Source organism: Salmo salar, chromosome ssa10 (genome assembly GCF_905237065.1).
Source record: "Salmo salar chromosome ssa10, Ssal_v3.1, whole genome shotgun sequence".
Lineage (NCBI taxonomy): Eukaryota > Metazoa > Chordata > Actinopteri > Salmoniformes > Salmonidae > Salmo > Salmo salar.
The window spans coordinates 99,067,182-99,139,270 of NC_059451.1; the positions used below are offsets into that span (position 1 = coordinate 99,067,182).

General features: G+C 43.6%; 1 pseudogene; it reads right to left on the reverse strand.

The window, feature by feature from the left end:
• Positions 1 to 15,242: 15,242 nt before the first annotated feature.
• Positions 15,243 to 34,700, reverse strand: LOC123724576 (ammonium transporter Rh type C-like; annotated as a pseudogene).
• Between the last annotated feature and the right edge of the window lie 37,389 nt (positions 34,701 to 72,089).

Genomic DNA, 72,089 nt, shown 5'->3' on the forward strand with positions numbered 1-72,089 from the left:
GCAGTGCAGTACGTCACTGCATACACACACACACCCACCCATATATACACTACAAACACCAAAATTCAGGAGATTTAAAAAGCCCAGAAAGAACAAGACAAGGGTGGATGGTGCCCATGGCTGTCTCCACAATGTTCACAGTGTTGGTAGTGGGCCCCCAAGAAAACAGTAAGTTGATTTACAGAACTAGTGGAGGGCATGCTTTTACACATAATAGTATAAAGCGGTGATGTGTCCGGTGATAATTCGACATAACACGTCTGCCGAGAACCGGCCGTTCTCGCTGGAAGGCAAGGAAAATCTTACGATCCAACCTCCGCAATCATACAGTTGCGCATAAATCTTTTTGCTGCTGCGGCCTGGTTCCGCATGTGCGAAGCAGTTATTTTAATGCTCTTTTGGTAGGTGGATTGTTCTCTTCTCGCATCCTCGAAGGTAACTGGGGGCGAGAAAATCATCATCATCATCGACAGAAACATTTTTATTAGAACTTTCCAATATCGCCATGAAAAGAAAAGAGAGGTAAACATAGTTTCCATACTGCCATTTTCCTTCCTCAAAAAAAGCTACTCTTTCCTGAAACCAAAGACCAGTTTAGACATGAAAAACATGATAAGACAAACCATGTGGACTGGAGACAGGCTTTAATCTAGCTAAGGAAAATACTGGTATTTTAGGACCATTTCCGCTGTAGGACGTGACAAAAATATGTGGGGAAACACGCTATTGTTTTAGGTGACAAGGGGTGACTAAAAAGCAGCTACACTTCCCTTTAACAATGAGCATAAATCGGGGTTAAAACAAGAAAGGTTTTCGTACATATTTTGATTTTAGAATTCTCTCAACTAAAAAAAGAAGCTAAGCGAAAATTACCCTTCAGAAAGAATAGTTTCCAAAACGGCATGGCAGTCTTCATGACAATTAATGCAATTTTAGTCTTTAATGATGTTAGTACAGTAATCCATCCCAGTAGATCTCATCATCAAAAGCAGATGCATCAAGAACCATTCCCTCAGACTGGAAACTAACGTCGGTTCTGTAACAGTTCGTTTTACTGGTTGTGAATCTTTAGCATTTGGGCAGCATGCCTCGTTTGTAGTTTTCTTTGATACAGTCTAAGAAGTATTTGTTTCCTTCACTAAGTGAACGTATTAACCAAGCTGTAGGCTAAAATAAGGTATTACTGCTATACCCTGGGCACATGAACATTTGAAGCACTGGTTAGCTTACAACACTTTCTCTACGATTTATTCACACAATTCATCCAGGGTTTACAGAACCATTGAAAGCAAGCCTAGAACCCTAGACTTAGAAGTGTAAAGTGTTAACCGTAGGCTGTCTAGTCAGGTTCCGCAACAGTACAAATATCCATATTTGACTGGTATATAACTCAAATTGTTTAAAACTAATCTCAGTTTTTTAAACATAAGAATCATTCAAATACGACAACTGAGTGACATACAGTTGTCTTTTCGCATTCTCAGGTGTAAAAGTTTCTCATTGTTTTTCCAACAAAGCAGCAGACATGCAAAATGAAATCATAGATAGAACAACCTTTATTTTTCCTGTTCGAGTGAACTTCTTGTTTGGAGTGGTTTTAAAAAGAAATAACGTAGTAGGCTACACAGTAGACCTACTAGACTACAAAAATAGTCTCATCAAACACTTTAGTGATGAAGGTGAAATGGGGTAGATTTAATTAAAGTGCTTTATAACGTTCATATTAGAAATGAACCAGAAATAAAATGTGATTTCATTAGAAACAAAAGATAACAAGTGTCAGTGTTTCTTCCGGAAGTTCTTTGTTGTGATTCCATCTAAAGTAGTACAAATTAACTCTAAATTCCATGAGCAGAACAGCATAAAGAGTGGTTGAAGAGGAGAGGACAAGTTTCTGTCCAGCAGATGTCAGTGATAGGATGAGGTCAATTAATTGAAAGTGTAGGGGAGATGACATCAGGGGCTCTAGCCGTCAGTTCTGATTGTTTCACAGAGAAATTTGATTCCGTTCTGTGAAAGACAAAGGTTACATTAAGGTTACAACTTATGTGTGAAACTGATACACGCACTGATACCGAAACCCTAAACACATGTTTAAATGTCAACCATCGAATTCAAGTAAATAGATTGGCTACACATCTTCTTCAGTATGTGATTTCATTAAATCAAGGCCTCAGCCAGACAGTTTATTAATTAATATATTCTGACCCAGTACACTCTTTCTATTTTTAAAATTGTTTCACTTAAATGGAATCTGAAAGTTGGTTTCCCCTGTTCTTTTTCTATATTGTTAAACATCAAATAGACAAATACCTCCTAAATAGACAAAATCCCCTCTCACAAATGGCAAAATGCTTTTTACCTCCCAGACACTGTCAGAAAATCCTATTCTAAAAGCAGTATCATAGTCGAATTTTCAACTTCAAGGTACTGTCGGAAGCACCCATTCAGAACTAGCACCCCATCCAGAACCCCTATCAACACAGGACAGATGAACTTTCCAATTCAACTTTCCAACACAGTGCCTTTCCAATTCGAGCATTCAAAAAACTCTGAAAGAACAAGCAAAAGAGGTGGCTATGGTCATGCTATATTTCCACTTTCTATTTGAGGCAAATATTCACAGTATTGGTGGACCCCGAAACATGGATTGTTTGTATAAGCGGTGGGGCATGCACTGCAGTGGTTCGCTGCCATCAGAATATTTGACATCTTTTTTTTTTGCTCTTATGAGGACAAAGGCATTTTTTACGCTATCACTAGGCCCACTAAGGGGCCTGCCCATTAACTTTGCTGGCCCCTGCTTAAGCCTCATAAGACGTGGTTATGTAAAATATCCTAAGATGGCAGCAGACCACTGTGATATACGTGAGTGTATGCTACCATACTCCTTACCCTTCCGAAATAAAATATTGAAATATTGATCATTTTTGATTTGACCAAGACAGGACAAAGAAAGACGAGCATTTGAGTGTGGAATAGGCCCTCTGTCTCAGTATGTGTAGACCACATATCCGATTCTGTTGGGAAAAAGAGTATAGCATGTCATACTATTTCTTTAGACAACATTAGATAAACTCTCGGGCTACATCTAGTAAGACAGAGGGGCGCTGTTTCGCTCGCTTAGTTTTAGCAGAGAGGAAGAGAGACAAATGAGAGGGCTCACTCTCGCCAAAAACCCACATAATTTAGGCGGAGACATGAGCATCTTGTCATGATATACAGATCTCTGGTTTCAGCCCTCACGAACCGGAAAAGAACGTTGGAAGGGTGCATGGTGCTCCTGTTCGGGATGCTGGCATCCCCAAAAGTAAATTGATGTTTTGCCAAAATTATAAGTAATTACTAAATAAAATCATGCAAACAATATTCACCAGAGAGCATGACTTAGCCACAAAAGGATCATTAGCTTATTTTTCCCGGAGTTTTTTTTATAGCTGTGGATTGTTTAAAACACAAGTTAGGCCTATGCCTATTTGGCAAGTTCGAAGAATTTGGGCAGCCCGCATGGCAATAGGCCTAGCTGATTAAATTGAGGTTGCGGCTGCTAGTGAAAAAGCATCTAAAATATACTGCTCCAAAAAAATAAAGGGAACACTTAAACAGACACACAATGCTAACTCCAAGTCAATCACAGCTTCGTGAACAATCAAACTGTCCACTTAGGAAAACAACACTGATTGACAATAAAAGTGTCACATGCTGTTGTGTACAAATGGAATAGACAACAGGTGGAAATTATAGGCAATTAGCAAGACACCCCCAATAAAGGGAGTGGAGAGTTCTGCAGGTGGTAACCACAGAACCACTTCTCCCAGTTCTCCCTAAGCTTCCCTGGCTGATGTTTTGGTTATTTTTGAATGATGGTGAGTGTTTCCACTCTAGTGGTAGCATGACCTTAACGGAGTCTACAACCCACACACAAGTGGCTCAGGTAGTGCAGCTCATCCAGGGATGGCACATCAAGTGCGAGCCGTGGCAAGGCAAGGTTTGCTGTGGGTCTGTCAGCTTAGGTGTCCAGAGCATGGAAAGGCGCTACCAGGAGACAGGCCAGTACATCAGGAGACTGTGGAGGAGGCCGTAGGAGGGAACAACAACCCAGCAGCAGGACCGCTACCCTCCGTTTGGTGCAAGAGGAGCAGGAGAAGCACAGCCAGAGCCCTGAAATGACCTCCAGCAGGCCACAAATCGTGCATGTTGTCTGTCTCAAACGGTCAGAAACAAATTGTATGTTGTCACATGCGCGAATATAAACAGGTGTAGACATTACGTTGAAAGTTACTTACAAGCGTTAACAAACAGTGCAGTTTTAAGAAAAATACTATTTAAAAAAAAAGAAAAGTAACAAATAATTAAGGGTGCAGCAGTAAAAAAATAACAATAGCGAGGCTATATACAGGGGGGTACCGGTACAGAGTCAATGTGTGGGGCACCGGTTAGTCAGAGGTAATTGAGGTAATAGGTGCAGTTAGGTAGAGTAATTAAGGTGACAAAATGCATAGATAATAACAGAGAGTAGCAGCAGCGAACTAAAAGAGAGGGGGGAATGCAAATAGTCCGGGTAGCCATTTGATTAGATGTTGGAGTCTTATAGCTCGGGGTCGTGGCTGTTTAGGAAGCCTCCTTGGGACCTAGACTTGGAGCTCTGGTACCAGCATGCCCGTGCGGTAGCAGAGAGAACAGTCTATGACTACGGTGACTGGACAGGTCCTCCATTTTTATGGCCTTCCTCTGACACCGGTACTTAGAGGTCTTGGATGGAGCTAGGACTTGGCCCCGGGGAGTGTTACAGGGCCGCACGCACTACCCTCTAGTGCCTTTCGGTAGGAGGCCAGAGCAGTTGCCATACCAGGCAGTGGTATGCAACCAGTCAGGATGCGTCTCGATAGTGCAGCGCCGTAGAACATTTGAGGATCTGAGGACACATCTTTCGCCAAATCTTTTTCAAAAATCCTGGAGGTGGAATAGGCATTGTCGTGGCCTCTTCACGACTGTCTTGGTAATGTTTGGAACCATGATAGTTTGTTGGTGATGTGGATTACCAAGGAACTTGAAGCTCTCAGTCTGTCCACTACAGCCTGTCCATAAGAATAGGGGGCGTGCTCAGTCCTCCTTTTTCCTGTAGTCCACAGTCATCTCTCTGTCTTGATCAGCGTTGGGAGAGGTTGTAGTCCTGGGCACCACACGGCAGGGTCTGACCTCCTCCCTATAGGCTGTCCGTCATTGTCCGTGATATTCGGGATTGTCGGCAAACGTGATGAGATAATACTGAAAAATGGCGCCGATAGAGATGGCAGTTTTACTTTTAGTCTTAAGGGAAACCGTTAGCAGTATTTTGTGTTTTTATATATTATTTCCTTGCGACATTGTTAGCCCAGGGAAACCTTAAGTGTTTATATTAACATATAGCCGGGAAGAACTATTCGATAATCAGAGAGACGATCAACTTACCAGCACAACCAGCACTACGGCCAGGAATACGACTTTCCCAAAAGGCGTATCCTTTGTCTGCACAATCCAGGGCATTTAACTGGATTCCAGAGGATGACCCGAAAAACAACCGACGCCGGAGGAGAGGGGTGCCGGAGTGGTCTTCCTAGTGGAGGCTTTTGGATGCGCCTACCCACCGCTTCCTGGAGTGTATTACTCGCCTAAATGTCCAGTCCCTGATTAATCTGTTTGCAGTTTAAGGGGCAGCATTTGCACGTCTGGATAAAAAAAAATGTACCTGGATTTAATCTGAGTTACTAATCTTCTACTTCAGTAAACTAGAATATGTATATACTTATTATATATGGATAGAAAACACTCTAAAGTTTTCAAACTGTTTGAATGTAGTGTCTTTGTGAGTATAACAGAACTCGCATTTGGCAGGGCAAAACCCTGGAGACATTTTCTGAAGGGTGAAGTGGATACCTTATGTGTAATGTATGATGACTTTTAACCTATCCCATTGAAAACACAGGGTTTAGGAATAGTTTTGGCACTTCCTATTGTTGCTTCCAAGATGTCACGATGGCCACAAAGTGTTTTGGAGTCTTCTGGGAGGGAGATCTGAGCCGAACAAGAGCTGTCAAGAACGTGATGTCCCATTAGGACACACAAAATGGCGCGCTTACTTCATGTTGGGTGCCCTCGTTTCAATACGTTATAAAGGCTAGTTGTTTTTATTCGGCCCAATTTTGAATATTATTCATGTTCTGGTTAAAAGGCCCTAATGATTGCTGCTATACAAGCGTTTGACATGTTTGAACTAAACGGAAAATTTTTTTCCCCTCGTTCAGACACGAAGTCCGGCTGGCTGACATCATGTGCTAAATGAGACGGAGATTTTTGGACATAGAATGATGAGCTTTTTTGAGACAAAACTACCTTAAGTTATGGACCTGTGATACCTGGAAGTGACATCGAGAAGAGAATCAAAGGTAATGGATTATTTACATAGTAATTTTCTCGATTTTAGATCTCAACATGACGCGCTAGTCTGTATCGCAACGCCGTATTTTTCTGGGCACAGTGTCAGATTCGATTGCAAGAAGTACAGTGATTTGTAAGGTTATTTTTAAATCTGGCGGATGGGGCTCTCAAAAAGATGTAAATCATAATTTCTTCAAACGACAAATATAAATATTTGCTTTACATAATGTTTCCTAATTTTAAGTTATTCCAATTGGAGCTAGCTGAAGGCCTTGCTACTTGACCCGGCCTAGTTTGAAAACTGGAGGGAAACAAGTTTTCCTCAACATAACACATAGTCAATAACGCTATTTTTGCTATCATAAACTGAACTTGATGAGAACTAAAAATGCATGATTGTCCAAACAATGCCTAGTAGAGTGTGAATGATGGAGATTGCAACAAGGTTAGCTGAGTCCTTTTAAGTTGAGTTTTATGGTTTTGGTAAATCCCTGTCTTTGACTTAGACAAAACATTACACATAACTCTTTGTATAAATGTACTGTCCTAGACTTATAACTCTCGGTTAAAACTTTAGCTTTGCCAAAAACCTTTGCCGAAATCAAGTGAAACAGGTTAGATTGGCGAGATGTTTATCTTTCAAATGGTGTAACTTATAGTTTGTAGTTTTGAAAAAGATTTGAATTTTGAACATTTATTTGGATTCGAATTTGCCGCTCTTGAAATGCATCTGCTGTGATGGAGTTGCACCACAGGTATGGCAACCGCTAGCACCCACCCATTTTGTCCCAAGAGTTAAACAAAGTTGACGAAATCAGGGCAAGAGATGCTTTCGAAAGAGATATTCGGGATTGTGCAACATACTGGTACAACATACTTTGGAACATGGTTAGCTTGGGATATGCTGTTGAAGTCAGCACAGCCAATGGGATTTTCGAGTGCATCGCGACAGGAATAAATATCTCTCCGTTCAAGAAGAAGGACGGAGGTGTATGTTTTCCATGATTAACGACTCTGGTGTAATTATAACAACATACAGGAACTTAAGTTCTTTTGTTCACCTGACCTAGAATTCCACAGAATCCAATGCCGATCTTATTATCTCCCAAGAGAACTCTCCCGGTTGATCGTCACAGCCGTGTATATACCCCCGCAAGTGGATACCAAGACGGCCATCAAGGAACTTCTACTGGACTTTATGCAAACTGGAAACCATATATCCTGGAGGCTGCATTTATTGTGGCTGGGGATTTTAACAAAGCTAATTTGAGAACAAAGGCTAACTAAATTCTATCAGCATATCGGATTGCAGTACGACGAGCCAGTAACATATGCTCAACCATTGCTACTCTAACTTCGCGATGCATGCAGGGCCCTCCCCCGGCCTCCTTTTGGCAAATCTGACCATGACTCCATCTTGTTGCTTCCTCCTGATAGGCAGAAACTAAAACAGGAAGCGCCCGTGCTTAGGTCTATCCAACACTGGTCTGACCAATCGGATTCCACGCTTCAAGATTGCTTCGATCACGTGGACTGGGATATGTTCCGGGTAGCCTCAAAGAACATTGACGTATCCGCTGACTCCGTGAGCGAGTATACAAGGAAGTATATAGGAGATGTTGTACCCACTGTGACTATTAAAACCTTCCCTAACCAGAAACAGTGGATTGATGGCAGCATTCACACAAAACTGAAAGCATGTACCACCGGATTTAATCATTGCAAGGCAACTGGGAATATGCCTGAATACAAACAGTGTAGTTATTCCCTCCGTAAGGCAATCGGCGAACAAGCAAAGTGTCAGTATAGAGACAAAGTGGAGTCGCAATTCAACGGCTCAAACAAGAGACATATGTGGAAGGGTCTACAGACAATCACGGAGTACAAAAAGAAAACCACCCGTCCCAGACGTCGGACGTCTTGCTTCCAGACAAATTAAATAACTTCTTTGTGCGCTTTGAGGACAATACAGTGCCACCGACGCGGCTTGCTACCAAAGACTGTGGGCTTCACTTCTCCATAGGCGACGTGAGTAAAACATTTAAACATTAACCCCCTGCAAGGCTGCAGCCCAGACGGTATCCCTATGCCACGTCCTCAGAGCATGTGCAAACCAGCTGCCTGCTGTGTTTACGGACATATTCAATCAATCCCTATCCCAGTCTGCTGTCCCCACATGTTCAAGATGGCCACCATTGTTCCTGTTCCCAAGAAAGCCAAGGTAACTGAACTAAATTACTATCGCCCCGAAAGCACTCACTTCCGTCATCACTGAAGTGACTTGGAGAGACTAGCCAAGGATCATACCACCTACACTCTACCTGTCACCCTAGACCCACTACAATTTGCTTACCGCCCCAATTAGGTCCACAGACGATGCAATAGCCATCACACTGCACACTGCCCTATCCCATCTGGACAAGAGGAATACCTATGTAAGAATGCTGTTTATTGACTACAGCTCAGCATTCAACACCATAGTACCCTTCAAACTCATCACAAAGCTTGAGTCCCTGGGTCTTGACCTCGCCCCTGTGCAACTGGGTCCTGGACTTCCTAACGGGACGCCCCAGCTGGTGAAGGTAGGAAACAACATCTCCACTCCGGGGCTGATCCTCAACACTGGGGCCCCAAAGGGTGTGTTCTTAGCCCTCTCCTGTACTCCCTGTTCACCCACGACTGCGTGGCCATGCACGCCTCCAACTCCAATCATCAAGTTTGCAGATGACACAACAGTAGTGGGCTTGATTATCAACAATGACGAAGTGAGGGCCCTCAGAGTGTGAGTGTCAGGAAAATAACCTCTCACTCAACGTCAACAAAACAAAGGAGATGATGGTGGACTTCAGGAACAGCAGAGGGAGCCACCCCCTATCCACAACGATGGGACAGTAGCGGAGAAGGTGGAAAGTTTTAAGTTCCTCGGGCGACACATTACGGACAAACTGAAATGGTCCACCACACAGAGACAGGTGTGGTGAAGAAGGTGCAATAGCGCCAATTCAGGAGGAGAGGGCTTGTCACCGAAAACACTCACCTAACTTTTACGGGTGCACAATTGGGAGCATCCTGTCGGGCTGTATCAACCCCCTGGTACGGCAACTGCAATGCCCACAACCGCAGGGCTCTCCAGAGGGTGGTACGGTCTGCCAACGCATCACGGGGGCAAACTACCTGCCCTCCAGGACATCTACAACACCTGATGTCACAGGAAGGCAAAACAGATCATCAAGGACAATAATCACCCGAGCCACTGTCTATTCACCCTGCTATCATCCAGAAGGCGAGGTCAGCACAGGTGCATCAAAGCTGGTACAGAGAGATTGAAAAACAGCTTCTATCTCAAGGCCATCAGGATTGTTTAACAGCCATCACAAGCACAAAGAGGCGGGTGCCTATCTACAGACTTGATATCATTGGCAAACTTTAATAAATGGATCACTAGTCACTTTAATAATGCCACTTTAATAATGTTTACATATCTCGCATTACTTATTTCCATTTTGTTGTATATACTGCATACTTTATCCTATTCTAACTACTATCTATTGCATCTTAGTCGCTCTGTCACAGCTCATCCATATATTTTATATTTATATATTCTTATCCCATTCCTTTACTAGATTGTGTGTATTAGGTTTTGGTGTGGAATTTGTTAGATATTACCGCAGATACTGCAGCACTGTCGGATCTAGAAGCATAAGCATTTCGCGCTTACACTCAAATAACATCTGCCTAACCATGTGTATGTGACCAACAAAATTTGATTTGATTTAATTTGGTGTTGGAGTTGTGCCTGGTCATGCAGTCATGAGTGAACAGGGAGTACAGGAGGGGACTAAGCGACACACCCTGAGGGGCCCCCGTGTTGAGAATCAGCATGGCGGATGTGTTGTTACCTACCCTTACCACCTGGGTGGCCCATCAAGAAGTCCAGGATCCAGTTGCAGAGGGAGGATGTTTATTCCCAGGGTCCTTAGCTTAGTGATGAGCTTTGAGGGAACTATGATGTTGAACGCTGAGCTGTAGTTTCAATGAATAGCATTTTCACACATAGGTGTACCTTTTGTCCATGTGTAAAAGGGCAGTGTGGAGTGCACGAGAGATTGCATCATCTGTGGATCTGTTGGGGCGGTATGCAAATTGGAGTGGGTCTGGGGTTTCTGGGATAATGGTGTTGATGTGAACCGGATGACCAGCCTTTCAAAGCACTTCCTGGCTACAGATATGAGTGTGCTACTACGGGTTGGTAGTCATTTAGGCAAGTTATTTTTTGTGGTTTCTTGGGCTCAGGGACTATGGTGGTCTGCTTGAAACATGTTGGTATTACAGACTCAGACAGGAGAGGTTGAAATGTCAGTGAAGACACCCAGTTGAAACAAGCGCATGCTTGGAGTACATGTGTCCTAGTAATAACCGTCTGGCCCCTCTGCTGGCCTTGTGAAATGTTGACCTGTTTAAAGGTCTCTACTTCACAACGCAGCCGCGGGTGAGCGTGATCATACAGTCGTCTCGGAACAGCTGATGCTGTCAGGCATGTTTCAATGATACTTGCCTCAAAGCGAACATAGAAATAAAGGTGCCTACCGCCGCTCAGTGCGAATGTTGCTTGTAATCCACGTGTTTCTGGTTGGGGTATGGTTACCTTAAGCAGACACTGTGTTGAGACGTGCTCAATGCGGACTTATTGGGATGAAGCCAATGACTGATGTGGTGTACTCCTCAATGCCTTCAGAAGAATCCGGAACATATTCCAGTCTGTGCAAGAAAACCAGTCCTGTGCTTTAGCATCTGCTTCATCTGACCACTTTTTGGTTGACAGCAGTCACTGGTGCTTTCTGCCTTAATTTGTGCTTGTGTAAGCAGGGAATCAGGAGGATAGAATTATGGTCAGATATTGTGTGTGCCAAATGGAGGGTGAGGAGAGCGGAGCTATGAGTCTGTGTGTGCGAGTAAAAGATGGTTTAGAGTTTTTTCCATCTGGTTAGCGCATTGCTTAAATGCTGGTAGAAATAAGAGGTAAAACGGATTAAAGTTTCCCGGCGTCAAAGTCCCTGGCCAAGAGGCGCTTAACCCTCTGGATGAGCATTTTCCTGTTTGCTTATGGCCGTATACAGCTCATTCAGTGCGGTCTAGTGCCAGCATCGCTTGTGGACTGGTAAATAGACAGCTATGAAGAATAAAGATGAAAACTCTCTAGGTGATAGGTGTGTGGTGCAGCTTATCATGAACGCTACTTCTACCTCAGGCAAGCAAAACCTCAAAGACGTCCCAGGGATATGATGCACCAGCTGTTGTTTACAAATATACAAAGACCACCACCTTGTCTTACCAAGAGGCTGCTGTTCTATCCCGCCGAGTGCGATAGTGAATAACTTTCGCCAGCTGTATGTTATTCATGTCAGTCGAATCCAGCCCTTGTATGATTCGGTGAAACATAAGATTTTAGGCAGTTTTTATTTTCACGTTGGTATGATATACGGCAGTTGAGTTCATTGTCTTTTGTTTGGATTGCTCCATTGAGTAATTAGCATGTGTGTGTTCACAGAAGCACAAAAAGCATTTCTTTCAAATGCTGTAAGTGCAAATTTGTTTACATCCCCTGTATTAGTGAGCATTTTCTCCTCTGCCAAAGATAATCCACCCACCTAACAGGTGTGACATATCAAGAAGCTGATTAAACAGCATGATCGATTACACAGGTGCACCTTTTTGGTGCGGGGACAAAAACGGCCACTCTAAAATGTGCAGTTTTGTCAAACAACACATTGCCTACAGATTTGAGAAAGCATGCAATTGGCATGCTGACTGCAGGAATGTCCACGAGAGCTGTTGCCAGACTATTGAATGTTAATTTCTCTACCATAAGTCGCCTCAAATGTCGTTTTAGAGAATTTGGCAGAATGTCCAACTGGCCTCGGGGTAAAAACCGCAGACCACTTGTGGCGTTGTGTTGCGAGAAGCTGGTTTGCTGATGTCAACGTGGCGAACAGAGTGCCCCATGGGGCCGGTGGGGTTATGGTATAGGGCAGACACAAGCTACGGACAACTAACACAATTGCATCGGTTGTACAAGCACAGCATGTTCCAATTCCCAGCAATATCCAGCAACTTCACACAGCCATTGAAGAGGAGTGGGACAAGATTCCACAGTGCCACAGTCGAACAGCCCTGATCAACTCTATGCAAAGTGAAATGTATGTCGCACTGCATGAGGCAAATGGTGGTCACACCAGATACTGACTGGTTTTCTGATCCACGTCCCTACCTTTTTTTTTTTTTTTTTTTTTTGTTTTTTTTTGGTATCTGTGTGCATATCTGTATTCCCAGTCAGTGTGAAATCCACATATTCGGGCCTAATGCATTTTTTTTTAATTTACTGATTTCGGTATATACTGTAAATCAGTAAAATATTTGAAATTGTAGCATGTTGCATTTTATATTTTTGTTTAGTATAGTGTAATACTTTGGGTGGGAAGGGAGGGCTTAGGACCATGTGGATGCTTTAGAGTGGGTTTGAAGGCTGTTGTTGCCTTGGCTGGCTGGCTTTAGACTATGGAGAGCGGATCGAACAGCCGCAGTGAACAGTGCGACTTCTCTCTCATGGCCGTGATCCACACAATACAATGATAATTCAAATAGCCATGCTAGCTTCACCTCATTTGTGTGCTATAAACAGTTAGGAATAGTAGTGGCTGGAAAAACTAATACTGAGCTTTCATTGGTCTCTTGTTATATCGCCATAGTATTTGCATGGAGTTAAACTTTCCCCGACTTAAATCCCATCCTGTTCACCCTTGCCCATGCATGCTCAGACGCCAGTGTGGTCCATCTGCCCACTTTCCCTCTGTTGAAAATGAATGGGGCTTTCGTTGTTTCATACACCCATCGTGGATAGTGGATCCCAGCTGTCAGTTGAATGAAGTGCAGAGTTGAAGGTTTAGGTTTTAAAAAATATGATAATTATAAAGTAAATTATCAGCAAAGTCAGTGCTAGTTGAAAGAGACAAGTCAAGTTTTTTGGTGAATTATTGTTTTATTTAAATAGATTAGGGCAGACAAAAATCTACCATTTTGAAACAGTTAGTTCAATACATCATAGGGTTTAAGCAATTTGCGGATTTCCCATTGCCACCCATGAACGGTTCTTGGTCCCCTTGGCCCCTATGAAACACCCTAGCAACGGGACCTAAAAAAACATAAAACAAACAAATAAAACATGGCGACGGTATACCTGTCGAAAAGGACAGAATTCCACAAATTCTGATAACGAATAATTATTTGAGCACCAGCATCACCGAGGTGTGGGCGTGTAAAGACATTGTGTACAGTCATAGAGTATTTTACAGTTAATGTGAATGACCTAAGGGTCGTTTGTGATTCGACTATGTCTGACTGGTGATAAAACATGACACCATCATTTTTATCTGGCTATTTTATTATTTTCCAAGTGATTTCATTAAAGATAACAAGTATCAGTGTTTCTATAAATTCCATGAACAGAACAGTATAAAGAGTGGTGAAGAGGAGAAGACTGGTTTCTGTCCAGCAAGAGTCGTACGGATAGGACCATTAGTTGAAGATGGGGACATCAGGCTCTAGCGTCAGTTCTGTCTCCGTTCCAAAGATAAATTTGATTCTGTTCTGTAAATGACAAAGTTACATTAAGGTTACAACCTTTTGTGATACTGATACAGTCCCTAAAATATATTTAAACATCAACCATCAAATTAAAGTAAATAATAGGCTGCACAGCTTCTCCAACGTGATATCATCAGTGTCAAGGCCTCAGCCTAATTCATAAATTATGACCAGTACCTTTCTATTTTCAAATTGCTTCACTTAAATGGAATAAAAAGTTGTTTCCGTCTTTTCTATATTGTTTTACATCAAAGGCTAGACAAACATCCTAAAGAGAAAAAAATCCCTTGTTCTTTCAAAAGCAGTATCATTGTCATTTTCAGGCCAAGCAAAATAGCTACTGTATAACTTCAAGGTCACTTTCAGAGAGGTCACTTTCGAGAAAGCACCCGTGCAGAGCCATGGAACACCCCTATCTCTGGGTAGGCCACTGGACACACACCCACAGCATTTCAAAGGAGGCGATGGTGCCTGCTGTCTCCACAATATTCACAGTAAAGTTGTGTGGGCCCAAACATGGATTGTTTCGAACTAGTGGAGGGCATTACACTGATGGGCAGTGGTCTACTGCCATCTTGATGATATTTGACATAACACATCTTATGAGAACCAAAGCAGTTCTCATGCTGTACCATGAGGTGTAAGGAAACAAAAACCTTATAATCCAACATCCATAATCATACTGTTGCACGAAAATTCTACTTACACAGCCTTGTTTCGCATGTGGTTATTGTACTCCACGGTAGGTGGATTGTTCTCTTCATCCTCAGGCAACTGGGGGCAGAAACCATCATCATCATCATCATAGGAACATTTTTAGTTGGAGAACTTCCAATATCATGATAAAAGAAGAGGTAAACATAGTTTCCACTGTCATTTCCTTCCTCAGCCTCTTCAAACCAAAGACCATTTAGACATAACAGTAAGCAAACCCCTTATTGGACTGGAGACAAGCTTAATAGCTAAATACTGGTATTGACCATTCCATGTAGGACGTGACAGTATGAGGGAAACACTGTTTTTTAAGTGACAGGAGTGACAGAAACATACACTTCCCTTTAACAATTACATAAATCAGTTAAAATAAAAGGGGTACAATATTACTGTGAAAAACTAAGAAATCACCTTCAGAAAAATAGCTCCAAATAATGGCTTCACGGTCCCGTGCTATTTAGACTAATGGTTTAGTTCAGTATCTCACACTCCCAATAGATCTCATCATCAAAGCAGTTGTTATCAGGAGCATCCCCCAGATCGGTAACCTCAGGATACAGCCTGGGGACAAACACAACATCCTCATCTCACCAACATTGCAGACACTGAGTACATGTAGAAAATTATTCAAATACACCACCCCAGCCAAACAATACTACAATACCACAGTAACTTGGCAGCTACCTTGTAACCGTTCTCATGAAAACACGACACGCAAAACACACACACACACACACACACACACACACACACACACACACACCAACACACACACACACACACACACACACACAACCCAACCTAATCGGGACACCACTCTCACCAACAAGATTTCTCCCCCCGATTCCAAGGAAGCAGAGGCAACACAGGAGCCCCTGCTGCCTGGTGTCTCCTGCCGGGTCGGCGCACCATATCATATCCATTCCCCGTAAAGTCAAACGTGTTCATCAACCTATTTAAAAAACAACATTGTTACTCTATATCAGAAGTCTAAGGAAAATATCAAAATTTAGAAGCGGTAACAACTGAGCAGACATTCTTTTGTTGCCGCAGTATTCTTGACCTTGCCCATCTTCGTGCCCTTTTACTACCGTATGTGCATAATAATGACATCGGATAGAGTTCATCACCTTAAAGCTGCCAATTAGGCCTAAAACTGGTGCAGATTGAAATAATAACAGGCCATTGGTTGGGCATGCAAGTTGTAACCTGGGAACTCACCCCTCCTTGCCATAGACGTCTTACTGGCGGCTGCAGCAGTGATGGCGCCCCACAATGCCCCCTATGACCCCAGGCATGGCGTGGAGGTTGTGGATGCCACACGTGTCATGGATCTTCAGATATTTCTCCATCGAATGGCTGAGGGGATAAAGATAGCTAGCTACATGACCACTAATCAAATAGGAGTAGCCTAGTCATAAGCCACCAACTAGTCCCAATTATACTAGCGAATAGCCATTATACTCCCTTCACAGCATTCAGTAAGCACATTTAGTGAAATGTTTCAGGCAGAAAACCTCATGAATAAAACCGATATAACTCCATATTCTACGTTACCGTGATAAAATGTAGCCCAGGGTGGAGATGATGCCACAGCAGAACCCTACAATCAGAGACCCATAAGGACATTAGCATGAACTCCGCTTGCCGTTTCCCACGGCAACACCCCCCGGCCAGTGTGGCGTTCTGATGTGAACCGGAACACAGGAACAAAAGAGTTGGCCAATAATGGCTTCAGTGGAGATGCAGTATATGATAAAAAGTTAGTAGGTATGACTTCATAGGAGTTGGCAGGACAGCTACAAACAGATCTGGGACCGGGCTAATATTAATGCACACCATGTGGGTCCATTACATTACATGTTAGCTTCCAGTTTCTGGGAGAGACTGGAGATGGCTAGAGGCGGTGAGGATAGTGCGCGGCCAGGACAGGTAGGTGTTGGATGGGCGATACATCCGGGTCCGAGATGGCGAGTTAAAACTAGGTAGAAATCCACAGGAACAGGGTTCTATGGGGCAGGAATGGATAATTTTGATACAGTTTCACCAATATGAGTATGGCAAAGTGAAAAGTGTAACCATTAGGGCTAGCCTCACCCCCGAATGATGGCAAAGACTGAATGATAGACAGAGCCAATCCGACTGCTTGCTCTGGTCCAGGTTGGGCCTGGTAAGCATCCACAGGATGGAAGAGACCATAATAAGCCCGAATGTGTGAATCACATGGAGCAACATCCGGCCTATAAGAAATGATATATAAACCAGCCACCTTATTGTATGTATCTGAACAAAAATATAAATGCAACATGTAAAGGGTTGGTCCCAGAAAAGGTTGGTCCTAGAAAATTGTAATCGCGACAAAAAGCTTATTCTCTCAAATTTTGTTCACAAATTTGATCGTAAGTGAACATTTGTTTTGCCAAGAAAATCCATCTACCTGACAGGTGTGGATATCTAAAAGGATTTACAGCATGATCATTAGACAGGTGCAGCATTCCCTTTAGTAGCATGATGCAGGAATGTACCAGTGCTGTGCCAGACAATTCAATATTAACTCCCTACCATAAACCACCGTTTTAGAGAATTTTGTAGTACATCAACCGACCCCTTCACAACCACAGACCATGTGTATGGCACCGTGTTGGGAGCGGTTGGTTGATGTCAGGGTTGTGAAATAGAGTTGCCATGATGACGGTGGAGGTTATAGTATGGGCAGGCATAAGCTATTGCGACAGCAAACATAATTTGCTTGTATGATACAATTTGAATGCAGAGATAGGAGAGATCCTGAGGCATTTGTATGATATCGCATATTCATGTTTAGCATGATAATGCACAGATCTGCGCTACACAATTCCTGGAAGCTTTAAAGTCAGTCTTCACGGCCTGCATAATCACCCAGACATGCTGCCCATTGAGCACGTCTGGGATGTGGATCGAGTGTATGACAGTGTAGGTTCAGTTCCCGCCAATATCCAGAAACTTCGCACAGCCATTAAAAGAGGAGTGGGACAACATTCCACAGGCCGCAATCAATAGGATCAACTCTACGCAAAGGAGATACATCACGCTGCATGATGCAAATGGTAGTACACCAGATACTGACTGGTTTTTTGATCCAGCCCTACTTTAATAAAAAAGATTATCACCAACAAATGCATATTACAGTATGTGAAATCATAGATTAGGGCCTAAATAATAGATTTAATTTAATGATTTCCTTATATGAACTGTAACTCAGTAAAATCTTTGAAATTGTTGCATGTTGCATTTATAGTTTTCAGTATAGATATTAATCTATTCCATTAAGTTTTTTATTGTAAAGGTAAATGCATTCAATCAATAAACAAGCATCACATGACACAGCATCACTGTGTAAAAGCCAGGAGGAAACCATGTATGCAGGGTATGAGGATTTAATATTAAAGCCTTTATTATTTTTACAGAGACTTATATGTATGAGGCTGAGGATGAATATCCACAGCATACAGAGAACAAACAATACAAATGACTGGGTCACTTGCTTAGCACCCGCCCCGCACGCCTATCAGGCAGCTGGCTACACAGAAGTTCTGCACTTGATCATGCTGGAGAAGGAAGAACCAGGGTAGGATTTTAGAAATGTATATGTGTAGCCTGGTACCAGATATGTTTGTGCTGTTTTTGTAATTGGTATGATAATTTAAGGCAAGTGTAGAAAAATCCGCTTAAGATTTGGGATAAACCTTTAATGCACCTGATATGCTAGAGATCCCTGTCCAGAAATAAGAATAATTGAAGTATATGGGAAAGGAATAAACGAAATGGGAACTGATGTGGGATAACCTCTCACATGTAAAATAATATAATATTAACTCTTAAGAATTAGTGCATTTTTGCAGTGAAATTATACAACAAATATAATTTGGGAACAGGAGTGGTGAGATGATGATAGCTTTCAAGCATCTCTTGAGAAAATAAATTAGTGTATTTTGACACTGTTATGCAAGCAGACAGTATTTAACACATAAAATATGCACCAGCTTATTGAGAAATGTGTTTATCATTTTTCCATCTTTTCATTTCCTTTAAATCGAAGTCAAACTGATGACATTTCCGGACATTCCTGCATTGGAACAATCTTCAAATCTTCTCCGGTCCCCAAATGAAAACATTCAACTTTAGCAGAGTTAATAAGATTAATAAGATTATTATGATGTATGAAATATGAAACTATTTTATTTTAGTTTTGGGGCAAACAAGTTATGACAGAAGAGAAGCTGATGTATCTAACTATAGTTAATCAAAACAAAATGGCCTACCAAAATGCCAGAAATTATAATATGGCCTACCAAATGTCAACAAAATGATGGCTACCAAATGTAGAAGAAATTATAAGCAGAAACATATATAAATTTAGTGGTGAAAGTAGCCTTAACCAGTAGGTATATGGTCCAGTAATAGAAAATAATTATTATGGGATTATTATGGTGGATGGAAGGCATTATATATTTTTTGTGATGGTTTGAAATCAGATGAAAAACACTATAACAAAACACCCATGACATGTTAAACTGAGCCTGCGCAGACCACGATAAAAAAAGTAAAGGGAATAAAGTGTTGACATGCCACAGTATCGCCTGAAGATCAGCATAATCCCCCAGGCATCTAATCCGGGTTAGGGATAATAAGGATGAAGGGATAGGATGTTTATGCATAACTCAAACAGAATATAAAATAAAAATAAGATATTGGTGTTATGTTAAAAGGGTAATATGACCAAATCATTGTCCCTTGAGAATGGTACAGAAAAAAAATGATAATTTGACTTATCCTCAAAGGCATTAGGTTTAATAACAATTTAAGAACCTTGTATTAAATTGCCAGTCAACATTATGTAGATATACAGTATATTGACTTGGTCGATTTGTATCCCTTCAGTAGTTTGTTACAAATTAAACCACACACAGAGCTGTATCTACGCACAGTATTTTAGATTAAATAACCCAAAAAACACACACACACACACACACACACACACACACACACACACACACACACACACACACACACACAAACAATACACACACACACACACACACACACACACAGAGATTTGTTAATACAATACTTAACAATAAGTGTGATTAATGTAGTGCGTGTTTTTGTTTGCCCCTCACATGTGTGTCACAGACAGAATATCCTCATAAGACAGGTAGATCAACAGTAATGAGGTGATACATGAGGGATTGTCTCAAAATGCAGTACTTCTGGCATCACGGAGGTTTCTCGGGCACTCCCACATGCACGAATACAGGATTGCTTTCATCACACATGTTGTTAAGATTGATTTAATGATTAGGATATGTTGCATGATGATTAATTCACATTGGATCATTCCTAAGGTTATACATAAATGTGAAGTATCTGTCAATTATAGTCAGTGAATGGTATAGCAGAAGGGCTAGTATATTGTTGGATGGGTTGAGTTTGCTATGTTAGTTACAATACAATGTAAAGTGCTTTTTATATAACTCAACAATATTCACTTTCATTTTCAACATGGTGACCACATGGGGAAAAAAAACTTGATATAAAAAAGATTGAAGATTCAAACTGGACTCTAACCTCAAGATTTGCATCCATTGGGTCCAGAGAGTGGAACCATCCGCATCAAAAGTGCTCACTGAAGGAACGGCGATGAGGAAGTTGAAGCAACGGCACCGGGTTAGGAAGGTAGCATGAGGAAACCGAAGCCCACAAAGATATCACATGGACATCCTGGAAACTCTGGGGGAAAAAGAGGGCGAGAAGCAGGTGGTGTGTGGGGGAGAGGTAGGGAAGAGTAAAAGGTGCAGATCAACACTTAGGGAAAAAAGAGAGGGTAGTGTAGTAAGTATATATAATCCTAGTTCTACCAAGGCAAAGAATTAGACATGGAAACTAAATCAGCAAAATAAGAAACGTCCCTTTTCAGGACCCCGTCTTTCAAAGAAAATGTGTAAAAATCCAAATAACTTCACAGATCTTCATTGTAAATGGTTTAAACACAATTTTCATGCTTGTTCAATGAACCATAAAACAATTAATTAACATGCACCTGTGGAACGGTTTACAGATGGTAGGCAATTAAGGTACAGTTATGAAAACTTAAGACACTAAAGAGGCCTTTTACTGACTCTGAAAAACACAAAATGATAGGTCCCTGCTCATCTGCGTGAACGTGCCTTAGACATGCTGCAAGGAGGCATGAGGACTGCAGACAGCTGATCGGCCCTCGCAGTGGCAGACCACATGTAACAGCATCTTGCACAGGATGTTAATGAACATCACAACTGTGGGACAGATAAGGATTTGAAACAACAATTTCCGCTCAGTCCACAAGGAATGTACAATTCCTCCATCAGTGCTTAGACTGGTCTGCACAAGTGAGAGAGGCTGGAGGTGGGCTTGTAGGCCTGTTGTAAGGCAGGTCACATAGACATCACCGGCAACAACGTGTTTGCAGGGCACAAAACCCACCACAATGGACCAGACAGGACTGGCGAAAAGTGGTTTTATGACGAATTGACTCACCAGGGGTGATGTGGGTTGGATTTGCATTTATGTAAGGAATAAGCGTTACACCGAGGCCTGTACGGAGCGGGATTTGATCGGGGGTGGAGGGTCGTGGTCTGGGGCGGTGTGTTTCAGCGCCATCGAGAGAGCTGTGTAGTGCAGGTAATCTCAACGATGCGTTAAGGGAAGACATCCCCCCCCCTCAGGGTAGGAAGATAGTGATATGATTAATATTACCAGTAAAAGTTGGACACACCTACTACATTGTAGAATAATGAAATACTAAGTGAAATAAATACATATGGAAATCATGTAGTAACCAAAAAAACGTTAACCTCTATGGGTTAGGCGGGACGCTTAGGCGTCCCACCTACGTAACAGCCACTTTGCAGCCTGTGGGCGATTTTCAAAACCTTAAAAATCCTATTACTTCAATTTCTCAAACATATGACTATTTTACAGCTATTTAAAGACAAGACTTGGGTTAATCTAACCACACACTGTCCGATTTAAAAAGGTTTAAATCTGAAAAGCAAAACATTAGATTATGTAGCAGAGTAAAAGAAATAATCAGACACCCATTTTTCAAGCCAGCATATAATGTCACCAAAACCCAGAAGACAGCTAAATGCAGCACTCATTGATGATTTCATCAGATGACAACCTCTAGAATTATGTTATACAATACATGCATGTTTTGTTAATCAAGTTCATATTTATATCAAAAACCAGTTTAATTAGCATGTGAGTCAGAACTAGCAAAACTTGGGGAATTCTGCTAACATTTTTACTAAAATTATACGATAAAGTCACAAGCAAAAAATATAACAATTATTTTAAGAATTATAGATACAGACCTCTCCTCTCTATGCACTCGATATGTCCCGATTTTAAAATAGCTTTTTGGTGAAAGCACATTTTGCAATATTCTAAGTACATAGCCCAGGCATACGGATATTTAGACACCCGGCAAGATTTAGACTCACCAGTAATTATATTTACTAATATAAAAGTTTGATTACCTTTTTAGCCAGAATGCACACCCAGGACTGCTACTTCAATAACAAATGTTGGTTGGTCCAAAATAATCCATGTATATTCGAATAGCGACGGTTTGTTGTATGCAGACACTATCCGAAATGGTAAAGAAGTGTCGTATGCTTATTATGGCACAATTCGGAAATAAAATTATAAATATTCATTATCGGAATTTCAAGCATGTAACCGATAATTTTACCATGAAAAAATAAATCGACAGGGAATCCCTTTCGCAAACAGAGGAAAAATAAAAAAGCATGGGAAGGTCGGGTCACGCGTATAAGCCCAGAGTCCCTGGATCGGCCACTTGAGAAAGGGGTATAATGTGTTTGAGCCTGGGGCTGGAAATGACGACATTGTTTTTTCCCGGGCTCTGAGAGCCTATGGAAGACATGGGAAGTGTACGTTAGGAGCAGAGATCCTTAGTAAAAGATAGAGATGGAAAAGAAGTTAAGAAATGGTAGACAGGCCACTTCCCTGTAAAGGAATCTTCAGGTTTTGACTCTGCCATTTGAGTTCTGGTTATACTCACAGACACCATTCAAACAGTTAGAAAATTTAGGTGTTATCATATGTAATAAGTATATGCATATTTAGTTATGGGTAGGGAGTGGTAACCAGATTAAATCGGGTATGTTTTATCCAGCCGAGGTCAATACTGCCCCCTAGCCCTAACAGGTTAACTAAGCACTCCTGTTAATTGAAAGGCATTCCAGGTGACTACCTCAATGAAGCTGGTTGAGAGAATGCCAAGAGGAGTGCAAAGCTGTATCAAGGCAAAGGGTGGTACTCAAATATAAAATATATTTAGATTTGTTTAGGACTTTGGTTATAATGATTCGTATGTGATTTTCAGATTGATGTTTACTATATTCTACAATGTAGAAAAATAGTTGAAAATCAAGAAAAACTCCTTGAATGAGTTGATGTGTCAAGTTTTTGACTGACACTGTATATATTTCTAATGCTGTTAGTTATTAAGAAAAAATTTGTGATTTGTCCCGGTCTTACAAAAAAACCCTGTTTCACAACATGGCGTGTGAGAGAGTGGGAGGGAGATGGGATATTGGAATGGTAAGAGTGAAAATGATGCAAACATGGAATCGGTTACTAACGTGAGATACACAGTATAACAAAAACTAGATACCCATAGTACAAGTAGAAAGCTGTTGACATGGAAGTTTTTTGGTTTCTGTCCATATTGGAAGCCCCATATTTACAAGTGTACATCCCCCCCATGCAAAATCATTGATGGCTCAACTAGAACGTACTCATAGAAACTCAAGATTAAAGCTGGATATCAACATTGCAGTTACAATGTTAAAAGGAAAACATGAGATTTCAAGGGATAGACACAATATAAGATAAAACATAGAAGGTGATGCACGGAGGCCATACATGTAAACATATACAGTATGTATAAATAATGTACAGGTAAAAAGGGATGCAAAACATTACTGTGAACTTGGTAGATTTAAATACTTAATTTGACATTTTTTACAAGAAAACAAATTCAAATCAAATCAAATTATATTAGTAACATGCAAACGAAACAACAGGGTAGACCTTACAGTGAAATGCCTCAGAGCCCCTAACCAACAATGCAGTTTCAAAAAATACAGATAAGAATAAGAGATAAAGGTAACAAGCAATTAAGAGCAGCAGTGAAATAACAATAGCGAGACTAAACAGGGTGTACTTCGATATAGAGTATAAGGGGTAGTATTTGAGGAAGATGACAACAGAGAGCAGCAGTGGCATAAAGAGGGGTGAGGGGCAGTGCAAGTAGAGCAGAGAGAACAGTCTATGACTAGGGTGGCTGGAGTCTTGACAATTTTTAGGGCCTTCCTCTGACACCGCCTGATAGAGGTCTGGATGGCTGGGATGGCCTCCAGTTATGTATGGGCTGTTCTCGCACTACGCCTGTAGTGTCGGGAGGTTGAGCAGTTGCCATACCAGGCAGTGATGCAACCAGTCAGATGCTCTCATGGTGCAGCTGTAGAACCTTTTGAGGGTTGAGGACCCATGCCAAATCGTTTCAGTCTCCTGAGGGGGAATAGGTTTTGGTCGCGGCCCTCTGGGCTGGCCACTGTCTTGGTGTTTGGACCATGATAGTTTGTTGGGTGATGGGGACACCAAGGAACTTAGCTCTCAACCTGCTCCACTGCAGTCCCTGTCGATGAGAATGGGTACGTGCTCTGTCCTCTTTTTCCTGTTGTCCAAAATCATCTTCCTTTGTCTTGACTACATTGAGGAGAGGTTGTTGTCCTGGCACCACACTGCCGAAGGCCCTGACTCCTCCCATGTTCATGCGTTTCGGTGATCATGCCTACCACTGTTGTGTCATCGGCAAATGTAATGATGGTGTTGGAGCCGTGCCTGGCCATGAGTATGACTGAACAGAGAGTACAGGAGGGGACTGAGCACACACACCCTGTCACTGACTTGGAAATTCATCATCCTTTGAAAGTCATCATCCAAGTGAATTTATTTATTTTAACCTTTATTTAACTAGGCAAGTCAGTTAAGAACAAATTCTTATTTTCAATGACAGCCTAGGAACAGTGGGTTAACTGCCATGTTCAGGGGCAGAACGACAGATTTGTACCTTGTCAGCTCAGGGATTTGATTTAAACCCTCGGTTACTAGTCCAACACTCTAACCACTAGGCTACTCTGGTACTTCAAATAAGAATGTGTTTTTAACTGACTTGCCTAGTTAAATAAAGAAACATATTTTTACAATGATGGCCTAGGAACAGTGGGTTAACTGACTTGTTCGAGGGATAGATTTACATGTCAGCTCAGGATTAATCTGGCAACCATTCGGGTTACACGTCACCGCTTCTAACCACTAGGATACCTGCCGCCCAGAAACAATATATGGCATGAAACACAGGCATATCCACAGAAGTTATTAAAGAATAAATATTAGCATTAACAAGCCAGTATCATTTTCTCAAGATGAGAGCATAACTGTCTGGTGCATTCCAGAGGAGGTCGTGAACAGGTGCACAGGTGCATTCGCACTGTGAAACATTAGTTACCAAAAAAAGTGTACACAACAGCCTAATATACTACCACAGATGTGGATAAATTTGAGGTAGTTTACAAAGAAAATAATCTGCAGCAACAGAAAATGTGAATTATGTGGATTATAATTAAATTGACCTTTTGTAGGGTTTGATACATTTTTCATAAGGGAAAATCAAGTCAAAATTTATGCGGAAATGTAGCCTAGCAGTTATGCAGCAACCAAAAGGTTGCTGGCTCAAATAATACCTAGACGACAAGGTGAAAATTGATGAGCAAGGCATTTAAACCCCTACCTAGCTCATGGCTAACCCGTCAACAACCATTTCATCAGAACCTATCTGGGATTTGACAATAAAACATATTTTTCTTAAATACACTGTAAGTTTAAAATGTCCTGCCTTTGCAGGAAAGACTCCCCCTGCAAACAGGGTAATCAAATTAAGATCCTACATGTTACCCACTCTTATATAATATCAGGTTTACAAATACTGCATCTATTTGTACCAGACAAACAATATGGCCCTTGAAGAAAACCCTGCGTAGTTCAGATTGTCCGCTACTGACTTCAGAGATCAAATGACCTACTCCTCGATCTCATGCTTGATTGGTCTCTAATACAACAGTGACTGTGACAATAAAATCATTGTATCACCTGACATCCAACACCCTATAAGAGATGGTCCCAAGGTAGGACTGGAGCACCCACACCTTTACTTGAGCTAAATTCAAACCACACCCTCATAATTCTGTAACAGAAATAAGATTTACACAATGAATTGAACTGAAGCAAACAACACACACACACACGTACCGCCTGATGTTTATTATTAATCTTGTAATTCTAGCCATTTCTATATGATATAACATCAGGGGAGTCTGCAGATGCACCTGTTATGAGAGGGGTGTGGGGATAAAGAACTTTAGGAAGGAGGGACAAAGCCCATCAAACATATTGTACACCCAAAAAGAGGAAAATATTAATTAGCAAGTGAATTTTGGAATATACAAAAATCCTACACTGTTGGGCACAGGCCTATTATAATCTATATTTTTCACAACTATTACATGACACAAGTTATTGCTGAACAAAAGTTTAATTTCATCATTTTATGCAATGTTCAAATTATAATGTTAAATTCTGGTCATTTACATGCAAGTACAAATAAGCATGTGGAATTGCAAAGCATCAGCTCTCATAGGCTTATGTGTTAAATATTTTCTTAATATGGAAAAGTATACTAATAGCCTACGCTTAATAAACAACCAAATTGGCAAAGACTTACATTTCGAATATATAGAATTATTTATTTATAAATGTTTGGTTGGTGAAATAATATCAAAATAATAAACCAATATAAAAGAAAACATAAATCAAAATTGAAAAGCAAAAGCAAAAGAGCAGGTAATTTTTTGGGTACTTTATTGGATATCTGAAATAGTAGTATTCTCAATGTTACTGGATATGTTCTTAGATGTTTTATGCTACTATCCAATGTGCGGGATTCGTTATAACGGATAAAAATGCATAAGATGATCATGGCAATTTGCCACGAAACACACTGCTGGGAAGACTAATTCGACATTGGGTATTTTTCGGCCGCCTGCCAGCATTGCTGGAAGCTTGTATACAACTCCTTAATAAAGTATCGAAATGGTCAGTTGCCTTTGGTGCCTTATGGAGAAAGACGGCAAATATTATATACAGTAGAGTGTAAGCGATGACAGAAGCTCAGGGTGGCCCTGCAGGGTGTGTGAAGGGTGTTGCTTCTGCTTGGAATCTTCTGAGTCACCCCAGATCTCCTGAAGCAGCATTGAATTAACTTTTCTCACGTGATCTTGCAGATTATTTTCAAGTATCACAATAGATTCCATAACATGTATACATACGAAGAGTCCTGTCCTAGTCTCTCTCCTACATAATCACGAAGGAAAAGATTGGACAGAATTTAATAATGTTGCTATGACAATACTCTCACCATATCTTAATATATCCCATGACTCTCAACTACAGTTCTTTTTACGTAGTGATTCTACACAGTTTTGTAGTTTGTATATAGTATAAGGAAAAGCAATTGGAAGATTATGTAGAATAGAAATAAAACAGAATTACATTAAATAACATAGGGCCTCGCACACATCATAATTTCCCTTGCCCCTGGGTGAACAGGTAATATTTGTTTGCCGTCATTAGGAATTCTGTTTGCTGTCATTGAACAAAGTGGGGGGCAATGACACCGGGGCAGTCAGTTAGGAGCCTAGCCTGCACTTCTGCAGGTCTGCACACTATACACATATGTCCTACATACACATAAAATAATCCTGAAACCCCTGACCATAATCTTTTTAATTTTAAGTGTTTACAATAGCATAAAACATGTGTTTATGTATTTGATACCATTCCGATTATTATTCAGTCCAACCATTACCACGCAGCTTGTCCTTCCCAATTAAGGGGTCACCAACCTCCTGTGCCTTACACACTGATGAAGTGTTGGAAGAAACTGAATGGGAGAAACTTGAGCAAGCTGTAAGATCTCACTACACATAAAAGTTTGTCAAATTTCGATTATGGTATAAGGCAGTCAGGTGCAAAAATTATTGTAACTTGATACAAAGATGAGCAAAAAGACTATATAAAAATATAATAAAATGCTGAGCTATATAGTATGCAAAATATGCTGTAGCGACCAGCGAGGCAAAAGGCAAACACCCTACGACGCGCCTAATAGGCATAACCCACTTGGTGGGAATTGTAAGGTCATACAGAGGATCGCTACACTGCCTCCTCTGAATGGGAAGGCACGTCCCATAACTCGACTACTCAGTCCGGTGGCCACACACCCGCCACCCCACTTCTGACACCAATGTAGCAAATCGTTACCAGCTTCTGCGGGAATTGTAATGTGTCACATGCAGGATCACTACCATACTAGCCATTTGCTCAGAGAAAGAGATTTTGTTTAACAAGTAATACAAAAAAATTGTGGTCAAAATTATTGGCACCTCTGTTTTAAAATATCCAGCACCCTCCCCTTGAGAGGATAATGACACTGGAGCCTTATTCAAAAATATTTTATGAGATTGAAGAACACATTGGGAAGGATCTTAAAACCATTCTTCCATAAAAAAGAATCTTTCCAGATCCTTGTTATCTTTCATCTAAGTGCCATGGACTGCTCTCTTCAATTCAAATCACGCTTTCAGTGGGGTTGATATCCTGGAGACTCGAGATGTCCTTTGCAAAAATGCTGATTTTGTGGTCAAATTTTGTTGTTGTGGATTTTGATTTGTGCTTGGGGTTATTGTTTGCTGGGAAGAGACACTTGCAGCCAAGTGTCAGTCTCCTGGCAGAGGCAACCAAGTTTTGGGCTAAAATGTCCTGTACTTGAATGGTTTTGATGAGCATGAAAACGATGTAAACCAATATGCATGGCATCTCAGTCACCAGATATCAACACAGTTGAACAGTTATTGGAGATTCAGGAGCGGTGCCTGAGACAGCTGCTTTTCCACCACCATCAACAAAACACCATATATTGGAATTTCTTTATGGAAAAATGGTATAAATTCCAATATAGTTCCAGACACTTGTAGAATCTAAGCATTATTCTTTATGTTGGTGGTTCCGTTATTTTTGAAGTTACTGTATATTTCCATATGTACCATAAGCACTGGTACATAGAAAGATATACTCTTCTATTTGTGATGGAGATGATGCATCCTCCCCAGGCCTTGGTCCTGTAATGCATTAAGTGTAAATAATGTGGTTTGGTCCCCTGAGGTATTAGAACGATGCAAGATAGGGATTTACTTAGTTAACCGTTCTGAGGCAGGTCACATCCTGAGTTGAATTTCTCTCAGTCAGTCAAACCTAGGACAAGACAAGAAAAATACAAAAATGTTCAACATGTTTTTAATGTGTTTGGATACATGTTGATACATGTTGAACCCTAACTAAGTAGTTATACTACTATCACTAAGGGGGATGTGTGTGTGTATGTAGGGTGAGCCCCACAAGTTCCTTCCATGACTAAATGTACAGCCTAACCAGGCTTAGATAGTATTTCTTATGTATGGATAACGAAACCGAAACACACCCGTCACAATGCACAATAAGTTCAGTGAGGGGAGGAGGGTACCTTTTGAAGTGGCTCCTCAGTTTCAATAATCTCACCCCGTAAGGAGGGTCTGTTCTGTGCTGGGGTGGAGCTGACAGGCATTGGGCCCAATTTCACCCTGCCTTGTAGCACCCTGACAGGACAGTGGGTTAAGAGAACAGTGGCCCTGCATCTCCAAGCTGTAATCTCGTGGCATCATGCCTCACAGGCCCCACGCAGTCCGTTGCGCCAGCTTCAGCACAACTAGCTGGGGGGGAGTGAGAAGACACAGTAAATGTGACCAAATGTAGTTCATTCCAACTGTAGTCAATACATAGTCATTCACTTTATGTTTGATTTCTATTAAATTATTTGTGCAAAAATGACAATATGCAAATTGTACGGTTGTGCTGCATGAGGACCAAAACGCAGCAGGTATGTGTATAAATATGGTAGCTTATTTACAAACTAAATAAACACCAAAACGAAAAACGAACCTTACGAACAACAAAACAGTTGGCAAGGCACAAGGCTAAACTCAGAACAATTCCCACAATTAAACAGACAAACACACCTGTCTGAATATAGGACTTCCAATCAAAGGCAACACCACAGCTGCCTTCAATTGGAAGTCCACCCCAATTAACTCTACATAGAAATAGACTACCTAGACTAAACATAGAATTACATAAAACATAGATCATAAACCAAAAACCCGGAAATACTAAATCAAACGCCTTTACCAAAAACACCCCGAACCATATAAAACAAATACCCTCTGCCACGCCCTGACCAAACTACAATAATAATGAACCCCTTATACTGGCCAGGACGGACAGTACCCCCTCCTTAAAGGTGCTAACCCCGAAGTTTTAAAAAACAAAAACAAAAAACAACAACCCCAAACAACAAAACAAAAAATTCCCCCTCTATTCAAAGGAGAGGGAAGGGAGGGTGGCTGTTATCAACGATGGCACTGTGCTACAACCCCCTACCCACCATATCTGAGGTGGCTCCGTTGGCCACCCAGGCAGTCGGGCCACTCTGGCCGCTTCGGCAGTCTGGCAACTCGGGGCAGTCTGGCACTCTGGCAGCTCGGGGCAGTTGGCCACTCTGGCAACTCGGGGCAGTTGGCCACTCTGGCAACTCGAGTTGGCCACTCTGGCAACTCGCGGGGCATGTTGGCCACTCTGGCAACCCGGAGTGGGCCACTCTGGCAGCTCCTGACTAGTGGGTGGCTCTGGCGACTCTTCTTCACTGACGGGCGGTTTCTGGCGACTCCTGACCGACGGGCAGCTCGGGCGACTCCTGACTGACGGGCAGCTGGGCGACTCTTGACTGACGGGCAGTTTGGGCGAACTTTGACTGACAGCACTCGGGCGACTCTTGACGACGGACTCGGGCGAGCCGACTCGATGACGCACTTGAAGCCTGGTGCGTGGTGCTGGTATGGACGTACTAGATTGGGAACACGCACCTCCAGAATAGTGCGGGAGAAGGGGAACAGGACGAGTGGATGGGCTGACGCACCTCCGGGTCCGCACGAGAGACAGGAGCTGGAAACCCAGGGCTATGGAGGCGCACAGGCGGTCTCTTGATCAAATCCTGCACACAACCGTCCGGCTGGATGGAATCTAGTAGCCCCTGCATGAGCGGGAAGCTGTAAGGACTGTGCAGGGCCTGATGGTAGCCGGAGAGGGGAGTTGGGTAGCCTGGTCCTCGGAGGCGTGGGTACAAGGAAGAAGCAGGGCAGGAGGCATCCTCCTACCTTCAGGCTGGCTGCCCGCTCTAGCACGGCACCTGCGAAGGGGCTGGAATAACATAGACCGGACTGTAAAGCGTGCGTATGGGTGAGGATCGTGCGCGCCTCAGCTTAAACATGGCGCACTCATATGCTCCTCCATATAACCACACGGGTAGCTGGCTTCCGGCTCTTCCTAGGCCTAGCCAAACTACGGTGCCCCCCCAAGGCCCTTCGCACCTCCGCCCGCCTTGGCTGCCTCACTTTCTCTCCGTGGGTGAGGTATCCCAGCCTGGCGCTATAGCCCCGATAAAAACTTCCTCCCAGGTCATCTCTCCCCAAAGTGCAATCTCGAAATCCCTTTTCTTCTGCTGCTGGAAGTGTAGGTTGTGTGGTAATGGAGGACCAAAACAGAGTATGTGTATGCCTACTACGTGTGTATTTATTTACAAACTAAATGAACACCAAAAACAACAAAACGAACTCACGAACAACAAAACAGGTTGGCAAGGCACAAGGCTAAACAGAATAACACAATTAAACAGACAAACACACGTAAATAGGATTCAATCAAAGGCAACACTGTACATGGCCGCCCTCAACTGGAAGTCCACCCCAATTAACTCTACATAGAAATAGACTATAGACTAAACATAGAATTACATAAACATAGATCATAAATCAAAAACCCGAAATATAAATCAAACGCCTTTACCAAAAACACCACTTCGAACCACATAAAACAAATACCCTCTGCCACGTCCTGACCAAACTACAATAATAATTAACCCTTATATGGCCAGGAGGAAAAAATTCACCACCCAATCCACTCCCACCCAAACAATGTGTCAACAGAACTGTAGGTCTCTTTGGGTAAGACAGATTGCTAAAATATATATATTATAATAATTATTATTATTATGTGAGTAATCATACACAGCAGTTCACGGCCGCGGCAACTTCTCCCACGCAGCGGGCAGGCCAAGTTTGATCACCCGTATAGACTGTGGTCTGGGCCTTGTGGATTTTGGTCCAGCGTGGGCGCCTGTGGTAGGGGTTTATATAGCCACACAGCACTGCCTCCTGCCTGGCTGAGTAGGGAAGGAGAGTCAACAGGGGCTGGAGGTGGCCTGACTTTTACCAGCTAGGCCTAGAAGAGGAGAGGCCAGTACTGCCTTTCTAATGGATGGGACAGTTTATGACCAGAAATCTCTTGAGGAAAAGCACAATACCGTAATTTTGTTGATATATTATCAATGCGATATAGGTTACAGCATATATTCAATTGTATGTAGATTTGATAAAAATTATACTAGCATTCCATGTATTGACTTCCCAAGTAGTGCAAAGATGACTTGACTTGAGTCAAACCAAAACACTCAGTTCACAGTCTGCACCAACTACAGTATCTCTGGCACTTGGACTTGTCCGGCATATCCCTCCATGGCAGTGGGGGAAGGGGAACCCGAGGGCTGGGCTGGTGACCGGGACTGCAGGAAGCTGTAGACCATGGTGGCCACTCCCAGGGGCTATGAGCAGGTCTCCCTCTGCTCCAGGGCCCGCCTGATGCTCCAGCCCTCATCCTCCATGATCGGAGCCCCAGCCGGCCGAGTCCCATAACACAACCCATTCCGTGGGACCAAAGGAAAGGTAATTACACAACATTCATTAACTGCTTAACACCAACTAATGCTAACTAATGCCATTACGATGACAACCCAGGAAATAATTATTCAAACAGAAAAGAGGCATTACTGCATTAGCAATTAAGGCTGAGATAATATAAATTATTTGCAACACTTCATTACATCTTCACTGGCACGATTCATAAACCAGACACTTCGCTGTGTTATAATACAGTATATATGAACCAATCAGGCCAAAGAACAAAAACATCACACAGAACAGAGGAACAGAGGGACACACAAAGAATAGAGGGATGGGGTACATTATCTTTGCACATATCACATAATGGTATATTGTAAATTACTTTGCCACCATGGCCTATTTATTGCCTTACCTCCCTTTATCTTACCTCATTTGCACACAATCAGAGATAGACTTTTCTACTGTATTATTGACTGTATGTTTGTTTATTTCATGTGTAACTTCATGTGTTGTTGTATGTGTCAAACTGCATTGCTTTATTGGCCAGGTCTGCAGTTGTAAAATGACAACTTGTTCTCAACTAGCCTTCCTGGTTAAATGAAGGGGAAATCAAAAATAAATACAAAAATGGGAGAGTCCCTATGCTAATATATACATGTCTTCTTATTGTCTACGTCCACTACAAGGATACCAGTACAATGCCTACATTGTCTCATCTTCTCTCTACATTTGTGTGTCCCTTCAATTAGAGGGCCTACCTGGCACACTGGGCCTCTGGCTTTGGGAGCCCAAGGTTCTGGGCAGAGTGGCTCAGACTGCTGGAGGAACTTGTCATACTTGTTGGAGTTGTCTGGAGGTAGATTCTGAGGAAGCCAACACAGTGCTTCTTGCTTCATGCCTCTCCAGCTCAGCCTAACCACGATGCCTGGCTGTTAAGCAACTGCTTCCTCCTGTGGATTAATGATACTTACAACAGTTAACAAGTTTTGGGTTAGGACAGTATAACGGTTTGGTCCCAGTTAAATACGTGATACAAGGCTGCCCCCTGCAGAAAACACATCACAAAGATAAATCAATTATATTAAGTGCAGAATTCTAATCTGAGATCCAAAACCTCAACTTGTTCCACAAATCTTGCATTTTCAATCATTTACACATGTCTGAGTCACACATACATTAGGATTCAGAATGTTATTAAAAACATCAATCAGTATACTGGTTGAATGAGTGCAGTGAACTAACCGTGCCTTGGGGCAGGACTGGTGCTTCTGCAGGAGACATTCCCTTGGTCATGCGTTGTCCTCCTCAGAATCCTCCTGTGATCGATGGCCCCCAGGTTTAGTAAGGTCAGAGCATGGTAACAAGGCTCTTTCACCTCCCAGTCAGCTGAGAGTCTGTGGCTAAGCTGGGGAGTGGGTTTACCTGCAGGGGTGGAGTGTGTTGGGGCAGCATAGAGTAGTGATTTGAACAAGTTTAGAAGAAGCAGGTGGCTCAATTATTAGCTGAGTATTTAATTGATTAGAAATAGAGATTGACCTCATGGAAAATAGTGCACAGTAATTCTCTCAGCACAAGCACAATTTATTCCTCATGAGGACCGGCAGATGATAGCACTGACATGGCTTAACCGTATCATGACTCTCTTGTGTTTCCCAAACAAACCACAATTGATGTAGAAGTGGATCATGCATAACAATTACCCCAGGAGCTGTGGCTTGAGCACACATCCAGCAGGACGTCAAAGCACAGGATCTCAAAGTTAGATCTGGGCCCCAGCTGGCTGGGGAAGCCTGTGAGGTAGTTCTGCCTCAGGGTCAGGTGTGGGCAGCAATCAGAGTTTATAATGACATGTCCTCCTATGTGCCACACCATACTGGATTGGATCAGTGTTCTGTCACTCATGGGACACTAAATAAACGCCCAAATGGTAGAGTTTGAAAATTCAAGTCCTTTGGGTGCTGCCATAGAGTTACATTAGAAGTGCACATCCAAGAAGGCTCAAGGTATGGCCACCTACAAAATTACGCCAAATCACATTATATCTACAGTAGCTTTGATTGGACTGATCATGTCAACATTATACTTTCAAAACTCGTAGCTATCATCATGAATCAAGTTGACAGTTATCAGAAAAATCTGTATATTGTCACAGTTGTCGATTGCAGAGGACGACCAAAACCAGCAGGAATGTGGATGCTCATCTTGATTATTTATTAATGTCTTGACTAGTATAGGGGTTATTTGTTATTGTAGGTTTGACTGTGACGTGGCAGAGGGTATTTGTTTTATGGTTTGGGGTGGTGGCTTGCCTAGAAGGGTGTTTGATTTATTATTTCGGCTGGGTTGGGTGTTTATGTTTTTGTATTTTTAAGTGTTCTTTCGAGTTTAGTATTTTTATGTTAGGTATTAAAAAAATTGGCAGGTAGTTGTGAGAGAGTTATAATTAGGATGTGGTTTGTTTAGTTAATGGTGGTAGCTGTTTTTGCATTATGCTGGTGGGAAGCCTGCAAAACTGTTTCCTGTCGCCGTTTTTTGTTTATTTGGTGTCTACATTTAATAAATTATAATGTTGAGCACGCAACCCGCTTTGGTCCTCTTTCACGAAGACAGCCGTTACAATTAAATAAAGTGAACACCAAAAACAACAAAAACGAAGAACGACAGAAGACAGTTTAACAGGCTAAAGTAACAGCAGTGCTAAAGATAACCCCCAAAAGTGAAAACAAGCATCTAATATATGATCTGCAATCAAGAACAACGGCGTACAGTTGTTCTGATCGGGAGCCACACAAAACCACACAGAAATAGACAGACTAGAAAACCATAGAAAACCAACACTAGAACATATACTCAAACCCCAGACTACATAAAACCAAACACCCTTAATAAACACAACCCCAACCATACAAAACAAATACCTTTCTGCCACGTCTGACCAAATGCACCTAAACAAAACAACCAAAAAAACCCCTAACTAAAAGGGAGGGAAGGGAGGGGTGGCGCACCCACGGCACCTGTGCTACAACCTCCCAACCCACCTATACTGGAGGTGGCCTAGGTTCTGGGCCTACTGCCCTCCAGACTGTAGGCAAACTCTTGGCCCGACCATAGGCAGATCTACTCTGCTCCGAGCTGTAGGCAGACTCACACAGTTAAAGTTACAGTAGACACACGGGTTGGATCGCAGTGCAGACTCACTCGGTTGATGCATGCAGACTCACTCGGGTTCGGATCGCAGGCAGACTCACTCGTTCCGGATCGTAGACCCATTCACCCCCTCCGAACTGTGGGCTCACTTTCTGCACAGTGGGCCGCCTCCCTTGGTTCCGAACTGTAGGCCGCCCTACCTGGGTTCAGGGCTTAACACTCTACCGGATGACTTCATGACGGGGTACTGCTGTTTGACACGGAGGGGTACTGTTGTCGGATACTCTGGACGGGGTACTGTCGCCGGATACCTGGACGGGACTACCGCCGGATACTTGAGGGACTGTCGCCGTATCACTTCTGGGAGGGCACTGTCGCCGAATACTTTGGACGGGCACTGCCGCCGAATACTTCTGGACGGTACGAATAATGAGGGACGTAGCCAATGAACTGTGCCGAATATTGGAGGTAAGAATATCTGGACGGGCACTGTCGTGGATACGGAGGGGACTGTCGCCGGATACTTGGAGACCGCCGGATACTGGACGGGCACTGTCGCCGGATACTTGGACGGTACTGTAGCCGCCGGATACTTGGACGGGTATCGTCACGCAGACATTTGGAGGGGACTGTCGCCGGGATATGGAGGGACTGTCGATACTCTGAGGGCACTGTCAGCTGGATACTGGATGGGGTACTGTCGTGATAGGAAGGGCACTGCTTTCCGGAAATCGGTAGGCTGGCCTGACGCACTGGAAGCCTGATGCGTGGGACTGGTAGTGGAGGTACAGCCTGGGGACAGCTCAGGGCTAGTGCGGGAAGCAGGAACCGGCGAAAGTGGAACTGGTATTAGAGGAAGCCTGATAGTGGTGCTGGTATGGAAGTGCAGTTTGAGAACACGCACCTCATGGCTAAGTGCGAGGAGGGGAACAGGCTGAGTAGGACTTAGGCTGACTCTCTAAGCTTGATGCGGGTGCTGGTAATGGACGTGACAGATTAGGGTTGTGATTTCTTCGGGTCGAGCACGAGAGTGAGGAACTGGAAATAGCATGGATGGAAGGGGTTGATGGCACCTCCTGCACAACCCTCTGGCTGGATGGAATTCAGTAGCCGTAGCGAGCGGGGTGCTGGTACAGGGCGAACTGGACAGGAGGGGCCTGATGATTGGCCGGAAGCGTAGAGCTGGGGCGAGGGGTAAAGCCTGGTCCTAGGAGTGCGCACCGGGGACCAGACGCGCCGCGCAGGAATCCTCCTACCAAGCTGATGCCCACCTGCAGCACGGCATCTGCGAGGGCTGAATAATCTCGCACTGACTGTGATGGTATGGGGAGATCGCACGCATTTCTCTTCAAAACTCGGCGCCCTCCACTCCACATACGGTCCTCCATATAAACATCGGTAGTTGGGCTTATGGCTCATCCTTCACTTCAGCCAAACTACTGTGTGCCCCCCAAAATTATTGGGGGTAAATCTGGCTTAAAACGCCAGTGGTTGTAGGTCGGGTCACTTTCTCAGGACGGCATAATTTCCTCCCATGTCATTTCCTCCCGTTGGTCCAACTCAAATTCCTTTTCCCCTCTCCCTCCGCTGCCTGGTCTTTTTTGTGGTGGGTAGTTTGTAAGGGTGTGGGGTAGAGAGGACCAAGGCGAGGTTGCATGTGTATATTATATTTTATTAAATAAATGTGAACACAGAAAAAAGAAAAAAAAAGAATGACAGACCGACAGTTTGGTTAAGGCTAATAACAGCAGTGCGAAATACAACTACCCACAAATCCCTAGGTGAAAACAAGAAATATAGATCCAATCAGGAAACAACGAAGTACAGCTAGTGTTTGATCGGGAGAACAGAACACAGAAATAGACAAACTAGAAACACCATAGAAAACTAACACTAGAACAATTATCAAAACCCCGGACTACCTAAACCAAACAACCCTACAATATTCACACTCAACCTAAACCATACAAAACAAATAATTTGCATCCTGACCAAATACAAAAATTACTCCCTCTGCTGGTCAGGACGTGACATATAAGAAGAGAAAATAATGAAGAGAAATTATAGATAAACAGAGTCTTTCGGCCATGGACATAAATATTACACAACAAGTGGAAATGTAAATTCAACAATGAGTGGTTTGGAAGGTATAAAGCTAACTGCAAGCAGCAAAAGCAATATAGAATATTACTGAGTGGGTGTGTGGTCCAAGTCTGGGTTCAAGGGTCTCATTTCCAAGTTAAAATGATAAACATTTAACATTGGCATGTGTAATCCAGCTTGACTTCTGACGCTACCAAAACAACGGAAACGGTACTGGGAAATCTGACAGAAGCGAGTTCAAGACAAAATGGGAACTCTGGAAAAAACAAGCCCCAACTTGGAAAATACATTTTGAACGGTATCAATCTGGAACTGTGCAAGTGAATATTTTAGAGCTAGAACTGGAAGATCATTGGACGATAAGATTAACCTTTGTTTTTTTGATTCCCAAATGTTGAAAGGACATAAATGAGAGAATGCAAATGATGATAAAGTTTGGATGACAAAATTTGCCTTCCACTAAGGAAATCTTCCTTGCAAAATAATAGGTTGATATAATGTGTAAACCTTATAGCATTACTCCCGCATTGACATGAATAAATAAGTATATTTATATTTAAAACTAACTCTAGGTGAGTCCAAAATGTTTATGTATGCTGCTGCATAAATTTATGTAATATGCCAGGGAGATATGTGTATATTGTAGCTAACAAAGTAATACTAAGTGTATGTTGTGTAGTAAGCTGTTAGTAGCCCATGTGCCTCACCCTAATAATTTAGTCCCTTTTCTCTCTCTTAATTTCGCTTCTACAGTTTGACTTCTCCAGAGTGGGAATGTAGCTATAGCCTGTTTTAGAGCTAATTTTTATTTTATTTATTTCATTTAACCTTTATTTAACCAAAATCAGTTAAGAAAAATTATATTTACAATGATGGCTTACCAAAAGGCAAAAAGGCCTCTGCAGGGAACGGGCTGGATTTAAAAAAATACTACTAATAAAATATGAATGTAGGACAAAACACATCACGCATACAAGAGAGAGACAAATACAACACTATATAAAGAGAGCCCTAAGACAAAAAAAGAAACATAAACACATGATAGCAATACAACATAACAACAAACATGCCGATAGAAGAACAACATAGTAGCAGCACAAAACAAGAAAACATTATTGGGTACAGACAACAGTACAAAGGGGCAAGATGCTAGAGAGACAACAGTAATCACGCAAAGCAGCCAAATCAGTAAGAGTGTCATGATTGAGTCTTTGAATAAAGAGATTGAGATAAAACTATCCAGTTTGAGATTTTGTTGCAGCCTGTCTCCAATCGCTAGCTGCAGCAAACTGAAAAGAGGAGGATAGGGATGTGTGTGCTTTGGGGACCTTTTCGTAGAATGTGGACTTGGCAGAACGGTGTGTTGTGAAGCATTGGGGAAGTTGAGGGCTGTGGTAATATCTCAGATAGTGGGGAGAGTGAGGCCAAAGAGGGTTTTATAAATAAGCATAAACCAGTGTGTCTTAACCTGAACCGGTATACAGAGATGACCAGTTTACAGAGGAGTATAGAGTGCAGTGATGTGTCCCTATAAGGAGCATTGGTGGAAAATCTGATGGCTGAATGCTAAAGAACATCTAGCCGCTTGAGATCACCCACTACCTGCCGATCTATAAAATTATGTCTCCGTAATCTAGCATGGGTAGGGATGGTAATCTGAATCAGGGTTAGTTTGGCAGCTGGGGGTGAAAGAGGAGCGATTACAATAGAGGAAACCAAGTCAGATTTAACTTTAGCCTGCAGCTTTGATATGTGCTAAGACAAGGACAGGGTACCGTCTAGCCATACTCCCAAGCACTTGTATGAGGTGACTACCTACAGTTGAAGTCAGAAGTTTACATACACTTTGGGTGGAGTCATTAAAACTCGTTTTTCAACCACTCCACAAATTTCTTGTTAACAAACTAGCTTTGGCAAGTCGGTTAGGACCTCTACTTTAGGACCAAGCAGCTGTCATACCGCTCAGGAAGGAGACGATTCTGTCTCCCAGAGATGAAACGTGCTTTGAGTGCGAAAAGTGCAATCAATCCCCAGAACAACAGCGAAGGACCTTCGTTGAAGATGCTGAGGGAAACAGGTATAAAGATCCATATCCACAGTAAAACGAGTCCTATATCGACATAACCTAAAAGGCCGCTCAGCAAGGAAGAAGCCACTTCTTCAAAACCGCCATAAAAGCCAGACTAAGGTTTGCAACTGCACATGGGGATAAAAGATCGTACTTTTGGAGAAAGTGTCCTCTGGTCTGATGAAACAAAAATAGAACTGTTTGGCCATGCAATGACCATCGTTATGTTTGGAGGAAAAAGGGGGAGGCTTGCAAGCCAGAAAGAACACCATCCCCCACCGTGGAAGCACGGGGGTGGCAGCAACATGTTGTGGGGGTGCTTTTACCGCTGCAGGGGGACTGGTGCACTTCACAAAATAGATGGCATCTCATGAGGGAGGAAAATTATGTGGATATAGTGAAGCAAACTCTCGCAAGACATCAGTCAGGAAGTTAAAGCTTGGTTTGCAAATGGGTCTTCCAAAATGGACAATGACTCAACTTATTTTTTTTACTTATTTTTTGGCCCATGAATGTTGCTGCTACCATCTCTTATGAGTGACATAACCCTGAACATCAGAACGGGCGAATGAGCTGGAAGAGGCTTTCCTTTGAGTCTGATGAGTCTGACGCCTTGAAAGGATAAGTACTGCTTTCTCAGGAACAGGGCCCAAATCCCCGTCATTTGCATGAAGAAAAGACAGAGAAAAATGGGGCGGAGGTCGGGCTGCCTTCCACCAAGAGAACCCGTGGACGAGCGAGAAGTAACTGCCACTGCCATCCGTTCTATTGGCACGACGGCGAATCATTGGAAAATAAAATCAATGACCTATGATCAGATTAGTCCTACCAACAGGACATTAAAAATTGTATTCTCTTTTGTTTCACGAAACCGTCGTGACAAAATGACACAGTACGTATAACATAGAGCAAGGCGGGATTTTCCACATGCCCCGGCAAGGACAGAGTAGCTGAAGGTCTGGTAAGATGAGGGGTGGGGGTGTGTGTCTATTTGTCAATAACACCTGGTGTGTGATGTCAAATATTAAAGTAGAGTCCTCCAACGTATTGCTTTCCCCGCGGTGGAGTACATAGTGATAACTGAGACCACACTATCTACCAGAGAGTTTCATCTATATTATTGGTAGCCCACTATTTACCTCCAGGCAAACCGATGCTGGCACTGGTGAAGACCGCACTCAACCAACTCTATAAGGCCATAAGCAAACAAGAAAATTCTTCATCCAGAAGTGGCGCTCCTAGTGGCCGGGACTCTAATGCAGGCAAACTTAAATCCGTTTGACCTCATTTCTACCAGCATGTCACAAGCATGTAAAACCAGAGGGAAAAAACTCTAGACCACCTTTACTCACACACACAGAAATGCATACAAATCTCTCCCCTGCCCTCCATTTGGCAAATCTGTCCATAATTCTATCCTCCTGATTCCTTCTTACAAGCAAAAACTAAAGCAGGAAGTACCAGTGACTCGCTCCCAGTATGGAAGTGGTCAGATAATGCGGATGCTTTTCATGCCACAGGACTGTTTACCAGCACAGACTGGATGAGATATGTTACGGGATTCATCCAATGGCATTGAGGTGACTACCTCAGTCATCGGCATCATCCAATAGAGTATCGATGACGTCAATCCCCACGGTGACCGTGACGTGCACATGTCCCAACCAGAAGCTAGGGATTACGGGCAACATCCTCGCATCAAGCTAAAGGCTAGAGCTGCCCGGCTTTCAAGGAGCCGTGACACTGTAATCCGGATGCTTATAAAAAGAAAATCACTGCTGTGCCCTCAGACGAACCATCCAACAAGCAAAGCGTCAATACAGGATTAAGATTGAATCCTACTCTGGCTCTGAGCTCATCCGGATGTGGCAAGTGCTTGAAAACTGGCCATCGGAGTACAAAGGGAAACACAGAGGAGCTGCCCAGATGACAGTATCGAGCCTACCAGATGAACTAAATGCCTTTTATTCTCACTTTGAGAGCAGAAGCAACACAGAGAAACTGTGCATGTAAGAGCACCAGCTGTTCTAGGACTCTTTATAGTGAAGTAATGCTCTCGGGGAGCAAATGTGAGCAAGACCCTTTACCACAACTTCCAGTGTTGAGGACAGACGTTCCCAACTTAGCGGAACGCCGCATAAATATCCAATGGTAGAGCGGTACAAATACAAAAATGCCAAAAATGCTATAACACAATTCTCAAACATATGACTATTTTACACCGTATTTGAAAGATAAAGACTTCTTCTTAATCCAACCACATTGTCAGATTTCTCAAAAAGGCTTTAAACGAAAGTAAAACATGAGATTGCGTCAGAGGAGATACGTTAAAAATAGTCGTTCCATTTTCAAACATGCCCAACAAAACCCAAACCACAGCTAAATGCCTTTAGCACAAACCTTTGATGATCTTCATCAGATGACACTCCTAGGACATTGTGTTATACAATACATGCATGTTTTGTTCAATCAAGTTCATATTTAAGCCAAAACCAGCTTTTACATTAGCATGTGATGTTCCAGAACTATGCATACCCAATCAAAAACTTCCGGTGAATTTACTAAATTACTCATCATAAACGTTGACAAAATACATAACAATTATTTTAAGAATTATAGATACAAAACTCCTTTATGCATTTGCTATGGATGATTTTAAAATAGCTTTTGAAAGCATTTTGCAACATTCTGAGACAGCTCAGCCTATCACAGGCTAGCTTTTCAGACACCCGCCAACGTCGGGGCAAATCCTAAACTCAGAATTACTATTAGAAAAATGTGATTACCTTTGCTGTTCTTCGTCAGAATGCACTCCCAGGTCTTCTACTTCAACAACAAAATGTTGTTTTGGTTCCAAATAATCCCATCAGTTATCAAGATCCAAATCACCTCCCATTTTGCTCTGTCGTTCAGGTCACTATCCCAAAGGAGTGTAACGCGCGACTGCATTTCGTGACAAAAAAGAAATTCAAAATATTCCATTACCCGTACATTTAGAAGCATGTCAAACTCTGTTTAAAATCCATTTTTATGCAATTTTTCCTAAATAGCGAGAAATATTCCAACCGACAACATTGTATTCATTCAAGAAGAGAGAAAGAAAAAAAATGGCGAGGTCTCGTGAACCGCGCATCTCCAGTCTCACTGTCCCCAGGCAGACCACTTACAAACTCCTGCCTCCTGTTATCTGCCCAGAGACAGGAGATGCGTCATTCTGCTTTCTGAAGGCTTTGAGAGCCAATGGGGAAGCCTCAGAAGTGTCACGTAACAGCACAGATAATGTAATTTCGAGAGAGACACAAGACAGCAAATTGTCAGACAGGCCACTTCCCTGCTGGAATCTTCTCAGGTTTTTTTTTCCTGGCATGAGTTATATTACTCACAGACACCATTCAGAACAGTTTTAGAAAGCTTTAGAGTGTTTTCTATCCAAATCTACTAATTATATGCATATCCTAGTTTCTATGGAGAGCAAGAGTAGTAACCCAGATTAAATCGGGTACGTTTTCTATCCGGGGAAAATACTGCCCCTATCCAGTCAACAGGTTTTAAACAGGTCAACATTCACAAAGCTAGCGGGGCCAGAAGGGGCATTACCTCGGACGGTACTCAAAAGCATGCAGCGGACCAACTGGCAAGTGTCTTCACTGACATTTTCAACCTCTCCCTGTCCGAATCGTATTACCCTACATGTTTCAGACAGACCACCATAGTACCTGTACCCAAGGAAGCCAAGGTAACCTGCCTAAATGATTACCAACCCGTAGCACTCACCGTCGGTAGCCGCGAAGTGCTTGCTGAAAGAAGAATGGTCATGGCTCACATCAACAGCATCCTCCCGGATACCCTAGACCACTCACCCGCATACCGCCACAACAGATCCTGAAGACGCAAACTCAATCGCACTCCACACTGCCCTTCCCCACTGGACAAAAAAGGAACACCTATGTGAGAAATGCTGTTCATTGGGCACCCTCAGGGGTGTGTACTTAGTCCCCTCCTGTACCGCTGTTCACCCCACACATGACTGCGTGGACAAACACGACTCCAACACCATCAGTAAAGTTTGGTTGGACAACACAACGGTGGTAGGCCTGAACACCGGCTAATGATGAGACAGTCACAAAGGGAGAGAGGTCAGAGAACCGGTAGTGTGGTGCACAGGACAACCACCCTCTCCCTCAATGTGAGCAAGACAAAGGAGCTAATCGTGGACTCAGGTGAAAAGGCGGGCCGAAAAAGGCCCTATTAAATCAACGGGGCTGTAGTGGAGCGTGTCAAAAGTTTCATGGTACAAACACACACCAAGACAATCGTAACAGAACACGTACTTTAACACTTTCCCCTCAGGAGACTGAAAAGATTTGGCATGGGTCCCCAGATCCTCAAAAAGTTAACAGCTGCACCATTGAGAGCATCCTGACCAGTTGCATCACCGCCTGGTATGGTAACTGCTTCGTTGATCTGACTGAGGAAGCTACCAGAGGGTAACGGCCAAGTACATCATTGGGGCTAAGCTTTCTGCCATCCAGGACTTATATTCTAGGTGGTGTCAGAGGAAAGCCCATAAAATTGTCAGAGACTCCCAGTCCCACCCAATCACGGCAAGCGGTACCGGAGCGCCAAGTCTAGGACTTAAAATAAATCCTCAACAAGCTTCTACCCCACAAGCCATAAGACATGCTGAATAATTAATTAAATGGCCAACGGACTATTTGACCTATTTGACTCCCCATTTGTTTTTGTACACTCTCGCTTCTCAATGTTTATTATCTGCCATAGTCACTTCACCCCCACTACAATGTACAAATTACCTCGATAACCTGTGTTCCCATTGACTCCAAGTACGATGTTCCCTGTAAGGCAGACTCGTTATTGTTATTTTATTGTGTTACTTTTTGACCATGTTTTTACTTTAGTTTTTTGGTAAATCTTTTCTTAACTCTTTTCGAACTTGCACTGTTGGTTAGGGGCTTGTAAGTAGGCATTTCAATGTAGGTCATACTGTATCGGTGCATGTGACAAATAAAGGTTTGGTTAAGTTTGATTTGATTTGGTGTACAGGAAAAATACTTGAAGAATGGCCCATGTTCTGAATTCTGTTGCTGTACATTTCCAAAAGTGCTGAACAAAATAGGGTTATATTGACTTCGTTCATTCTAGACTCACTCAATAATAATGTTAATCGAAATTACAGATTGCCTTCTTTATCCGCCCGTGCCTTTATGGTAGTTTTATCTCAGTTTGTCGTAGCCGTTTGTTTAAGTGTCAGCGTCATGTCAGCTATGTCTTTTAAAAAGGCAGTAAATGAGGATGAATGAACTGTTTCTCTGCCAGACAAGGCTCCGCTGATAGCCAGGTGCTGATAGCAGTGGAAAGGTGTTGGGACTGACTGGGACTCTGCTGTTGGGACAAAACGCTTCTTGAAGGCCCTAACACTTTGTGGGGACCGTTTGTCACCGTTATAGTGCAAATTAATGTATTGCTAGTGTTAGGCTATTTTGTGTAGTGCTGGCATGCATTTTAAAAAAATGTTTTGTTTTCTTTGCCCCACATGCTAAAATACGCCACCGAGTGGTGAAAAGCTACGGGCTTACCATTGGACTCTGGAGCAGTGAAAATGCTTCTCCTGGAGTGATGAATCACGCCTCACTATCTGGCAGTCCGAGCAGATGGATCTGGGTTTTAGGCAGATGCCAGGAGAACTACCTGCACCCAATGCACAGTGCCAACTGTAAAGTTTGGTGGAAGAGTGAATAATGGTCTGTGGCTGTTTTTCATGGTTCAGGCTGAACAATGGAACATTAAATTAAGGGAAATCTAATTCACAGCATATGCAATTACATTCTAGAGTCCTTCTGTATAACTAACGACAGTTTGAGGAAAGCCGCTTTCCACTGTTTCGAAAAAGGCCACAATGCCCCCTGTACTGTGGGGTCCATATATAAGGGATGGTTTGCTTAGATGGTGTGGAAGAACAATGGCCTGCCTGACCCTGACCTCAAGTCCATCAAACACCTTTGGGAAGAGCTTGGGCGTGACTATAAACAAGCCTATCCACCTAACTGTCAGTTACACAAAGCATAGCTATGCTCTTGTGGCTGATGGAGACAGTCGAGCAGCCATTGGCATCTGGTGGGAAGCCTTCCAGAACAGTGGAGGCTGTTACTTAGCAAAGCAAGGACCAACTCCATATTAATGCCAATGATTTTGGAATGAGATGTTTGGCAGAGCAAAATTGATCTACCTTTTTTTGGTGTATGGTGGTTCTCTTTGATATAGTACAGACACTTCCAGAATAAGCAGCAAATTTTTGGGTGACTGTCTATTATTCCATATGAGCCGAATCTGTTGCATTCAATGTGGTTATAGAGCTAATCGCGGTAAGTCATCAATTTACATTTTAGGAAATTGATACTTCGAGAATATAAGTTTAAATCAAAACTAAATGATCCTTGGTGTGACCTGTCTTAAAATATTCACATAACTTAGTAAGAACCCCCTCCCCCCCTTCCGGCTTGGACAGGGCTTGAGACTACTTATTAGTTAATTGAATCGAAAGCTTCTTCGATATCTGCACACATAATCTAGTTGGATGGCAGGTAATAAATGTTCACCCACAGGGATATAAACAAATTTATTGCACAAAATTTGAGAGAAATAAGCTTTTTGTGCGTGTGGAACATTTCTGGAATCTGTTATTTCAACATGAAACATAGGATAAACACTTTACATATTGCATTTTATATTTTTGTTCGATGCTAGTGACCAGAGTCGTTGAAGCATGGGGGGGATGACAGCTTTCTGCTCTCAAAGGCAGAGGAGGATGCAAGGGACTGTGTTGTCCAGAGGAAAGGAAGAGAATGGCGGAGCAGCAAAGCAGAGCCAGTGTGTGGATGCATCAGGGGGCGGGAGCCAGTGTGCGGGATCATCAGGGCCACTGGCATCGGAAAAATGAAATTAGGATGCCCGAGGCAGGGTGGGATATGAATGAAAACCTGAGCCGGAAGCGACGTGCAACTGTCGGCGTCGGTAGCCAATATGACATTTCACTGCCCAGGGCAGCGAGACAGTGACAGACCGCAAGCCCAGTGGCATTGCCGTGGGCTCTTGCGCCTACAGTGGTGACTAGATCATAATGATGAGTAGGTGTTTCAAATTCTTGCGCAGAACCGAAGGGTGAGCCAGGCAGATGGCCTGGGTCTGTAGTGCACCGAGAAGACCAAGGGCGGGGCGGAAAGGGGACCTGAAAGGGGGTGAGAGAGGTTGTCACTGGCAGAGAGGGTGAGCCAGTGGTACCTTTTGGGATCTACTGGTGAACGAGGAAGAGACAGCAGTCTGGGAGCCCAAGCGGGACCTAAGGGAAAGAGAGGAGTCAACACTGTGGCAGAGAAAGAAAGAAGGTAAACCTGTCAGAGCCTCGGACATGGGGCGGTGTGACGACCTCTCACTCTGTCTGCCCAAGAATTCTCTTCCTTTTACTCTTGTTGTACTTAATAAGGATGTGGGTGGGTGGGAGTCGGGAGTGTGGAGTCCGCGATGGGACAAACCTGGGCTCGGGGTGTGTCCCAGAGGATGGCTCTAACTTTCCCCCATACATTAAGGGAGACTCCCCTCACATGAAACCTGCCTATTATTACAATTTAACATTTTGAGGCTTCTTTGTTTCATTTGTTTTGGCACCTCTCAGCACCCTCATTATCAACATCTGTAGAATACATCCACTCAGTTACACTGCGACTACTATTCCACACACCGTGATTCTTAATTGTTATATACACACTCAAAAAAATAAAGGGAACACTAAGGAAATGGTACTTTTGTCCTAGATCTAGATAGATTAAATAGTCTTATGAAATACTTTTTCTTTGCATGATTGAATGTGCTTACAATGACAACACAATCACACAAAAAGAATCAATGGAAATCCAATTTATCAACCCATGGAGATCTGTGGATTTGGAGTCACTCAAAAAATTAAGAAGTGGAAAACCACACTACAAGCAGCCAGTCCAACTTTGATGTAATGGCTCTTTAAAACAAGTCGAAATGGGGCTCAGTAGTGTGTGTAAGCCTCCACACGGTGCCTGTGTAACCTCCTACAACGCCTGGGGCATGCTCCTGATGAGGTGGCGGATGGTCTCCCCTGAGGATCTCCTCCCAGACCTGGACTAAAGCATTCGCCAACTCCTGGACAGTCTGTTGGTGCAGCGATAGGCGTTGGTGGATGGAAGCCGAACATGATGTCCCAGATGTGCTCAATTGGATTCAGGTCTGAGGGAGCAGGGCGGACCTTCAGTCCATAGCATCAATGCCTTCACTGCAGGAACTGCTGACACACTCCAGCCACATGAAGTCTAGCATTGTCTTGCATTAGGAGTAACCCAGGATAACCCGCACCAGCATATGGTCTCACAAAGGGGTCTGAGGTTCTCATCTGGGTGCCTAATGACAGTCAAACTACCTCTCATGAGCACATGGAGAGGGCTGTGGATTTAAAAAATGCCACCCCACCGCACGCTGACCCACCGCCAGACGGTCATGCTGGAGGAGAGGGATATTTACTTAGGCAGCAGAGCGTTCTTCGCAGCATCTCCAGACTCTGTCACGTCTGTCACATGTGGTGCTCCAGTATGAACCTGCTTTCATCTGTAAGAGCACCCAGGGCGCCAATGTGCAATTTTCCAATCTTGGTGTTCTCTGGCAAATGCAAGCGTCCTGCGGTGTTGGGCTGTTGGCACCAGCCCCACACCTGTGAATCGGGCCCTCACTTCCACCCTCATGGAGAGTCTGTTTCTAAGCCGTTTGAGAACCGAGACACATGCACATTTGTAGCCTACTGGGGTCATTTGGGAGGGCTCTGGCAGTGCTCCTCCTGCTCCTCCTTGCACAAAAGGCGGAGGTAGCGGTCCTGCTGCTGGGTTGTTGACCTCCTCAGCCTCCTCCACGTCTCCTGATGCTTGCTGGCCTGTCTCTCGTGAGTACCTCCCATGCTCCTGGACACTACACTACAGACAGACACAGCAAACCTTCTTGCACCAAGCTTATTGATATTGCCATCCTGGATGAGGCTGCTACCTGAGTCACCGTGAAGGCAGAGATTATGGGCCTCCGTCTCATGCTACCACTAGAGTGAAAGCACCATCCAGCATTCAAAAAGTGGCCAAAGAAACATCAACCAGGAAGCATAAAGGAACTGAAGAAGTGGTCTGTAATTCACCACCTGCATTTCACTCCTTTAGTAGAGGTGTCTTGCTAATTGCCTATAATTTCCACCTGTTGTCTATTCCATTTGAGCAACAGCATGTGAAATGTATTGTCAATCAGTATTGTTTCCTAAGTGGACAGTTTGATTTCACGAAGTGTGTGATTGACTTGGAGTTACATTGTGCTGTTTAAGTGTTTCCTTTATTTTGGAGCAGTGTAGGTTACTTTATTTTAAAATAAGAAATGTATTTTTATTATTCCATTATCTCCCACGTTGTTTCCCTCTTTGTTACGGACTCACGAGCTGGTTCGTGACACTTGAGTGAGACCTGAGGGGCGAAGAGAAAGAGAGGAGCAAAGGCTGTGTGAAGATGGAGCAGGCAAGATAGCTGGGAGGCCAGAGCAGCCAACAGGAAAGCCAGTTGCACCACCGAGCGGAGGCAGAGCCGTGAGAGGTATATGGTAGAAGATGTAAAGGAATGCTGAAGCAAAAGTCATCTGGCAAGAGAAATAGGGGAGCGGCCAGAGCAGCATTAAAAAATATTGGAAAAATGATTTGATAAAATATTTAATTTGGCCTTTACTACTATAGCCCACTTAGAAATCCATTGAATAACACATTCATAAATGGCAAAAAATGTATCATAAGGAATGAGGTTTTCTGTCTGCCCTATATCTAGGAGATATGAAAGCTCAGGGAAATATTTTGAGGTTTTGGACACTATATTTAACACCTTAATTTTATTAGCACCAAAACACAGTACCTCCAAAACTTCCATTCATTTGTATAGGTTACTTTCCAAACAAAGTCCCGGGACCACAATATGCAGTCTATAAAACAAAAGCAATTTTACACATTTCCCTGAAGTCTACCCTTTCCATGATGGTCATAATGGTTTATCATTAACCGTTGGGCCTTCTGAACATTTTTGTGAGAAGACCAATTTTCGGGATGTCTCGCTAGTCTGACATACACAAGTAATTATTTATTTCTGCCAGCCGAAGCTTGATCCTAAATGGCAGCCTTGCAACACTTCATGTTTAGCCTTGTGAAATGTTTAGGCTTAACATGAGAAAACCAACTGACCAAATAGGCTTACACCAATAAGCATTGTCAAGTTTTTACTTCAGTTTATTTGAGTAAATACTTTCTTTCTTTTCTTTAAACTTTGCATTATTAGTTAAGGGTTAATAAGTAAACATTTCCTATTGGGTCTGCACCTGTTTGTATTGATTGCATGTGACAAATACAATTTGGTTGATATTTCATGGGCTGAAATAAAATATCCCAGAAATGTTTATACGTTACAAAAACTTACTTCCTCTAAAATATTTGTGAAATTGTTTGTTTGCATCCTATTAGTAAACATTTCTCTTTTTGCCAAGATAATCCATCCACACCTGACAAGTCTTGTAGCAAATCAAGAAGCTGATTCCAACAGCATGATCATTACAGAAGTGCCTTGTGCTGGGGCAATTAAGGCCACTTTAAAATGTGCTGTTTTGTCTCACAGCACAATACCACCTAGATGTCTCAAGGAATTTGAAGGAGAAGCTGATGCAATTGGCATGCTGAAGAGAGAGGCTGCAGGAATGTCCACCAGAGCTGTTTCCCAAGAGAACTGAATGTTCATTTCTCCCCCATAAGCCACCTCTGGCCGTCGTTTTGAAAATTTTGTAATGCGTCCAGCTTGGCCTCACAACCCGCCGAACCACGATGTACACGCCAGTCCAGGACCTCCACCTGTCGTGCAAGGATCGTCAGAGGCCAGCCACCCGGACAGCTGATGAAACTCTGGGTTTTGCACAGCTTAGAGTGTGTGTTGATGTCAACATTGAAGTACCAGTAAAGGGAGTTTTATTAGGGTTATAGTATTATACCAGCTATGGACAAACGAAACACAATTGCATTTATTGATTGAATGCAGATATTGCGGGAAGAGATAGGACAACATTCTGAACCACAATCAACAAGCCTGATCAACTCTATGTGAAGCGATGTAAACAACTTCAAATGAGGGCAAATAGTGGTCATACCAAAGATACTGAATGGTTTTCGATCCACTCCCCTATTTCTTTGAGGTACTGTAATATGTGAACAACGGGGCATATCTATATCAGTAGATTAGGGCCTATTAGATATATTTCAATTGACTGATTTCCCTTAAATGAACTGTAACTCAAAATTAAAATCTTTGAAATTGTTTCATGTTGCGTTGCTATTTTTGTTCAGTGTAGTGAGAGAGAGAAAAACATATGCGTTCATAACATCTTGTAAATTAATGAAGTACCAGCATATGAGTGGGAAAATCGCCAGACGGCCTCCAACTGATAACTAGTGGTGGGAAACTGTTCTATCTTCTCGAGCTCCGACTTCCTGCTCTACATGGTGAGTCCCAACATCACCTACTAAGTAAGCCACTATAAGCATCATTTTTAACAGTTAAATGAAACAACAAAATATTATTTATCTATTTAATTTGTTTGCTGCAATGATAACTGTACTGTTAGTTCATGTGATGCGGCTGTTTCGTGTGTAATCAGCGTTCTCAAGCGGAAATTCAAAGCCCTAGACACAACACATTTGCTCCCAGGTTTACAAGCAGTTTTTCCCCAATTATTGTGAATGCAGCGTTAGTGACTATTTTTGTAGCAGGTTAAGGAGAGCGTTGCATAGCAGGTTAGAAGAATTAACAAGTAGAGATTGGAGGCGGCAGTTAAGGTTAGGAAAAGGGTTGGGGTTGGCAAAGTCGGTAGTGAAAGAAACTGCTTCCTGAGCACCATATAGTGCCAACTGATTCTGTTTGTTTACATCAGAAATGTCCCATAAGAAGTATGTTCTCTGGTTGTAATGCTTTCGTTAGAAGAAGTATCGGAGTCAGGCGCAGGACACAGGGATGAGTGCAAACAAAAACGTGTTTACTCAAAATCATAATAAAACTTCTTCCACAGCAAAAATACAGGGTTTGGAGAAACACCTCCAACAACCACAAAACAGGAAACAATCACAGACAAGACAAACAGGGAAGCCAGAGGGTTAAATAATGAACATAATCAGGGAATCCTAAACAGGTGTGTATAATTAAGACAAAAGCAAACGAACAGGGAAACATAGATCGGTGGTAACTAGTAAGCCGGTGACGTCGACCGCCGAACGCCGCCTGAACAAGGAGAGGTGCCGACTTCGGCGGAAGTCGTGACAGTACCCCCAGGACACGCGGCTCCAGCAGCGCGCCGACACCGGCCTCGGGGACGACCCAGAGGACGGGGAGCAGGGCGATCCGGACGGAAGCGGTGAAACTCCTGGATTAACGATGGGTCCAGGATGTCCTCCGCCAGTACCCAGCTTCGCTCCTCCGGGCCATACCACTCCCACTCCACAAGGTACTGAAGGCCCCTCGCCTGGAGTCCATAATGGCTCGTACTGTATACGCCGGGGCCCCCTCGATGTCCAGAGGGGGCGGAGGAACCTCCGGCACCTCAGACTGCTGGAGCGGACCAGCCACCACCGGCCTGAGGAGAGACACATGGAACTAGGGGTTAATATGATAATCGGGGGGAGGTGTAACCTATAACAAACCTCGTTCAATCTCCTCAGGACTTTGAATGGCCCCACAAACCGCGAACCCAGCTTCCGGCAGGGCAGGTGAAGGGGCAGGTTTCAGGTCGAGAGCCAGACCCGATGCCCCGGTGCATAAACCGGGGCCTCACTGCGGTGGCTGTCAGCACTCGCCTTTTGCCGCCTGATGGCTCGTTGTAGTCATACATGGGCAGCGTTCCATGACTCCTCCGAGTGCCGAAACCATTCATCCACCGCAGGAGCCTCGATCTGGCTCTGATGCCATGGTGCCAGGACCGGCTGATAACCTAGCACACACTGAAAAGGGGTAAGATTAGTAGAAGAGTGGCGTAGGGAGTTTTGGGCCATCTCCACCCAGGGGATAAACGACGCCCACTCTCCCGGCCGGTCCTGGCAATAGGACCGCAGAAACCTACCCACCTCTTGGTTGACTCTTTCCACCTGCCCGTTACTTTCGGGGTGGAAACCTGAGGTAAGACTGACCGAGACCCCCAGGCGTTCCATAAACACCCTCCAGACTCTAGACGTAAATTGGGGACCCCGATCAGACACTATGTCCTCAGGCACCCCGTAGTGCCGGAATACATGGGTGAACAGGGCCTCCGCAGTTTGTAGAGCCGTAGGGAGACCGGGCAAAGGAAGGAGACGGCAGGACTTAGAAAAACGATCCACAACGACCAGGATCGTGGTGTTACCCCGTGATGGGGGAAGATCTGTCACAAAATCCACCGATAGGTGTGACCACGGTCGTTGCGGAACGGGAAGGGGTTGTAATTTCCCTCTGGGCAGATGTCTAGGTGCCTTGCACTGTGCGCATACCGAACAGGAGGAGACATAAACCCTCACGTCCTTAGCTAACGTGGCCACCAGTACTTCCCGCAAGGCAACGCACCATCCGACCGATACCAGGATGACCAGAGGGTGATGTGAGCCCAACAGATCAAACGATCGCGAACATCAAACGGAACATACACGTGCCCAACGGGACACTGGGGGGGAGTGGGTTCTGCACGTGAAGCCCGTTCGATGTCCGCGTCCACCTCCCATACCACCGGTGCCACCAGGCAAGAAGCTGGAATTATGGGAGTGGGCTCCGTGGACCGCTCCTCTGTATCATACAGCTGGGACAGTGCATCTGCCTTCACGTTCTGGGAACCTGGTTTGTAGGAAAGGGTGAAAACAAAGCGTGTGAAAAACATAGCCCACCTAGCCTGGCGAGGGTTCAGTCTCCTCGCTGCCCGAATGTACTCCAGATTTCGGTGGTCAGTCCAAATGAGGAAAGGGTGTCTAGCCCCCTCAAGCCAATGTCTCCAATGTCTTTCAGAGCCCCGACAACAGCCAACAACTCCCTATCCCCCACATCATAGTTTCGCTCCGCCGGGCTGAGCTTCTTCGAAAAGAAAGCACAGGGGCGGAGTTTTGGTGGCTTACCCGAGCTCTGAGATAGCACAGCCCCTATTCCAGCCTCGGATGCGTCCACCTCAACTATGAACGCTAAGGAGGGATCAGGATGCGCCAGCACTGGTTCCGTGGTAAACAGAGCCTTCAGGTTACCAAAAGCTCTGTCCGCCTCAGCCGACCACCGCAGTCGCACCGGTCCCCCCCTTCAGTAAGGAGGTAATGGGAGCCGCCACCTGGCCAAAACCCCAGATAAACCTCCGGTAGTAGTTGGCAAACCCTAAAAACTGCTGAACCTCCTTTACCGTGGTAGGAGTCGGCCAATTACGCACGGCTGAAATGCGATCAGTCTCCATCTCCACCCCTGACGCGGACAAACGGTACCCAAGGAAGGAGACGGACTGTTGAAAGAACAGACCTTTCTCCGCCTTGGCGTAAAGGTCATGCTCCAACAGTCGGCCAAGCACCATGCGTACAAGGGACACATGCTCAGCGCGGGTAGTGGAGTATATTAGAATGTCATCTATATACACCACTACACCCCGCCCATGCAGGTCCCTGAAGATCTCATCCACAAATGATTGGAAGACGGACGGAGCATTCATTAACCCATACGGCATGACGAGGTCCTCATAGTGCCCAGAAGTGGTGCTAAATGCCGTTTTCCACTCATCCCCTCCCTTGATACGCACCAGGCTGTACGCACTCCTGAGGTCCAATTTTGTGAAGAAGCGCACCCCATGCAATGACTCTGTCATACTAGCGATAAGAGGCAGCGGGTAACTGTATTTTACAGTAATCTGGTTCAAACCTCGATAGTCAATGCACGGGCGTAAACCTCCATCCTTCACAAAAAAGAAACTCGAGGAGACAGGTGAAATGGAGGGCCGAATGTATCCTTGTCCCAGAGATTCGATGACATATGTCTCCATAGCCTCCGTCTCCTGCTGTGACAGAGGATACACGTGACTCCTGGGAAGTGCAGCGCCCTCCCGGAGATTTATCGCACAATCCCCCGGCCGATGGAGTGGTAATTGAGTCGCCTTCTTTTTACAGAAGGCGATTGCCAAATCGGCATATTCGGGGGGAATGTGCATGATGGAAACCTGGTTTGGACTTTCCACCGTAGTGGCACCTAAGGAAACACCTAAACACCTCCCTGAACACTGACCGGACCATCCTTTGAGAACCCTCTGTTGCCACGAAATAATAGGATCATGAGAAGCCAACCAGGGAAGACCCAACACAACGGGAAACGCAGGAGAGTCAATCAGAAAGAGACTAATTCTCTCCTCATGACACCCCTGTGTTACCATAGCAATGGGAGCTGTGACCTCCCTAATCAGCCCCGACCCCAAACGACGACTATCTAGGGCATGTACAGGGAAGGGAACATCAACGGGAACAATAGGAATCCCTAATCTATGGGCCAAGGACCGATCAATAAAGTTCCCAGCTGCGCCTGAATCTACTTGCGCCTTATGCTGGGAATGCGGGGAAAACCCCGGAAATCCTATAGATAACCACATGTGAGCAACAGGGGGGTCTGGGTGAGTCGTGTGCCTACTCACCTGAGATGAACCACCAGTGTTCCGCCTACCACCTCGACTTCCTGGAGAACCTCCCCAGCACCGACCAGCAGTGTGCCCTCTGCGGTCACCGCTAGTGCATGGAATGGTTCCCCCTCCAGTCTCCCTCGTACCAGCCCCTCCCAACTCCATAGGTGTTGGGTCTAAGGGGCTGGGGGATGGAACCAACGGACCCCGATCCGGACGTCCGCGGGAGGCCAACAGGTTATCCAGCCGGATCGATAAGTCCACCAGCTGGTCCAGGTGGAGGGTGGTGTCCCTGCAGGCTAGCTCCCTACGAACGTCCTCTCGCAAACTACACCTGTAGTGGTCGATCAGGGCCCGCTCATTCCATCCCGCACCCGGCGCCAGAGTTCTAAAGTCCAGTGCAAACTCCTGAGCACTCCTCATCACCTGTCTTAAATGTAACAAGCGCTCTCCCGCCGCTCTCCCTTCTGGTGGATGATCAAATACTGCCCGAAAGCGGTGGGAGAAGTCCTCGTAATTATCCAGAGTCGGACCTTCCTCTCCCCAGATGGTGTTGGCCCACTCCAGGGCTTTACCAGTCAGACAGGAGATGAGGGCATTCACTCTCTCGCGTCCCGAAGGTGCCGGCTGGACAGCCGCCAGGTAGAGCTCCAGCTAGAGTAGGAACCCCTGGCACCCGGCAGCTGTTCCATCATACGCTCCCGAGAGCGAGAGCCGAATCCCACCGGATATTGACGACGGATGGGTGGGCATGGGTGTATGATGAGGTGCTGGTGGAATGGCTGGGTTGAAGGGAAATCCTCTTCTCTCAACTCTCTCCATAGTCTGCAGCACGCGATCCATGGCTGTCCCGAGACTCTGTAACATTATCGCGTGCTGCTGGACGCGCTCCTTTACTGGAATAGGAGGGCTGGCTGCTCCTGCTGACTCCGTATTAATGGTCCGTGATTCTGTAATGCTTTCGTTAGAAGAAGTATCGGAGTTAGGCGCAGGACACAGGGATGAGTGCAAACAAAAACGTGTTTACTCAAAATCATAATAAAACTTCTTCCACAGCAAAAATACAGGGTTTGGAGAAACACCTCCAACAACCACAAAACAGGAAACAATCACGGACAAGACAAACAGGGAAGCCAGAGGGTTAAATAATGAACATAATCAGGGAATCCTAAACAGGTGTGTATAATTAAGACAAAAGCAAACGAACAGGGAAACATAGATCGGTGGTAACTAGTAAGCCGGTGACGCGACCGCCGAACCGCCGAGCAAGGAGAGGTGCCGACTTCAGGCGGAAGTCGTGACATATTCTAAAAGACAGAATAACAACAAAATCTGAAAAGCATGGCTAAAAAATGTCATAAAGTGGTTGCATTTTTTTGAGGGAAATAAGTGTTTGACAACTGCAAAAAACGACTTAATACTTGTTGGCAAAACCCTTGTTGGCAATCACAGCTTCCTGACTGGTAATTGGAGAGCAGGTGTGTTTGTGTGTGAGTCTAATTATATCGTTGTGAAATATTAGTTAGGTGACAGTGGGTCCTTTCCATAGATGCAGGGGTTTAGAAATACACACAGTAGTGTTCTATTTACCTAAATCAATATGCAGTATCACCCTGGACATTTTAAGACAGGTGAAAGGTTATGGTTTTCTAATATCCCAAACAGGTGGCAGTTTCACCAAATAAGGATTCAAGTAACTTCCTTCGAGCTACACAATCAATTTTTCAGTCATGTTGTTGGGATGATTTGAGCTTATGTTGAAATACATTTTGTAATTTAGGTGAACTATCCTTTTAATGCTCTTCTGCAAATCCATGGCCTACTTGTACTGTGTTTGGCTCATCTTTGCTGAATATAAGGGCACAAGGCAGTTGAATGCAGACACAGGAGGTCCGAAATGTTTAACAATCCAAGGGGTAGGTAAGAGAGCAGTCGTGGACAGGCAAGGTCAAGCAGTTCAGGGTGGGCTGAGGTGCTTGCGAGAGGCACAAAGTTCAGGGCAGGCGAGTAGTCAGGTAAAAGCGGGAATGGAGTCGAGAAAAACAGGCAAAGGTCAAAACCACAGGACAAGGGAAGGGAATGAAAAAGCCGGAGCACAGGAAAAAACTTGAACATACAAGGCGAACTGGCAAAGAGACAGGAAAAGGGATACAGGAAAATAATGAGCCTAAGGAAGGGAGTGGAGACAATCACAAGGACGAATTGAGAGCAGATCAGGCGTGACAATGGATGGTTTTACCTGTGTGGTTTCCCTCCTGGCTCTTTGGTGACATGGATATACTCCCACTGGGATAGGGATGTGACCAGCGGGTCAAGTCATCAGCCTGGGTGATTCATACTCAACTCTAAGAGATCGTTTCCATTTCCTGGTTTGCCTGAAACATGCAAAGGTGACATTTAAGCAGAAAGCTAAAATGCGGTATAAAAGCCAAGTTAAGAATTTCAAGTTGTTTCCCTTAATCCTATAGGCCCTGTAAGTCATTTCCTCAACACTTTCTGGCCCTCAACACAGAATTGTTTCTGAGGTAAAATTGAAATTTGACTCAGGCAAATCTTGGAATCCAGAACCAAATCTTGTGTCTGCAGAGGGTTGGAACTGGTTCAGGGAACAGAACTGAAGACCAGAGAAGATAATGATTTCAGAAGAACGGGAATAAAAGCTAAGAGATAGAAAAACATTCTATGCTGTCCAGGAGACAGAACTGCTATTTCAAAAGCATGGGAACCGGATAACTTCTTAAAACCTGTTGGGGCTAGGGGCAGTATTTTTCCAGCCGGATAAAAAACGTACCCCATTTAAACTGGTTACTACTCTTTTTAAGAAACTAGAACATAGCATATAATTAATGATTTGGATAACACTCTAAAGTTTTAATATTATTTGAATGGTGTCTGTGGTATAACAAAACTCATATGGCAGGCCAAAACCTGAGTTCTTTAGGAAGGGTGCCCTGTCTGACAATTTGTTTGTCTTCTGTTGCATCTCTATTTAAAGAAAGCCCAGCATCTATGCTGTAACATATTTTCTAAGGCTTCAAAGTACAGCTCTCTAAAGCCGCCAGAAAGTGGAATGGGAGTATCTGCTGTCTCTGGGCAAAGTATAGGAGCAGAGTTTGTTGATAGTCAGCCTGTGGACAGTGAGACTGAGATGCGCGTTCACGGGACTTCTCCATTTTTTCTCTTGAGATAGATACAATTACTTGATTGGAATATTATCCCTATTTTACAAGAAAAATTGCAAAGAATTGATTTCAACAAATTGGCATGTGCTTCTAGGGAAGTACGGTAATGGAATATTTTGAATTTTTTGTCACGAAATGCGTGTGCTACCTTGAACATGACCTGAAGCATAGAACAAAATGAGAGGTATTTGGATATAACTGGATTGTATTTGGAGACAAAACAGCATTTGTTGTTGAAGTAGAAGTCCTGGGAGTGCATTCTGACGAAGAACAGCAAAGGCAATTATGTTTCTGTGTAATTCTGAGTTTAGTGATACCCCAAACTTGGTGGGTGTCAAATTAGCCCAGCCTGTGATGGCCAAGCTGCTGTACTCAGAATATTGGCGTCTTTCATAAAATACAAAATCTGACAGGTGATTGCATAAAGGGTTCTGTCTATAATTCTTAAAATAATTGTTATGTATTTTGTCGGCATTTCAATATTGGTTTAGTAATTGTAGGAAGTTTTCGGGTGGGTATGCTAGTTCTAAACATCACATACTAATGTAAAAGTTTGATATAAATGAACTTGATTGAACAAAAACATGACATGTATTGTATAACATAATGTCTAAAGTGTCATCTGATGAAGATCATCAAGGGTGAATTTATACATTTAGCTGTAGTTTTGGTTTTTTGAGCATATATACTTGCTTTGAAAATGGCTGTGTGATTATTTTGGCAGAATTTTCTCTGACGCCAATCTAATGTTTTTATTTTGCTGTAAAACCTTTTGAAAAATCGGGACAATGTGGTTAGATTAACGAGAGTCTTGTCTTTAAAATGGTGTAAAATAGTCTTATGTTTAAGAAATTGAAGTTATAGCATTTTTGAGGTATTTGTATTTCGGCCATACGATTCCACTGGCTGTTAGATAGAGTGGGCATTCAACGTCCCACTTATTGAAAGGTTGGATCAGACCCTTTTTTAAATTTTCGCCTAAAATGACATACCCAAATCTAACTGCCTGTAGCTCAGGATCTCGTAAAAAAAAACAATACAAACAAAATCATCTTTAAAATGCAAGAAAGCGTGTAATATAATAAAACACGGTTTAGGCGCAGTTTAAATTTTATTATGTGTGCAAAGTTTCAAGATTGATCCAGTGAAGCATTTTTAACACTGGACAATATTTTGTATCAAGTCTGCCCAAATGTGCCGAATTGGTCAATTGTTATATTTTCAAGTATAACTATAGAGAACCACAAAATGATATATTATTTAAATGTAGGTTTGACTCTAGGAATGTCATACATGATGGGTCATTGGCTTATTACACTAACTTTCACACATCTAGATGTTGGTAGTAATTGGGTGTGGAGTGAAGACAGCAGAGCTTCAAACTGTAGAACGGATTCCTACATTTTAAATATAAAAATGGATTTTACTCAAACAGAACTATACTACATTTTATCTCTGGGAACTTCTCAGGATAATAAATCAGACAAGATATTAGATAACAGTATTAATACCTTTTGAGGTAAATGTCAAATCAAGATATAACAAAGTGTTATACAGGTTACTGGCCTAAAACTGCAAAAGAGTTATGAATGCAGAAAAGCACAGGGAGCTGAAAATTCCTTACAAGGGCAGGAACCTAGGAAGAAACCTGGAACCCAGGCTCGAGGGTGGCCAGTCCTCTTCAAATGTTCATACTGTAGATGAAAAATGGCAGTGTCAGATAGCCTTTGCAATTTTGTGGTGCTAGGCGTGAGTTCAACACCTCAGGAGTAAATGTCAGTTGGCTTTTCATAGCTGAACATTCAGGGGTTGAGAGGAAAAGAGAGAGGAGACCTAAGCTTTCTCTGATCCAGTCTTGGCTAATCTCTAGCTGACTGAGCGCACCAACCCCAACCCTCTCCTTCTTATGTCTGACAGTTAAAAAGCACATACCTTGGTTTCAGGTATAGCATTTCCCTATAACAACTACATTTAGCAAATGAGGAAGAAGACCACTGAAATAGCTGTTAAGGACAACAACTGAAGCAATACCAGACAGAGATGTAATTACGTGTCCTGATAAAAAAATAATTGGAAAGACAATCAGGAGAGAGTAAAGAATCATTGCTTGCTGCTGAAGCAGCCCATAAAGCTAGTCCATTTATAATATGTGATAACATCGTAACTGACAGAAGCTTCCTTCCTGCTTCAGTCAGAACCTGACTACAGTGCAAGGACAACGTAATTAAGACAAAGGAGATGATTGTGGACTACGGGAAACAGAGGACAGAGCACGCCCCATTATCATTGACGGGGCTGTAGTTTAGCAAGGTTGAGAGCTTCAAGTTCCTTGGTGTCCATATCACCAACAAACTAAGCATGTTCCAAGCACCTCATGATCGTGAAAGACAAAACAGGGCCTATTCCCCCTCAGGAGAAATGATTTGGCATGGGTCATCAGATCCTCAAGGTTCTACAGCTGCACCATCGAGAGAGCATCCTGACTGGTTGCATTACTGTCTGGTATGGCAACTGCTCGGCCTCCAGACCGCATGGCCCCAGTACATCACGGAATGGCTTCCTGCATCAGGACCTCTTCTCGCCGTGTCAGAGGAAAGCCCTAAAATTGTCAAAGACCCCAGCCACCCCTAGTCATAGACTATTTTCTCTGCACTACCTTTTTCTACCGCGGTGCAGACTCAAGTCTAGGTCCAAGAGGCTTCTAAGCAGCTTCTACCACTTAAATATGGACTCCTGGAACATCTGGTCAGTGGCTGCCCAGACTATTTGCAGTGCCCCCATATTCCACCCCCCCTCTTTTACCTACTGCTGCTCTCTGTTTGTCATCTGTGTTAGTCACTTCAAACTCTACCTACAAGTACATACTACCTCCAACCTAACTGGTGCCCACGTGACTCTGTCGGTACCCCCAGATATAATCTCGCTATTGTTGTTTTACTGCTGCTCTTTAATTGTTCTTACATCTCTAACTACTATCCATATTTTTTGAAACTGCATTTGCTGGTTGGGGGCTCAAGTAAATTAAGCATTTTCCTTATAAGATCTAACTGTATTGACATGTTAAATAGAATTTGATTGCAGTTTGACGATTTTAATTAGCTGTTTTAAACGACACTTTTTTGGAAGAAAAGTCTCACATTTTTGCCATAGCCCTCATTGGCGTCCATGCGATTTTTATATGACTTGTCCTCGGTGTTGGACTCGGCGACATTCGCTATCCAATTTGGGCCTGCCATTGATTGCACAAGAGTATTATAAGAGCTTACTCCGGTCAAATTAGCTGCCTGGTGGCGAAGCACCTTCATCTATGAAGGGGTGGGGGTAGAGGTCAGACCAACGTCAGACAAAATTGTTAACATTGTGGTTAATATATGTTATGTTACATTTGGAAAGTATTCAAAACTAGTGACTTTTCCCACATTTTGTTTGTTACAACCTTATTCTAAAAATGGATTAAAACATATTTGTGTTCCCTCGTCAATCTACACCACAATACCCAATAATGACAAAAGTGAAAGCAGATTTTTTCACTGTTGCAAATGTATTAAAAATTAAAAACAGAAATACCTTATTTGCCTTGATATTCAGACCCTTTGCTAACGAGACTTGAAATTGAGCTCAGGTGCATCCTGTTTCCATTGATCATCCTTGAGATGTTTCTACAACTTGGTTGGAGTCAGCTGTGGTAAATTCAATTGATTGGACACTTGATTTGAGAAGGCTTTGTCTATATAAGGTCCAACAGTTGACAGTGGATGTCAGAACATAAACCAAGCCATGAAGTCGAAAGAATTGTATATTACAGCTCTACAGGACAAATTCTCTTAATTTTTTTTTTTTAAGATCTGTGGAAGGTACCAAAAAATGTCTGCAGCTTTGAAGGTCCCCAGGAGACACAGTGGCCTTCATCAGTCTAAATGAAGAAGTTTGGAACCACCAAGAGTCTTCTAGAGCTGGCACGCCAGCCAAGCAGAGCAGTTGGGGGATAAGAGGCCTTGGTTCAGCGAGGTGACCGAGCCAAATGGTCACTCTGACCGGCTCAAGAGTTCATCTGTGGAGATGGGAGAACCTCTGATGAAACCAAGATTGAACTCTTTGGCCTGAATGCCAAAGCGTCACATCTGAAGCTGGAGACCATGCCTACGGTGAAGCATAGGTGATGGCAGCATCATGCTGTGGGGGTGTTCTTAAGCGGCGAGGGCAGGACTAGATCGGATGGAGGAAAGATACATTCAGAGCAAAGTACAGAAAGATCCTTGATGAAAACCTGTCCAGAGCATAATATAAGACTGGGGCAGCGGTTCACCTTCCAACAGGACAATGACCCTGAGCCCACACAGCCAAGACAACGCAGAGTGGCTGGGATAGAATCTGAATGGACATGAGTGGCCCAGCCAGAGCCTGGACTTAGACCCAATCAAACACCTCTGGAGATAAGAAATAGCTGTGCTGCGACGCTCCCCATCAACCTGACAGAGCTTGAGAGGATCTGCAGAAGAATGTGAGGAAACCCCCGAATACATGTGTGCCAAGCTTGTAGCGTCATACCCAAGAAGACTTGATGCTGTGATCACTGCCAAAAGGCTTCAACCAGTACTGATAAAGGGTCTGATCATTCTTTCAAATGTGTTTCAATTTTCAATTTTATAATCATGGCTCATTTATAAAAACCTGTTTCTTTCATCATTCTGGTATTGTGTATTGATTGATGAAGGAAAAAAACAATTTATTGTTTTAGAATAAGGCTGTGTCAAAGGTGCCTGACCAATGTCGGGGTTTTGTATTTATTAGGTTGGGTGAGGGTGGCAGAGGGGTGTTTGTTTTTATGTGGTTCGGGGGTTATGTGTATTGTAGAGGGTGTTTTATTTATGTATTTACAGGGTTTGGTGTATGTTCTGGGTTTTGTGTATTCTAGTTGGTTTTTCTAGGTTTGTTTATTTCTTGTGGTCTGTGTGGCTCCCGATCAGGGAACAGCTGTACGTCGTTGTTCCAATATATGATTGATCGCCTGTAGGTTGCGTGTTTTCACCTGGGGATTTGTGGGTAGTTTTGTGTTTCATTTTAGTCATTTGTGAATGCTCTTATCCAGAGCAATTTACAGTATTAGATGCATACATTTTGTTCTTTTTGTGTATTTTTAGTGAAGGTAAGACCCACAACCAGCGTTGCAGCTGTAACTAGCGTTACCAATAACATGCTCTACCACTGCTAAAGTGATTATTGTAACCTCATGAAACTGTCACCTGTATTCTTTGTTTATTGTTTTTGTTTCGTGTTATCTTTATTCATTAAATATTATTTTGAACATGCAACCCAACAATGGTCCTCTACTGCAATGCGACAGCCGTTAGAACTACCCACCAAAAATGGACCAAGCAGCGGAGGAGAGAACCTTGGATGGACTATTGTGGACATGACCAGGAACTAGGATAAAGCATTTCCAGGGCTATGGAGGAGGAGTTAAGGGGGACGAGAGAGCAGCCCCAATCATTTTTATAGGTGGGGGAGCTACGGGTAGTTTGGCTAGCCGAGATTTAGCTGAGGCCCAAATCCATTTTACCTTTTTTGGGCAACATGTGACTGGACAGGTCCCGTGCTTTGGGGGTGATTGGTGCTGTTGGCGAGGCGGGTATTTTTCAGGCAGTCCCGCCAGTACCGGCGCCCCGCATGCCAGGAAAGTGGGCTCAATTGATAGGGATGATGTGATCCTGGGTTGGACCATTGATGCATCTGATCAGTGTTTCCGCCTAGCACTAACCACCAGTGTGTCTTGAGCACCACCACTTGCAATCAGGTACCAGCACCGCATCAGCTTCCAGTGGAGTCAGCTAGTCACTAAGCCTGTGGCTCTTGCTTTGCCTGAGGTGCTTGTGCTGAGCTGGTACCTCCCACTACCAGCCCCATCAGGGCTTCCAGGCCGTCAGACTGGGCGAGACTCCGGTGACAGTACCTCATCCAGAGTGTCCGGCAGCAGTGCCTCGTCAAGGTAGCCGGCAATTGCAACCCGCGTCCAGAGTGTCCGGCAACAGTGCCTGCGTCCAGAGTGTCCGGCAACCCAGTGCCTGCGTTCAGAGTGTCCGGCAGCGTGCTGAGTCTCACCTTTTAGGGGGGTACTGTCGTCCTTGACCAGTATAGAGGTTTATTTAGCATTTGTGAGTTGGTCAGGAGCGTGGCAGAGAATAATTAATTTATGTGGTTTTAAGGGGTTGTGTATTGTAGAAGGGTGTTTGTTGTCTTTATTGCCCAAGAGGTTTTAGTGTATATTCATAAATTTTGTATTCTAGGTTGGTTTTCTAGTTTGTTTACATGTCTGTGTGGCTCCCGATCAGGAACAGCTGGCACAACCATTGTTACAATTGGGAGAGTCCTCTGTGATTTAATGTTTCCTGAGAGGGATTTTTGGGTAGTTGTATTTAGCACTGCTCGTGATTGTGCATACATGAAACTGTCACACACTTCGTTCTTTGTTTATTGTTTTGTTTACGTGTTATCTTTATTCATTTAAATATAATGGTAGATGCTTATAACCGTTCTTACTTGACCTCTCTACAATCGACGGCGTTACGACAACATCGTGGAAAATATAGAACAAGTGGGTCTGGATGCTTTTCAAATGCATTATATTTATATGGGTCAGTTAAAACCACTCCTCCTCCTTACTACTCATACACCTGTAGCTTTCAAAGGCCTCTGAACTTCAAACATAACAGCATTCTGGCAGATACCCATGAACTTCCAGTCATTGTGCTAACGTTAGATTGCTTGTTGGCTTCTAAAACTACCTCTTTAGTCCTTCCATACTTGAACTGAGACATAACAATGGTATCACACAGTTCATGACGAGAAATGATCAAGGCATCGTTGTAAATCCGAAGTATCTCTTTAAAGCTCCTACTAATTGTCATGGAGGGCATTAGAAGAGCAAACAAAACATTTCATTGTGGGACCTACCTTAGCTAGTATGATCTGATTCAACAGCTGCTTTCCCCACTTATTGATTAGGTAATATACTAGTTTGACTGACAGTCCTGCTGAGTTGGTTTGAGGGGAGCTTCTCTCTCACTGAGTTCTAGAAGGACTCTGTATTTGCTGCCTGCTACATTCTGTCCCACCATGTACAGAGAACGACAAGGGGCACTGGGGCTGGTGTGGAAATGACATGGCTGGGGCAATTGTGGCGTGTGCATGTTTGTGTTCAGTCTACCGATGCAAAATTACTCTATTTTTTTAGTGAGGCTTGGATCACATTTCTTCCTCTGTCTGTACAGGTAGTTGCAAATAAACAACCTGACATTATTATTATTAAGTCCAATAAAGTTGCCACCACGTGTTGGGAAGTCTGTGCTACACTTGGAGGGGTGGGACACTTCACATCTGCGCTCTGCAACAAATGGGACTTTGCTTTCTGCATCACAGAGGAGAGCCAAAAACAACCTTCCAACACTAGATTCTACCAAGCACTGTTTACACAGGCAGAAAGAGTCTGCCTGTCTGAGCCAAGGACACCCTGGGGGCGAAAATGAGAGTTAATATGAGGAACTTTGGGAAACATAATCAGATCTGTGTACAATTCCCAGGAGGTCCATACGAATTTGGCTAACAAAACACACATTACAGCATGGGAGATTCTTAGAGAATAAAACCATTTGACCGATTTTGAGAGAATTTAACCGAGACGCACACCGACAGAAAGACGTCAATTCCATTGATCGTCTGGTTGAGAGAAACAGCGCTCTGTCTCCCGTACGTGCAGACCATGTATGCTGATAGCTGTCTGGACAAAGGGTATGGCATGTCTCATATACAATGACAGCACAAAGACTCATGTGGGCTACATATATAGTAAGACAGAGGGCGCTATTCCTTCACTAGTTCAGCAGAGGTGAAGAGGAAAGGCTAGCTATTAAATCTGTTATGAATAAACCCTGTGCTTTTCTATGGGCGTATCATAATTTCAACATAGCCTGCATTCCCGCCTTTAGGACAATTCCTCGCATTGTTAGGGTGGAGATATAGGCATCTCATCATTATGCTTCAGAACTCTGGTTTCAGCCACTTTGCGAATTAGAAAGGAAAGTTGGCAAGTGCACAGTGCACTATTCGGACTGGCTTCCCCTAAAGTAAATTGATGTTTTGCCAAAATTATTTAATTACTTATCTAAATAAAATCATTCAAAATACTTTAACAGAGAGCTTGACTCAGCCACAGAGGATCATTAGCTTATTTAATAAAAAGCTGTGGTTGTTTCAAACCACAAGTACAAAGGCCTAGCTGATTATTGGGTTAGGCTGCAGTGAAAAGCATCTAAAATGTTTGTAGGAAGATAATGTCTTGAGGTATAATTTTAAAATGTTGAGACAAAAAGAAGGGAGGTGTGTGGCAAGATATAGAATCTCTCCAGAATGCATGCACTCAGCTCTTCAGAATGTGCTGCCCTATCTCCACCACTTAATTATTGTACATTCATTGTTTCATGAATTGCTGAATTTATTGCCCTTTGGATTGTTTATTTTATAAATTCCCATTACTTACAGTTGAAAGTAAGAAGTTTCCAACACTTAGGTTGGAGTCATTAAAACTTGTTTTCCAACCACTCCACAAATTTCTTGTTAACAAACTATAGTTTTGACAAGTCGGTTAGGACATCTACTTTGTGCATGACACAAGTAATCTTTCCAACAATTGTTTACAGATAGATTATTTCACTTATAATTCACTGTATCACAATTCCAGTGTGGTCAGTTTACAAACACTAAGTTGACTGTGCCTTTAAACAGCTTGGAAAATTCCAGAAAAAATGAGGTCCTGGAACAGAAGCTCTGAAAGGCTAATTGACATCATTTGGAGTCAATTGGAGGTGACCTGTGGATGTAGTTTCAAGGCCAACCTTCAAACGCAGTGCCTCTTTGCTTGGCATCATAGGAAAATCTAAAGAAATCAGCCAAGACCTCAGAAAAATGTACACCTCCACAAGTCTCTGGTTTTCCTCGAGAGCAATTTCCAAACCCCTGAAGGTACCACGTTCATCTGTACAAACAATAGTTTGCATATATAAACACCATGTGGACCAATGCAGCCGTCATACCGCTACAGGAAGGAGACGGTTCTGTCTCCTAGAGATGAATCGTACTTTGGTGCGAAAAAAGTGCTAATCAATCCCAGAACAACAGCAAAAGGACCTTGTGAAGATGCTAGAGGAAACAGGTAAAAGTATCTATATCCACAGTAAAACGAGTCCTATATCGGCATAACCTGAAATTTCAGCAAGGGAGAAGCCTCCCACTGCTCCAAAACCTGCCATAAAAAAAGTCAGACTACGGTTTGCAACTGCACATGGGGACAAAGATCGATCTTTTTGGAGAAATGTCCTCTGGTTTGATGAAACAAAATAGAACTGTTTGGCCATACGACACATTGTTATGTTTGGAGGAAAAAGGGTGAGGCTTGCAAGCTGAAGAACACCATCCCAACCGTAAAGAACGGGGGTGGCAGCATCATGTTGTGGGGTGCTTTTGCTGCAGGAGGGACTGGTGCACTTCACAAAATAGATGGCATCATGAGGGCAGGAAAATTATGTGGATATATTGAAACAACATCTCAAGACATCAGTCAGGAACTTAAAGCTTGTTCGCAAAATGGGTGCTTCCAAATGGACAATGACCCAAAGCATACTTCAAAGTTGTGGTAAATGGCTTTAGGACAACAAAGTCAAGGTCTTGAAGTGGCCATCACAGGATGCCCTGACTTCAATCCTACTAGAAAATTTGTGAGCAGAACTGAAAAAGCGTGTGCGAGCAAGGAGGCCTACAAACCTGATTCAGTTACACCAGCTCTGTCAGGAGGAATGGGCCAAAATTCACCCAACTGATTGTGGGAAGCTTGTGTGGAAGGCTACCCCAAACGTTGAACCCAAGTTAAACATCAAAGGCAATGCTACCAAATACTAATTGAGTGTATGTAAACTTCTGACCCTGGGAATGTGATGGAAGAAATAAAAGCTGAAATAAATAATTCTCTCTACTATTATTCTGACATTTCGACATTCTTAAAATAAAGTGGTGAACCTAACTGACATAAGACAGGGGAATATTTACTGGATTAAATGTCAGGAATTGTGAAAAAATGTGTTCAAAATATATTGGCTAAGGTGTATGTAAACTTCATACAGTTTTTTGAAGCATAAGGACCTTGTCTTTCACTATCAAAATCTTGGTTTTTTTTTAAGCGAAAGGTTAAATTGATTCACATCTTGATACACATCTTGATAGGATTAGCGTTCCCACAAGGCCATATCTTCTCCTGTGGCTAGCACTTGTTCAGGAAGACAATTGATAATTAGATATCTAGCATGCTCCAAACACCTGTGTTAAAGGCGTAACTAGGGAAGTGTAGAGGAAGTCGTTTTGTTGGATTGAGGCACCTATATAGCCATATGGATCAGTGCAAAACTGCTACAGATGTGGTATATTTTTATTGAGGATTCTTTCTTGCTGATGAAAAATGAGGGCCATATGTTTCAAAGCCATATGTGCCATGAAGCCTCCTTCAGAAAGCATTATTTGTGTAGTATGTGCATGGGGATTCTTCAAAAGTAGACCCTTTGCTGCCTTGATAACAGCTTTGCACACTCTGGCAATCTCTCAACCAGCTATCTAATGCGACCAATCAGTTGTGTTGCTGACAAGGTAGGGGTGGTATACAGAATATAGCACCTATTTGGTAAAAGACCCGCGTCCATATTCACGGAAAGAACAGCTCAAATAAGCAAAAATAAATGACAGCGCATCATTAGCACAGACATGAAAGTCATCAATCCGGAAAATGTCAAGAATTTTGAAAGTGCAGTCGTCATCTAGCAGGTGAAGCTAGCTCCTATGAGGACCGCTACAAAAGGGAGGCCATAGTGTTACATCTGAATGGTGGGGACCAAAAAAGGTTCAAGAGAAGCTAGCCTGAATTTTGGAGTCACTCCTATCAAAAACCCATTGAGAGCATACGTCATTGACAGAAAAACTTAAATTGTTGTGTTGTTGTCCTCCGCTGGCTAACTTAGTCAAGAAGTTGCTCTTTCCATTAGCCGTGGGATTTGGGAGATAGGGATTTGGACTTATATGGTTTTAGTAGATTCTCTATACTGGCCAATGATTATAGTGGCGATTCAGATCCAACCATTAATTAATGCGTTGTTGTGCCCCTGGCCTAAAGGATGAAGTTCAATCGGCCCGAGCTAGATGTTAGAAGGCTAATGTTAATTAGCTAACATTATCCATGAATGGAAGTTGGGCTACATTTTACATTTTTACATTTACGTCATTTAGCAGACGCTCTTAACCAGGCGACTTGGGGGACGTTCCACCATTGGGGTGCCAGGCAGTGAACAGTTTTGACTGGGCTGAGCGGGAACTGCTCAAGAGAGGTAGGGGGCCAGCAGGCCAGAGGTGGTGGATGAACGCTAATGCCCTTGTTTGGGTGTAGGGACTGATCAGAGCCTGAAGGTACGGAGGTGCCGTTCCCCTCACAGCTCCGTAGGCAAGCACCATGTCTTGTAGCGAGTCATCGCGAGCTTCAACTGGAAGCCAGTGGAGTGTGCGGAGGAGCGGGTGACATGAGAACTTGGGAAGGTTGAACACCAGTGAGGCTCTTGGCATTCTGGATGAGTTGTAGGGGTTTAATGGAACAGGCAGGAGCCCCCAGCGACGGGAGATGACAAGTGCCTGGATTAGGACCTGCGCCGGCCTGTGTAAGGCAGGTCGTACTCTGCCGGCGATGTTGTAGAGCATGAACCTACAGGATCGGGTCACCACCTTGATGTTAGCGGAGAACGCACAGGTGTTGTCCAGGATCACGCAAGGCTCTTAGCACTCTGGGAGGAGGACACAATGGAGTTGTCAAACTGATGGCGAGGGATCATGGAATGGGCAGTCCTTTCCCGGGAGGAAGAGCAGCTCTGTCTTGCCGAGGTTCAGCGTGAGGTGGTGATCCGTCATCCACACTGATATGTCTGCCAGACATGCAGAGATGCGATTCGCCACCTGGTTATCAGAAGGGAAAGGAGAAGATTATTTTGTGTCGTCTGCGTAGCAAAATGTGATAGGAGAGACCATGTGAGGATATGACAGAGCCAAGTGACTTGGTGTATAGCGGGAATGGAGAGGGCCTGAACTGAGCCCGGGACACTAGTGGTAGAGCACGTGGTGAGAGACGGATTCTCCGCCACGCCACCTGGTAGGAACGACCTGTCAGGTAGGACGCTTATCCAAGAGTGAGCCGCACCGGAGATACCAACTCGGAGAGGGTGGAGGAGAGGAGATCTGATGGTTCTACGGTATCAAAGGCAGCAGACTAGGTCTAGAAGGATGAGAGCAGAGGGAGAGAGAGTTAGCTTTAGCAGGCGGAGAGCTGTGACAAGAGAAGACCAGTCTCTGAAACCTGACTGATTTGGATCGAGAGAAGGTCTTCCTGAGAGAAATAGCAAGAGAGCTGGCCAAGGACGCGCACGCTCAAGAGTTTTTGGAGAGAAAAGAAAGAAGGGATACTGGTCTGTAGTTGTTGACATCGAGGGATTGAGTGTAGATTTTTTTGAGAAGGTGCAACCTCGCTCTCTTGAAGATGGAAGGGACGTAGCCAGGTGCCAAGATGAGTTGATGAGCGAGGTGAGTGAGTGGGAGAAGGTCTCCAGAAGTGGTCTGGAGAAGAGAGGAGGGCATGTAGGGTCAAGCGGGCAGGTTGTTGGTTGTGCGTGCCGTCACAAGGCAAGATTTCATCTGGAGAGAGAGGGGAGAAAAGAGGTCAAAGCACAGGGTAGGGCAATGTGAGCAGGACCAAGCGGTGTCGTTTGACTTAACAAATGAGGATCGGATGTCGTCGACCTTCTTTCAAAATGGTTGTGAGGTCATCCGAGAGAGGGAGGGAGGGGGGGGGAGGATTCAGGAGGGAGGGAGAAGGTGGCAAAGAGCTTCCTAGAGTTGGAGAGGCAGATGCTTGGAAGTTAGAGTGGTAGAAATTGGCTTTAGCAGCAG